The following is a 72,089-nucleotide window of genomic DNA, read 5'->3' on the forward strand; positions in this document are numbered from 1 at the left end:
GGAAAAGGGGGCGACAGAGGATGAGATGGCTGGATGGCATCAACCAACTTGATGGACGTGAGTTTGAATGAACTCCGGGAGATGGTGCTGGACAGGGAGGCCTGGTGTGCTGTGATTCATGGGGTCGCAAAGAGTCGGACACGACTGAGCGACTGAACTGAACTGAACTGAAGAGATAGTGATATCCTTAAGAAATCTTTTTTTCCTTTCTATTTTCTTCCTGTTTCTTTTTCCTTTTATTTTTTTTTTCCTTTCTTATCTCTCCCACCTTCCCACTCAACAAGCTCCTTATTAACAAAAGCACCTACTGAAGGAAGAAAGAACTAGAGAAAGAGAAATGAAAACCTTCCTCCAGAAGGTGACAGAGTGGAGGCATGGCCTTGATACTGGTGTTCTCCTCATAGTGGATCATGATAGAAAACTTCAGAACTGAAGGGTTTTTTAAAAATGCTATTTACTTATGGTTTGATGTACCCTTTCATATTCTTTCATAACTTTCACTGTGTAGAATTGTCACATGATTTCTTTTTCTAGACTGTTGTGTCAAATTGATACATGCGATCATATCTGAAAAATTGTTAACAGCTTCTAAATTAACTTCTTATATGGGATTTCTACCCTTACAGTTGTCCTTCTGATGCCTGAAAACCATACGCTCTATAGAGATGAAGTTACTCTTATTTTACTCAATACCTACAATAGAGAGGATATGAGTTAAGTTGCCTTAACACTCAGCAATCAGTTTTGAGAAAAATTACATTTTAAAGGAGTAGTAAATTGCACATTTTCCAGATTAATATGCATCAGGAAAGTATATCCCCTTAAGTGGAAAAAGTGGGCAACAATTTGCATCATGCAGTATCGAGAAGCACAGGTGAATCAATCAATTTACCAGTGTAGAGAGACATACCATCATGCCAGGGACTGAAATTCTCTTCAATGCACATAATTATCCCTTGTCCAGGATTTTTGCCTAAGAGTCTTCAACTTGGTTATTAGCACCCTACATCTTCTTCTCTGGGCTTTCAATACAAAATCATTGTCTTAGGAGCTCTAAGATTCATTATTTATTACTGTCTATTGACATGAGCAGAATAACTAAAATATTCTACGCAATTTTATACAGCTAAGAAATCAGTGGACCATGACAACAGATAAAGTACTAAGGGTAATAAAATCTTTTGTTGAATTTTAGCTAAAGCTTTTCCCATTGTGTTCCCACCTTTATTGTCTTATTAACCATTTTCAAGAATAGTTTAAAAGAATTAAGGCAGGTTAGTGGTACTCCCATCCCACAGAACAGAAGAGTGAGGTCTAGAAGGGTAAGTGATAGCCTGGGTCATTGATGCCATAACTGTGGATTCAAATCTATATCCCCAAGATGTTCTATTCTCAGAATTCATCTACATCCTGTCTAAATCAATAGTTCTTTAAACTAAAATTAGAAAACAATAAGATCCTTTCAATTCTTCAGTGCTGTTGAAACAATAAAGTCTGAGCTGTTACTGTTTCTTTAACGTGTTTTAGATTCAACAGAAAACGAATCCACAGACTAATCGTACACCCCATTGGCTTTCGCCAATTCTCATTTTTACTGGCAGCTGCATTTCAAGGAAAAGCTAGTGAACTGCAGGCAATGGCTAATGGGGACTTCTATGGGAATCGGTATATCTAGACTACCGTGTAAGGCAGATAATCTACAGCATCTGTTTAGAATAGGAGCGACAGCAAAGAAGTCACAGCTGAGCCTGAAGAAACCCACCAAATGTGAGCACTTTGTTTACGAATCAGCTGCCTGCCTGCCCTCTGGTTTGAGAATTCAATGCCTCCAGCCATCCTGTGGTCCTCTCCAGACAGTGAATACAAATGCAACTACAATGTAACAGTAGTGGTGACAGAAAGCAAGACAGTTTATTGACAGCCTCAGTTTCAGGCACCAGGTTGGGAGTTTTATGTTCATTATTTCTGCTAACTTTCATAATCCAAGATAGATGGTCAATTCTATGTTCCCACATGCAGTTGAAAGAACCATGAAGAATACTGGGGAAAGGGTTTACTTAGAAGGCAGGCCAGATGACTATTTAAGACATACATATTATTTAGCACTATTTTTCTATTATTTGCCATATTTTGTTGTGATAATACTGCTGCTGGAACTATTGTTTTAAAGGAAATATTTAGACATATAATATTTGCAGCCTTTTTAATTACAGAGTTTTGATGACTATTTTGCCAGAGTTTAATCAAGGGGGAACAAAAGCCTTATTAACCTGTTTTCTCACTCCCCTTATTTGCACCATGTGCTTATTTATTGTATGTCAGAACATACTTCTCATATGATTTGAAATGAAAGGATGATCCATCTCCTCATTACTGATCCTCTGCTTGGTGATGAAAAATAAAACATATGAACAAAGGAAAAATGCCTTCCTGTCATTTCTCAGCCTTCCTTGCTGCTGCTCAGCTGGGATGTTTAAAAGTGGGGTTTAATGAAAGAAGGTGAGAAGGTGAAAATAAAAAAAAGCCCTAATGAGCATGTGTTTAGTTATATGGAAAGATCACTGAGAGGTGGCAGTGATTTTCTTTGTGCTGAACATAAGGCAGTGTCCCCCAAGGTCAGAGAAGTCCAACATCTTCCCTTCCTCATCCCATTCATTTCCTACCCTAGCAACCAGCTTCTCGACCTACAACAGATTTCATGAAGTTTAATTTCTAATGGTGGAGTGAGATAGAACGTCATTCCCCATCACCAGCTTCAGAAACATGCAGAAGTGGTGCGGGTCTTCAGGTTGCTTGCATCACTGATCGAGCATCTCCTGAACAAACATTTCAGATCTCAAGCTTGGGATGACAGAGCTTCAGCCCAGTCTGCAGGCTTGCTGTCAATCACCTTTTAGATTGGGAATAAAGAATAAATTCCCATCTCACAAGGCAAAGCCACTGAAAAACATACTGCTTTAATGCTTCAAAGGAAACCCAATAATAACTGTCGAACTCTAAAGCAATGCTCCAAATGAGAATGGATTGTGTCGTCATCATATCATTCTGAAAATGTCTTTAATCTGAGAGCATTCCAGCCCTGTGGTGTGAGCGACACACTGAAAATACCAAAAAGAAAAAAGGAAAAAAAAAGGCCAAACAAAACAAATACGTGAAACCCAAACTCAGAAAGAACTCCCCAAAATCTAAAAGAAAGTGATGTTTCTGCTTTCAGTTCCCATACTGGTAAACCATTACTCATCATTCCCAATAGATCACTCCTTTGGGGAGTGGTAGAGAAGCACCACCAACCAAAACAAGTTTAAAAAGAAACTGGATTACGGCTCCTTTTGGATCAGCGTCTACCTTAGGGAGGCAGAACACGCTTCTCTAATGTTCTATGTCCAATATAACTATCAATACTTTGGCAGAAATAAATTGAGATCTATCTTTCTTTGAAGTTGAAATATGCAGTCTTCACTGTTCTCTCATCCTCTACATTTCACTGAGTGAATAACCTAAATTACACAGCACGGCAGTAAATTGGCTCATCATAGCCCTGTTCTAATTTTAAAAGGATAAAGAACTAAAAAACCAGACAGCCTCATATGTAGCAATGCAAGGACTAGTGAAACCCACTAAGGGGCTCTCTGTGTCTTTCCCCAGGAAAGGCATAGGTTCAAATTCAACATAGGTTTGTGATAACCAAGGATCATTCAATGTCTTAGGTTAAATATATGTGTGCCTTCAACAGAGTCTTCCTGAAAGGGATGCTGACAGCTTGTATTTGTCATTCTTGCTAACTCTCTTATGAGGACATTGGCTGGGCCAACCACATGTGAAAACCAAATCATTTCCTCCCATATAAAGGTGATCCTTGCCAAATGTGAACTCGGAGGCACAGAGGAGTATCTTGCTTTCTCACTATCAGCCGTCTGCCCATCTCCAGCTCCAAAGGAAAAGTATAGCCATTCTTTGACTGACAGTCTACCACCCTGATGAGCTGAAGACAGATTTTAAATTTTAAAGATAGACAAGCATGCCTACAAGAATGGCATTTTCTAAACAACATAATAACTCTCTCAGTTCCAACAAAGCATTCACTCGTGGTGATAAAATGCCAGGTCACAAGTCAAATTTTGACTCCATTATTGAGCATTATCCTTGGGCTCTAAATGGAAAGTGAGTACAATTTACCAGCTGTCAGGCTCCAGCCTTCTCTCCCCTACCTCCCGAGGCCTCATCTTGAACAACAACAGAATAACAGGCTAAACAGCTATAGCTGCTGGAGTCACTACTTGATTAGATTCTTAATGAGTGACTGTCTACAGGTCACTTTGGCCAGTCACTCAACAAATAGATTTCAGGTCATTTTGGATCCTCGGTTGTCACTTGGAATTTCAGAATTCAGTGAAGAGATCCACCATCAATCAAAAGAGATTTAGGATGACTTAGAGATAATTAAAGTAATTAGATTGCTCTTCTTTAGGGGAAAGCAAAAGTTGGTGTGGCTGAGTTGAGATATAAGATTTCCATGGAATTCCTTCCCTAGGTTATAAATGGTTTCCACCCTTAAATTTTTGAGGTTGACCACCAAGGGGCAGACTGGTAACTGGGAGAATGTCTTATAATGGGTATCCCACAAGTGTCAGTGTTGTATTTCCAAAGGATACTAAACTCCTCGGCCACCCCAAGAGCACAGGTCATCATGCTACAGAGAAACGTGGCAGCTCCCGTGTGAAACCCCGTTGCCTAAGAGCCCTCCAGAAACCCAACTTCCTAGCCTTTCCTGTCACCCGAAAGACGACCTATCATCATCAAAAGAGCTGTCTAGATCCTACTAGCAAACATCTGAACCTACGCTACCAGGAAGTGGCAAACTAGTTCTTATCAAATCGCCAGGTCACTTGGGACATTAAGGTCTGTAAGGTCACAAGGGGGCAAAACTTTGCGAATATATCCCCCTGCCAAGGGTGTAGGGTAAAAGTAAAATAAACAACCATGACCCCTAAAAAGAAAAGAAAAAGAGGAACAAATGCTCTCCCCCAGACCCCCTTTAAATCTCTAGGTAGAGCTGTCTTCACGTTGCAAGTGGTTGAAGGGGCTTTTTCAGACGGAAGCAGAGTCTGCCCCAGGCATCAGATTTAATCCCGCATCTACCCACTCGATCTTTGTTTATAATTTATTCCGTCTACCTACCTAGCAGAAATTAATCATTTCCGCTGTGGACTCTATTGCAAATGTCCATTTCCCTGATAGGGAAATGGGAAATACTTTTTCTAGCCTAAAGCAATTTAGGGGATCTTCAAAGCGTTCAGTGGAGCCCTGCGTATTTTCTGTGATTTGGATTGAGATTTCCAAAAGGGCACTCAACAGCCTCCCCTTATCCAGGACTCTCAACCCACCATCCATGGGTTTCCTCCGCACCAATTCTCCTCCTTTCCTTGAGAGGCTCGCTTTTCCGGATTCTCATCACGTAGTCCAAATATGGGGCCCAGATCTGTTCAGATTGTTAAGCTCTGGGCTTGGGCAAGGCGAGACTAGAGATCAGAACCAGAGCGCGTGCAGGATGAGGACTGGGCAGAAACTGCCGGATCCTAGCGGGATGTCATAAAACGAACGCTGAGGCTGTCAAGGAGAGGAGAGCTTGTGAAGGAACCGAACCAAGGGTTTTCCGCGGGGCTGTTGGGTCCGGAGGACCTGGCTGCCATCAGGTGGAAACCAGGCAGTCCTCCCCCGACTCAACTCCGGAGAGATAAAGATGTCTCAATAACCGGGATCGCCGCCGCTACAGCCCCGCCTGGCCCCGGGGAAAGGGGGAGGGCCTTTTCTGCTGAAACAGCGGCTGGGGCTTGTTTGTAGGTTCGCAATTCACCATGATAAATGTAAAGACCAATTAAGGTTTGATCCGTGCACACGGGAGGCAGACAGCGGCTGATAGTGGAACCAATTAACGAGCATGTCCCCTAATTCCTGCCGCGGCAGCCGGGTGCACAACGGATCCCCAGGCGCCTGCCGCGGCTGCCCGCGAGTCCCGGGCGCCCCCCGCCCGGCGTTGGAAGGGGGCGTCCTCTTCCTGCAAGAAGGTGCGAGGCGCGGGGTCCCCCCAACCCCGGCTGGGGAGGGGGCGCTCCGGGCAGGAAGGCGCAGAGCCAGCCGCCTACGGAGCCCAAATGTTTGCAGCCGGGGCCGGGCGGGTGGTGCGCGCCCGAGTGGTCCGCGCCGGGCGGGGAAGGCGGAGGCTGGAGGAGGCGCCCGGCGCGGAACCAGGCGGCGCCCGAGGGCGGAGAACAGGTGGCCGCGTGGCCTCTGCCAGGTAGCACGGGGACTCGGGGGCTGCGCGGCGCGGTCCCCGGGCTTCGCCTGACCCCGGCCCGGCTAGTGGCCGCCTGCCGCGGAAGCGGCCCGGAACTGGGGGGATCTGGGTGGGGCTCGCCGCCGCCTAGTCTCTCCTCTCCTCTCCCCCTTCCCTTCCGGCTCAGCCCGCTGGCCCAGACGTGACCCCCGCGCAAGGTGTTGTCGCTGCGCGCTGGCTGGGCGCGCGTGATTCATGGCCTCGAGGTCGGGGCCGGTGCAGGCACGAGCCCTTTCTTGGCTCGGCCAGAGTGTGAGAGTGTCTGGAAGGAGAGGCAGGTCATGGCAGTGGGGCCCCCGGGGACCGGGGCGGCGGCAGAGATGGAGGAAGAGAAGTAGGTGACGCGGGCCAGAGAGGCTCGTCCCCTCTGGCCCCGGGGCCGGCGCCAGCGGCGGGTCCCCTCGCGCCAGCAAAGTTTGGAGCCGCGGGCGCCGCGCGCCGGTCCCTCCCCGCACAGTTCCCTCGGCGGGGTCTGTGCCGCCGCCGCTGCCAGGGCAGGACAAAGGCTCATTAACACGTGATGGGACCGCGCTTCATAAATGGGACCGGAGCGAGAGGGAGCCAGAGCGCGAGCGCAGGGAGAGTCGGGGACCGCGCGCGCCGGGCGAGGCGACGGGCGCCCGGGCTGGCGGAAACGGGCGGCCCCACGCCGGGCCAGGCGGGGCGAGCGGGAGGACCCAGCGAGGAGCCCCGGCAAGGGGCGAGGCTCGCGAGCGCAGGGGGCGCCAGTCGCGATCACCGTCGCGGGCTGGCGCTGGAGGCAGGGGACGCCGGCGCGCGGGCTGAGCGGACCGACTGACTTCCTGACCGACCGACGGAGGCACACCCCGCTCCACCCCACCCCTCCTCGCCCGCATCCCCGCGCCGGCGCCGCCTCCCTCTCGCGACTCCCTCGGCCACCCCTTCCTTCTCCACTTCTTTTCCGCCTCCGCCTCTTTCTCGGCTCCCGCGGCGCCAGTGCCTTCCCCTGGCCCGGGCGGGGCGCCTCGGTTCCCGGCAGAGCTCTCCGTAGAGTCAGGTGGGGGGACGTTTCGTTCAAGCAGAGAAGCAGCCCCTGCGCCGGGCGAGAGGTGCCGAGGGAGCTTCTCCCGCGAGGACCGGGGGATGCGAAGGGTAAGACCTGGTAGAGTTGCATTTGTAAATACTTCTTCCGCCTCCCGCCCCCTCGGGTGCTGACCAGTGTGGTTCCCAAGTGTCCTTCGTGGAGTTCTGATTCCGTGTGAGCGAATTGTGCACTGATGTTTACTAAGCCGTAGAGCCCCAGCCTGTTAACTGTGGTCTCTGCTACTTCTGGAGGTTTCTACCATTTACTAGTTATTGAATGTGTGAGCACCTGGCTGTCTGTATGCACTGATGTCTGTTTGTGGAAAATGTGTAATTGTGCATGTTTGAAAAACGGGTGCTTGAGTTGGTGCTTAATGTCTCTAAACCCTATCAGCAGCTGAGTCTTCCTGAAGAAATACATCGATCTCTGCACCAAACCTAGAAGCTGTCCAAAGTCGGATTATTAAATGTCATATAAAGAAATGTATATCAAGTAATAAACTTTTGCATATAAAAATATAGCTACAGGAACCACTTTTCTTTGAGGAAAAAAATTAGCATTTAACTGATAACTAAATTTGAATGGTGATGGAACCATTGAATTCAGAAGTAGCCATTAGATGAAAAAAAGTTGGTGTTGTCTGTTTAAAAGACATTTCTTGCCAAGGCTCACAATCACAAATGATCAGCTCCTGTGAATGAGAATGTGTTTGCTGTGACAGACCTGAGAAACTGTCATTTGGTCATTTGAAAGTTTAAAAGCATCATGCGTATTTCTGATTTTAGTTTTCAGTTGAACAGATGAGAAAAAAATGAGTCACCTATTCATTATTTTGTCTCGCATCTTTTGTATTTTCCTTCAGATAGTGCTGTTCTTGCCTTTGTTGTTATTTTCTTCATGTATTAGCATCCTCGGGCATTTAATCCAATAAGAGATTAGAACAGATCTACTGGTTTTAAAGGTGTTGAAATATATCTCAGTGGGTTCCATAACTTCTTCTCATTTTTATTACCAAGTTAATATCTTTTGAACAATGGGGGAAATGCAATTTCTCTGGGGAAACTCAGTGGACACTGAGTATCAATGGGTGACCACTGCCATCAATCTATTTTGCAGAATCCTGAGAAGCTCAGAGCAACCAACCTTTAAGGTTCCCATAGGACTTTATCTGATTTAAAGTGTTGTTTTTCTAATCCCACCCTGCTGACAGTTTGCAGGAGAAGATACACTGATTGATTTTTTTTCTCTCTCCTTTTTTTCCCTGGTACTCCTTGCCCCTCCTCTGTTCTCTAACTCATTTAGGACCAATGTTCTCAGAAAGGCTACGTATAGTTTCTTAAGTGACACAGATTATTTTCTGATTACCTATACATGAATAGAATCCATGCATCTCCAGAATTTTAAACATTGCATACTGCAGGCAGTTACTGAGGGTGCAATAACAGTTACCACAGTTAGGCAAGACACTTGGATATGGTTTGTAAAAACTATCTTAGGTTATCAAGAGAACTTACTGTAAACGAACTCTTTTTATACTAAAGATGTCTCTACTCCAGGCAAGGAGCAGTCTTGGCTCAGGTAGGTATCAAGTGTCTGACCGGGAAAGGTTTCCTTGTGTTCCTAAGCCTTTCTGGGGTAAAATAATGCCACAGTGGGGTAATGCTTGGTTCTGACCTTTCATAAAGAAAATTACTATGCTTTCATATTCATGGTTAAAAGGCACATTATATTCATATCTCCCCCTTTAATAGACAGCATCAGTAAATATGCATATTAAAAAGAATGTTATGCCCTGTCCCTTAAAAGAAGCTGTAAATGACATTATTCACTTTGGAGAGAGAAGATTCACCTTCCGGTGGAAAAAAAGTCCCATCTTACATTGGAGTAGTGCTCGGCTTTGTTTGTTATCTACTGTTTTCTGTCTTTTTCTGTTACCCTTTTCCCAGTGGACCACGTGCCTCCCTGTCTCGCCTGTGAGATTGTTCTTCTCTAATAAGCCTAGCTGCAGGATCACTGTGTTCTTTTTGGCATTTCAAAATGTTAAAATAGTGAAATTGTTAAATGTTACCAAGACGAAACTGCTGGGAATGAAATTCTCCAGAAGAACCACTATATTTGTGGCTTGTCATAGCCTCTTCCAAAAGAAAACTCCTTGAATCGGGTTACCTCTTTTCTCAAGAAAGCAGCAATCCCAGTGGTTGTGCTGATATGTGTTTAGTATGCAGTGTCAGCTTATTAAATTACTAAGGCAAAGCCTGAAAAACTCTTTCAAAACAATGGTGTGACATACTTCTTTGCTTTAACTCGGAACTAATATTCACCACCAGGAAATTTAGACAGGCTCTAAGGTTGTCTTGCCTATTAAGTGGAATTAGAATTGGAATACTTGGCTTATCAGAATAAACTATTATGAAATGGAACTTCTCATAGCAGTTTTTAGTTCACCAGACTTACCAAATGTTTCTTCCCAGAAAACAGTTGGCCTAATAAGGAAAAGGATTATTTCCCATAATTAGCTCTCCAGGAATGCTGCAAAAGAGAGTAATAAATCAAACTTGGAAATACCTCACAACACATGATGAGTAAAACAAGATTTGGTTATAGCATCTTGAATTTGGTTAGGAAGATGGAGCCTGCCTGTTAGTCTGCTGCCTGTTATTCTTGGGGGTAATGATGGTAGTTCCGTTGCGTGAAGCACACAGATGAGAGCTTTCATTCCTGCAGAAGGGGATGCTGTGTCACCACCAGTGTAAGTCTGTCTCTTTTATTTTTGTATTCATCATCTTCTAATTGAACTAACAAATTAGAGTGAAGCCAGCCTTTGGGCTTAAATTATTTATAATTCTGCTTCTGACTCTGAAATCACCTGGATCCAACATTGCTTGAAAAACTATGCCAAGGCCAGGTTTCTATATTGCATATCTATATTTTGAGGGGCCATAAACTCTTCTGAGTTTTTTTTTTTTTTCCATGGATGAAGGCTGGTGGAAAAGTTAATGAGGAAATCAAAACCACTGGATATATTTTGCATTGGTAAAATTTTAGCCTCCTGTTTTCCCTCCGAGTCTCCAGTTCTTGCCTAATCCTGTTCTCATGATAATATTAACTTTACAGTATAACCACATGAATCCTGTTTTTGAGGGATTGGAAGGTTCAGCACTTTGTAACTAAATTGCTCTTCAATGTTTTGAAAACCATTTATCCACTAATCTATATTCTTAGGTTAGATTGAGTTAACCTCATAACATATTGCAGATCAACTTAGTTTTCTCCCAAATATTTTCTGGACTAAAAGAAACAATAAATATCATCCAGAGTATATGTAATGTCAAGTTATAGATTGCAGAATTTAAGATGATAGGATGTATAAATACACCTTTATATGTGTATATGAACAAATTTTTTTTCCTGGATGTATAATTACAACTAAATTAAAAATTAAGACATGTTGCTTGATATATTTGAACATATGATTCAGATTTTAAATAAATTCTACAAATTTGGGGAAATGTCCAAATTCAAGGGAACTGTGCCGATGGACATGGACAACTCAAGGCCAAAGGAAGTACCCACCTTGAATCAAAACAAGACTGTTCTTATTTTCCAGGAGAGTGGAAATCTGTTCCAGTCTCCTATGTTCTAAGAATCTTGCGAAGATGCCAGGATGGGCAGCACCACATTCAATTATAGTTTTCTCATAAACACTGACTGTTGTGTTTAACACAGTTTTCACTGGTTGTTTATTAATTTTGAGAAGAAAGTTGGGAGAAGATACACAAGGTTATTATGGGCTTCTCAGGTGGCGCTATGGTAAAGAACCCGCCTGCCAGTGCAGGAGACGTGAGCGACATGGGCTCCATCCCTGGGTTGGGAAGATCCCCTGGAGGAGGGCATGGCAACCCACTGCAGTGTTCTTGCCTGGAGAATCCCATGGACAGAGGAGCCTGGTGGGCTACAGTCCACAGATTACAAAGAGTTGGACACAGCTGAGCATGCACACACACACACAAAGTTATCACTATGTCACAAGATGCATATTAATATAGTTCCATTTCTTGGATAAAACACATTATAATGCTATTACAAGTAAGTTAAAACTATGGGAAATTTGTGAGGAGAAAAGGGGAAGGCTCTTTTAGTGGTTTTCCAGTGCTTCTCTTGGTACTCCTCAAATGATATGAGGTTAGATGAACTTCTGTCTCAAACAGGCCTGCATGGATAATAGGTATGTCTATGACATATCAGTGATCAGAGGTCAAAGTTGTTGCTTCAAGTAATCAGTGTGATTACCTCTAGTTCTTACCATAAAATATTTACTAAAAAGCTTTCCCGGGTTATATTTCTTTACTGAACAAGGTGCCTCATGGAAAATAAAGTACATTTCATTGTAACAGTTTTTCTAGGGCAGTTGAGATGACAAATATATTCTTGATCTGATTTTCATGGCTGCTTTCCATATATTGGAAGTACTTTTCATATAGATGATTGGTGAATAACTTTGGAATCTCCTCTAATTTGAAAGTTTCACTTGGACAGGTTAATTTCATAACTTAGGGAGCATGGAAATCTGAGGGTCAGAGGTGCATTCATATAGGTTTTTGAGGAAAGAACTGTTTACTCCCCTAATCTGAGCAAATGGGTCTGGCAGAGTCATTGCAGTTGTACTGAAATACTATGAGTTCCGTTTGAGCCCCAGCTGGGGAAATGTTCACACCTGCACTTTAGGAAAGCTTTCAAAGTTTTGCTTTGCTTGTTTTCTTTTGTTAGTGAACATGTGAGTTGAGACTGGTCAGATGGGAATTTGTGGTTTTGTTTTTGGTTTTTTTTTGGCCGACTCATTGTTTTTTACCCCCTAGTGCTATTATTGCATTATAGTCTGTCCTTTCGAATAAGCCTCTCAAAGTAAATTTTGCATTTTTGAATGAAAGGATTTAAGTTCCATTTTCTTCTAACACAGATGAAAAATCTTTTTCCCCTAGAAGTATGATATTTTATTATCTAATGTCTTATTTTTCCACTGTGATTTGGATTTTTAATTGTTTAGAGTTTGGATTCGTTGAAATGAAATTGGATACCTTTGGCATGATTCCTTACCATCATTATCAACTCTGAATAGCATTAAAATTTTTTTTTCACTTCAGGAGATAAAGTACAGCATAGTTTCCAAAATTCAACAGTGTAATATCTATTTTTTTATTCTCACTCGCAAATTCTATGCTATTGCTTTTTAAAGAAAAGCAGAAGCGTTTTTCAAAGATGTGCCAGGCAATCTGTTGTGGGAGTTGAATATACTGGCAAATGCTTTCACAAACTGTGTATGTCAGTAGTATATTTAAATATAATTAAAATAAAATGTAATTAGGAAAGAATGTTTTTCAAAGTTTATGTTGACATGGGAGGGTTCCCCTCTTTCCTTTATCATTTGTTTATCCCTTCTTTAGGCCATATATTTAGAGGAAATAATTGGAGTCAATATGAGTTCTGTAAATTGAGTTAAAAGGAGTCTTACCTTTAAATTGGTGATAAATTCCAGTATGCTTAAAAAAAATAAAACCAAATTTCCACCTTCACATATAGACATTTGAATAGGAAATTTTATAACCTTGATTTCTGTTGGTCTTCCCTGGTGACTCAGATAGTCAAGAATCTGCCTGCAATGCAGGAGACCCCCAGGTTCGATCCCTGGGTCAGAAAGATCCCCTGGAGGAGGGCATAGCAACCCACTCCAGTGTTCTTGCCTGGAGAATCCCATGGACAGAGGAGCCTGGTGGGCTAGAGTCTGTGGGGTCGCAAAGAGTCAGACACGACTGAGCGAGTAACGCTAACTAACTCTGTTGGTCAGGTGGCTAAAAAAGATGTTATTAATATAGCAAGTGAACCACTATCATAGGTGGTATGTCTTTGTCACTCTTGTTTACTTCTAACTCAGTTATATTTAAATCAACTTGATTTATTCCTTTGTAAGGGAAGTTTATTTTAATACCACTGTGATCTGTGTATTCTGGTTTATTCCAGCATTATTTCTTAAACGGATCATATTTTCAACTCATTTCAATGCATAGCTACCAGAATTTCCAAATGTTTTCTCTAGCTTTTGTACAAGTTGTGGGGAACAAGTGATATGCACATGAAGAAAAATGAAAAAAAAGATTTGGAAAAGTTATACAACCAAAGTAAGCTCATGATTAGCTCACAACCAAAGTAAGCAAATGATTGCCCAAAGAATTCTGTGTTTTTGCCTGTGTGGGAATATGACTTTAGAAAATATACAACTACTTTTGAAAATTAGATCTAAGTTCATACACACCAGAAAAGGGGGAAATGTTTGAATGATTTTAGTCCTCGGCTAAGGAAACTAATTATGAGTAATCTGTGATCCATTTTTATTGATGAAATAATTATAGAGGAAACAGTCTGCCCAGAGTCATATATTTAAGTGCTTGGGGATATATTTCCATGTATTTATAACTTGTAGGTATTTTTGAAAGATCTCTGCCAGCTATAAGCAGTGAAAATTGCATAATTACCGGGGTAGTTCTGTAAGATAATTTGCAATAGATTTGCATTGGTTGGGCCTACTGCAAAATTTCCATTTTAGTTTGTCGTTTTCTGGGTTCATCTCCTGTGATACATTATTTTATGGTTTGGGGGAAAAGAAGAGCAAACAGAAATATTTCCAGCTTAAAAAGAAAATAAGCTGGAGTGTTACTTTTATTTTTTCCTGTTCTTTTATGCTCAGTAATCATGAGTTCCTTCACAATGGTGGTGAAAGACGTGGTTAGCGGTCCTATCAAACTTTGCCTAGGCTTTGTAAATAGAATTAAGAAAAAATGGTATGCAGTTTTTAATTTATGTCTGCAGCTGAGTAAGTACATGTTATGTCTTGAAGCCACTTTTCTTTGCTGGACAAAAGATCTAGCAAATAAGTTTCCTGAAAAAGTGCAGAGAAGCTTGGAGACTGAAAATCCTTGAGAGGTTCTTCACTCCTTACCCTCATTTTCAGGCTAGACTACATTGTTCTATTTCAATCAAATAGAAAAAAGCTTGGTTTTAAAGATCTTCTGTGGGAGGTTATTTTATATTATTTTATGCTTCCTTTACAATCCTTTTCAATGATTGAAAAACCTATACTCATAGAATATTCTTTCTTCCTATCTAACCTCGATACTTCTTAAAGGTTAGTTCTATTTTCCTCCTTCATCTAATCTTTTTCACGGGTCTCCATCATCTTTAACAATGGTTCTAAAACCTCAGACTGTCTTAGACTCTCCTGGAGGCCTTGTGAAAACACAGAAGTGCCCCTACTCAGAAACACAGAGTTTTTGATTCTGTAGGTCTGATGTTGGACCTGCGACTACATTTCTCTCTAGTTTCCAGGTGATGCTGATGCTACTGGTTGAAGAGCATCCCTTCAGAGCCATTGACCTATAAAGTTGTTTCCCAGGTGGCTCAGTGGTAAAGAATCTGCCTGCCCACGTAGGAGATGAAGGAGACCCTGGGTCGGGAAGATACCCTGGATGAAGAAATGGCAGCCCACTCCAGTATTCTTGCTTAGAAAAATCCCATGGACAAAGGAGCCTAGAGGGCTACAGTCCATAGCGTAGCAAAGAGTCAGACATGACTGAGTGACTGAGCGCGCATGTACAACTTCTAAAATAACTAGGTGTTCACTTCCAAACCACACCTATAAAATAACTAACTAGGTGTGCACTTCCAAACCACATGTGATTTATCAGACTGTTCTTCAAGATGTATGCTGAGATGTCCAGCCTGTGCTCAACTATCTTATTTCCCAGTTCTTTATCTTTATGTCATTTTTCTCAATGCTTTTAGTTCCTCAACTCTGTTCAAAATCATATAGCTGTATCACACAAACCTTAATTCAAAATCAAGCTCTCAAATAAGTATAATAGAACTACTTCATAGTTTCAATGGCATGAAAATTCTGACCTTGCATACAATTTGTTACATTTCCAAAACATATTTTTACTTCATTATTAAAACCAAATTCTTCTAGTTCTGTTTGTACATTATAATGTGCATCTTGAAAGCATATTTTTTTTCTGCTTATATCATGTATTGCTCATACACACTGAAATTTTTTTTTATTAAAGTAGGTAATTTTCAACTAAAGTAGGTGATATGTAAGTACCTAGTTTTTAAAATCACGTTTAAATGGAACCCTGAACTTAACAATAAAAATGTTTAAAATTATTCCAGCAAGAAAATGATAGGAAGGAAACTGAGTTATTTAGAAAGCTACTGTATCCTTGATTTGTATGAGTATTTGAACAGATACTAACTTCTCTTGTGAAATATTCCATTTTAGCTTCTGTAAGAATAGAAAATAATTTTCCATTCTTTTTCATCACAGAGTTATGACCTGTGTTGGTGATTTCATAATTGAAAATTGGAAAGCCAAATGTTTCATAAAATAGAAATGAGTTGAGTTTGTTATTAGAATTGATTTTGGGCTCCCAAGATATTCCCTTCTTACTTTTAGCATCTCTTGGCATAAACATGTCATTTGTTTGCAGTATAACTACTTTCCTTTACTCATTCTTAATTACTTTCTTGAGGCAGAACTCCAAATACTTACAATTAATTTTTATCAATATATTAAATTTTCTCAATGCCCTTTTGCCTCAGAAAAATAATTAGAAATTTTGTTTTTGTAGGCAATAGTAAATACCCATTTTAACCCTCTCTAACATGTTTTCTTATTTATGTTTAAATTAATTCAGTTGTAAAATGCATAAAATGTTGTAGCAGGAGAAGTTGCTCAACCAAAGCAAGAACTGTATCCACTGAACTGAGTAACAAACTGATTCCTGAGGGCTTATAAAAGCCACTCCATCTAGTGGCTGAATTTTCACATAACTTCTCTTGACAAGTTGTTTTGAAAACACTCTTGCACATGGAGAAACCACTTGGGAAAAATCAGTGCATAATAGTATGCATTTGAAGAAAGGAAAAAGTCCATTATAATCATAGTTTTATATATTGTCTTTAAAGGTCTATCAACAGTGTATAATTAGAATTCATTCACAGTTGTGCATCTCAAAAAAATCTCCTTGTACATCGTTTTTATGTGGCAAAACATTGAGGTTCATAATACACCAGGCTGAACAAGGATCAGAATAAAAAGTAAATACCTAACCTTTGTCCAGAACTTCTGCTTGCCATCAATATAACTTCTGTTTGAAACTGAGATCAAAGATCCTGGGATAAATAGTTGTTGATGTCTTCCATGTAACTTTTACATCTGGGCAGTTCTTTTCAGATGGATGTTTGTATAAGACCAAGGATCAGGTTTACTTCCCTAATGATCAACAGACTTTATGCCAAAGAAAACTAGCCACAGTTAAAAGTCATTCTGCTAGGATAGCCCTGCTCTGTTGCCAACACTGATTTAGTAAACAAGCATTCTAATGCCAGGCACAGGGCCAGGCAGAGGACATTCAAGACCATATACTCCAAGTCTCTACTCTGGTCTCAAGGTGTTCATGATCTGAAGGGTTTAGACACAAGAAGACTGCTATAGAATGATTCAGCATTGCCTATAGTCTCTTCAGGGAGAAAACTTCAGAGCACATGTAGGAAGGGGATTTACCCCAGTCAGTACTGTTTGATGATGACGTACCATCTGCCTGTTACATGTATTCATGTCCTACTCACTACTGTCTTCTGTGGAAGGGGAAGGGCAGATGAATGGACCTTATTTGAAGGGTTTGTTGGAAGGGAAAATCGTTTCCCTTGTTTCCTTGACCCACATCCATTATCTAGGTGTGATACATGGATATATAATATCTGCAGTGTTCAGCAGGATTCCTAGGTGGCGCTAGTGGTAAAGAACCCACCGGCCAAGGCAGGAGACTTTAAGAGATATAGGTTCGATCCCTGGGTTGGAAAGATCCCCTGAGGAGGGCATGGAAACCCCCTCCAGTATTCTTGTCTGGAGAATCCCATGGACAGGGATGGCTGGCGGGCTTCAATTCATAGGGTTGCAAAGAGTTGGACACGACAGAAGTGACTCAGTACGTGCACACACACAGTGTTTAGCACAGAGTACATGCCCAATAAAAACTTTACACAAAGCATGTAAAGGGCCTATAACTTTATATCCATCTGCCACCTTGCATGTAACACAGCTCTGTGCCTGTGCCTTTGAGTGCCAGAAGTCAGTCACATGCTCTCCCTGTTTGGAGTCCTTCTGAGGATTTCTTCTGCCTGGATTCCAGGCGAGATCTTAAGAACTTGACCACAGAAAGGCAGTCTCTCTCTGGGCCTAAGAAAACCACTCTGCTCCCAGTGGAAAGTGGAGTGATTTCCATTGAGTCTGAATATCTCTGTATGGGCAATGGATGTTTCAAGCTTTTGTCAACAACCATCATGTCTCGTTCAGACATGAAGAAAGTGCCCTCTCCACTCCTTGCAGATGTTGTGGAAAGTGTCATTACTGTCCACAGTCCTTATAATTGACTACTGAAGGAAAAAAAGGGTCTATATAAGTTTTTTTTTTTTAATAATGGCAAAGACAAGTTAGATTTTATTACTTGCCAACAGCCACTGCAAATAAGGTGTTAATCCAGGGCTGAGATTTATAGCTTATAGTTAATTGTTATACTTTGTCCCTAAAACCCGTGGGATAAGGATGATTTGCAAGTGCTCTGGGCGACTTTTTTTACTGTTAGCAGATCTTTCTTTCTGATTTTAGTTGTTCATGTTATAAAATTATTAAGTACCATATTTATTACCTCCTTTCTCAAAGTTAGTTCTTTCCTTTTCCTTAAAAATGGAAAGAAGAATGGTTTCTGGACCTCAAAGTTGAGAGCAGAGGTGTTGACTTAGGCAGTCCTGGGTTGAAGTTCCAACTCCACCCTTTCTAGTAGGAAACGCTGGGCAAAAGAATTTCACTTCTCTAAGCCTCAGTTTTCTCATATGTAGAATGGGAATTGTAATAACACCTAATTTATGTAGATATTAAACAAAAATAGTACATAGCCTTAGCATGATGCCTGGCACATAATGTTTCTGATTTAAAAATATTTGGGAATTGGAATTTTCACTGTCGTGCATTTAATTACCTTAGTCACCTAATCACTTTGAGATCTGAGCCTGGGGAAACAAGACTTGATTTTTAGTTGGACTTCTTTTGTCTGTTCATGGATTCAAAGAGAAGATACTTTTTATGTTATTGAAAGATGAATGAATAAACCCAAAGTTGTGTTGCTCCATTGGATAACATGTTGCGCATTTTAAGTTATTGCTGTCCTTGACAATGACCTGTAAAGATAACCTGCCAGTTGGGTTCTGCATATTGCTTTTGGCCTTTATTGATCAAATCTCATATGCCAGATAAAGACAGTCTTATGGAGTATTTTGTATATGGACCATGGCTTCTATGAAATCAGAAAGCTGCAAATTCTATTTTAACAGATGGCTGCTTCAATTATGCTCTTTACAGCTTATATAGAAAAGGTATCTCCCTCTACCACCAGGCACCCCTCCCTCCACAAATGCAAAGGCACTTGGTAGGAGGAAACATCACAATATCAGAGCAAAATTAAATGATTAATGGAATTGGTTATAAGAGTCAGCAAATCTAAGGAATCAGTTCATTTGTATCATTAATTTGCTTTTGTGATAGGCTTTCCTTCTAGCATTGTCACCTAATAGTGAGTGCTTAATTTGATGTTGTTTAAAGGCATCATTTCTTGAGCCCTAAAATTCATTATGTTTCAATAAGACTTCAAAAGTTAAATAAGTAGGCATATATAAAGGATAAATTTGAACTGAAATATAGCCTTATAAATATCCTAATGCTATTTAGTTCATATTAATTGGTATTTTTATGAAAAATCTAACACTCTTATTGTTAGTGAGAATAGACCAGAGAAAAGGGTGCATTTAATAACTTCTGCTGTATATTACAAAATACAAGAAAAGCTAAAGCTATCAGAACCAACCGAGCATTACCAGCATAATGGAATTATCTTTTATATTAATAGATGAGAAAGAGAACATTAACACAAGGAAGAAGAATTTGGTATTTTTGCCTGAATCATCAGGATAATTAAGTCAATCTTTGACTTTGCTGTGGAAGATGATGCAATAAGTAACCAAACTGCTTGAATAATTCCAAAGCTCAACTGGTTGGGCAAGAGTGAGAAAAGACTCAATTGCCCATTCAGCTGTAACAGAAACATTGTTCATCTAGTTGTAATGTTGGCACATGAGATCTGCCGTGTATATGGAGGACATGCCTTAGACATAATGCAGTTTAAATTTTCCCTACTAACTTTAGAGAAGTACATGAGCAAGTTATTTTTCTTGATCAAATTAAGATAAACCAGACTTGTTCCCAGAAACGAATGGAACATAACAAATACATCCACTGGCACCTTCCTTCTCTTGAACCATTCACAATGCTCTTTTATGAGGTTAGCCAAGAAGATGAAGAATTGGCCTAGAGCTCCTATATTTAATGTCCTGAATGCCTATCAATCTAGACACGATGAACTTGGCATTGTTTCCTTAAAGCATTTACAAACTTAGAATCTAGAAAAGGAGCCTGGTGGGCTGATACAGTCTGTAACTACAATGGGAGCAGCAGTGTTTCTGATGCTTTTAGAGGATTTTCTGCCTTCCTGGATATGACATCATGCAGGAATCTAATACTGTTTAGTGCCTTCCCACCCCACACCCCCCCAAGATGCTACAAGGATTTTGACTCCAGAATCAACAGTGACAAATACCTAAATTACTTAAGTATCGTTCTATAACAAAGAAGATCCTCAGTGGGGCAATGAAGATTAAAATACTCTGTTATTAAATTATATTGATATAGAAAAGACTATTTTAAATCTTGTTTTGAAGACTTACTCCATGCTCATCCTAAGCAGAACATGTATATTTTATACCCTTAATAGTTATAGAAGCAAAAATATGGACTCTGAATAGACTTTTAAAAAAATTCCATGCTGCTAAACCCATGAAAATTTCTTGATGACACTACAGGCTGCTGGTTGATATATAAGTTTGGAGATGGTGGATGGAGAAGTGGGTGTGCATAGAGCTGGAAAAAAAGAACAGGTGGTATTATTCTAAAAAATTGAAATTTATAAAATAATAAGATTCAATGTATTAAAGTATTTTTATTATTGTTATTACAAAGGACTTTCCAGATGGCTCAGTGGTAAAGAATCCACCTGCCAATGCAGGAGATGCTGAAGACACAAGTTCAATACCTGGACCCGGAAGATCCCCTGGAGGAGGAAATGGCAATCCACTCCAGTATTCTTGCCTGGAGAGTCCCACGGACATGGGACCTGGTGGGATGCAGTCCATAGGGTCACAATGAGTTGGACACAACTGAGCAACTGCACATGCATGCTTAAAGGCATGACAGCCTAAATTAGAGTATGTTGCTTATTTTTTAAAAAAGCAAAATTCTAGGAAAATCATCTTAAATGTCATTCAGTCATTCTTTTAGTATAATAGTAATAAAAACCAACTGCTTATTTAATAGGTGCATCTACGCATCTTGCTGAAAATTTGCAATTATGATTTTCCCAGTAGCAAACAAAAGCAAAATTAATGGTAGCTGCATCCCCCACAAAGCCTAAGCTGTATTACTAATGAACTCTCAAAGAACACTCTCATTGCAAAAAAAATAATCAGGTGGAAATTACTGTAATAATCCAAATGTAGAAATAAAGGAAAGAATTACCAAAAATGCAGAGAACAGTCTTCCTGCCACGATGCCATTAACTGTTAAAATAGACTGAGCACGGTGGTATTTTGACATTATTAAGATTCTTGAACCGCACAAAATCCATGTACATGTTAAACTGCATTCTTTAATTATAAAGTTGGCTTACATTGGACAGAAATTACTGTATATTTCATAACCATGCCATGCCCTGCCTCTGATTTTAACAAGCTAGTTTGTTTTCATGAAAGTACTTGGTCACATTAAAATGGGAAATTGTGATCACATATGTGATGATCTTAATATAGAGTAAATCACAGACATGCATGTTTTGCATTATTGAAATAAGGTCCATGATTATTTGTCTTTACTGAGAAAGCATTATAGCTCTTCCAAATGCTAACATTTTCATCCTTGAGGACATACCATTAGGCAGATTTACCTAGATGGGCTGGGATAGGAAAGAGTGATTTAGTAGGAGGTAGTCTTAATTACTGCTGGCAAAATGCCGTAATTGGTGCTTGTAAGAGTCTGGAAGACTTGAATATACTATAAAATGCAGAATGGCTTTATCCTAGTTATTGTTCATTCTTAAAAAAGAGTATAAAGTCCAAAGGCAGAAACACTGGAGTCTGAGAAACATAGGTTCAGCTACAAATTCTTCACACCTGGACAGTTTATTTAAAACATAAGGGCCTCCATTTCCTTATATGCAAAATAGGATTATAACTAAGCACCTGATAGAGTTGTTATGACAATTTAGTGATAGAATATATGCAAAGTCTCTCAGATGCCTAAAGTATCATAGACATTCAGTAAAGCTTCACCTCTCTCACCCATGTGTGTGTCTTTTATTTGCTTCATGCTTTAAGTGCCGAGAGAAAAATAAAAATTGAATAAGCAGCCTATGAGCTAATTAAGCCAATGAATTATCTGGAAGTATAATTAATAATATATGGCAAAGAGTCATTATACTAAGTAATGATAACAATAATTAATATTTATTACAGGCTTAAATTTTGTGCCAGGTACTATGTTAAATACTTTACATGAACATTTTCTTTCATTTAATTTTTAGAACAGTTCTATGATTGAGGCATCTTCCTCCACTTTTCCTCTTCCACTTCCTTCTTCCCATTTTACAGATGAAATAATGAGCCTTAGAAGGATTAACTACTTAACCAAATATAGCTCTGATACTAATCTTGGTTTACTAACTCTAATTCAATGTTCTCTTCATTACTAGTGCTTTGATTAGTTGGAATTAGTGGGGGAAAGTGGGCAGATGGTAGATTAGGGAGATGATCTACCATGATTAAAAGCAACTCCAGACCTGTGATATCCAGTATGATAGCCACTAGCCACATGTAGCTGTTAAGCACTTGAAGTATGGTTAGTTCCACGTGTGTTAGTCACTCAGTCATGTCCAACTGTTTGTGACCCATGGACTGTAGCCCACCAGGATCCTCTGTCCATGCAATTATTCAGGCAAGAATACTGGAGTGGGCTGCCATTTCCTTCTCCAGAGGATATTCCAGACCCAGAGGTGGAACCCACGTCTCCTGCATTGCAGGCAGATTCTTAACTGTCTGAACCACCAGAGAAGTCCAAAGCTTCTTATTTAACGTGAGTTCCACATGTTGAAAGGAAAATATTTTGGATGCATTGGGTTAAATAAAATATACCATTAAGATTAATTTCACATTTTACCTTTTTCTTTTTACCCTTGATCAGTTCAGTTCAGTTCAGTTGCTCAGTCATGTCTGACTCTTTGCAACCCCATGGACTGCAGCACGCCAGGCCTTCCTGTCTATCACCAACTCCCGGAGCTTACTCAACTCATGTCCACTGAGTCGGTGATGGCATCCAACCATTTCATCCTCTGCCATCCCCTTCTCCTCTCACCTTCAATCTTTCCCAGCATCAGGATCTTTTCTAATGAGTCAGTTCTTCACATCAGGTGGCCAAAGTATTGGAGTTTCAGTTTCAACATCAGTCCTTCCAATGAACACTCAGGACTGATTTCCTTTAGGATGGACTTGTTGGATCTCCTTGTAGTCCAAGGGACTCTCAAGAGTCTTCTCCAACACCACAGTTCAAAAGCACCAATTCTTCGGTGCTCAGCTTTCTTCATAGTCCAACTCTCACAACCATACATGACTACTGGAAAAACCATAGCCTTGACTAGACGGACCTTTGTTGGCAAAGTAATGTCTCTGCTTTTCAATATGCTGTCTAGATTGGTCATAACTTTCCTTCCAAGGAGAGAGCATCTTTTAATTTCGTGATTGCAGTCACCATCTGCAGTGATTTTGGAGCCCAAAAAAATAAAGTCTGACACTGTTTCCACTGTTTCCCCATCTATTTCCCATGAAGTAATGGGACCGGATGCCATGATCTTCATTTTCTGAATGTTGAGCTTTAAGCCAACTTTTTCACTCTCCTCTTTCACTTTCATCAAGAGGCTCTTTAGTTCTTCTTCACTTTCTGCCATAAGGGTGGTGTCATCTGCACATCTGAGGTTATTGATATTTCTCCCGGCAATCTTGATTCCAGCTTGTGCTTCATCCAGTACAGCATTTCTCATGATGTACTCTGCATATAAGTTAAATAAGCAGGGTGACAATATACAGCCTTGATGTACTCCTTTTCCTATTTGGAACCAGTCTGGTCCAGTTCTAACTGTTGCTTCCTGACCTGCATACAGATTTCTCAAGAGGCAGGTCCCATCTCTTTTAAGAATTCTCCAGTTTGTGGTGATCCACACAGTACCCTTAATACTGGAAAGTTAAAAATTGCCTGTGTGGCTTGCATTCCATTTTTATGGGCCAGCATTGCTCTAGAACCAGAACATCTGATTTCATTCGGGCCCTGCCACCCATCAGCTGTGTGAATGGCAAGTTACTTACCCTCTCTGTGCCTTCCATCTACAAAATGGAGATGATGTGGCGTCTACTTTTCATCAGAAACTCAGAGGACCACCCACACATAATAAGCTCTCCATATGTGCTTAAACGGAGAAGGCAATGGCATCCCACTCCAGTACCTGGAAACTCCAGTTTTCTTTCCTGGAAACTCCCATGGATGGAGGAGCCTAGGCTGCAGTCCATGGGGTCTCGAAGAGTCAGGCATGACTGAGCGACTTCACTTTCACTTTTTACTTTCATGCATTGGAGAAGGAAATGGCAGCCCACTCCAGCGTTCTTACCTGGAGAATCCCAGGGACAGAGGAGCCTAGTAGGCTGCCGTCTATGGGGTCGCAGAGAGTCAGACACGACTGAACAACTTAGCAGCAGCAGCAGCATGTGCTTAAAAAGGGAAAAGTCAGCAAGTCTTAGTGGTCTGCCTGCTTATAGAGGCCAAGGAGGAGGAATCCAGGGTAAGTCTAGGATGTGAACTTGGGCGTCTGGAAAGATTATTCACAATACGGTAAGAAATGTGAAACATGACACAGCTGCATTATTTGTGATAGTGGGAGATGATAAATAACCTAAATCTGCCTCCGTAGAAGGCTGGTCGCATTCATCTAACAGGTACTCAAGGCAGCTGCTGGATGAGGAGGGAGGTTTTGTGTACTACTGTGGAACTGTCTTCATGTACACTTTTAAAATCAACATGCAAAACACTGTATGTATTAGTGTTGGTCAAAAGGAAAATAAAGAGGGAATAGATGTGTATGTATTTGCTTGACTATTCTTGGAATATCTCTGGAATGAGTACTAAGAAATGTCTCTAAAGAAAACTGGTTGATTGGAACATTGGAAAGGGAGAGGTTAGGCTGATTCTTTGCTGTATGTCCCTTTGTACATTTTGAATTATATGAGTGGAATGTGTACATAAAAATAGTCAGAATTTCAAAGAAATTAGTTTTTAATTAGGCAATGTGAAGGGAGAATTAGTTACTTGAGAGAAGATGACTTATCGGATGAAGGTCTTGGACTGGCCCCGAGTAGCTGCTTAGAAATGCTGGGCTCAAGCTTTGGCATTCAGGCCAAGTGTCCGTTGAATTAATTACCTCTCTCTTTTAATTTTAAGAAATGGCAAATATATATTTTTAAATCACGGCTTTCATGCGTCAGTAAAATTCAACTGCCACCATATTAGCTTTGTGGGAGGATGTCTAAGGGAGCCCAGCTTCCCCCATCCCCCTCCTTCACCTGCTATCATGTTGTCAGGCTGGTGAGTCACATAAAAAAATAAAAAGACACCAGTCCTGTTTTTGGAAAGCACATTCTAGTTATGGAAATAAATATGTAAACTCATGAGGGAATGGTGTAATAAAGTCTATAATAGAAGGGTAAATTGAGAGAACTACTTCTGCCTGGAGGGAAGGGCAGGTCAAGGAGGTCTCAGAAAGATAAGCTAAAGGAGACCTTGGAAATGAGTATTTCAGACAGAGGGAGGGGTAGGAGGAAAGGAGGCAGGTGTGTAGGGTGATTCAAGGAGCAGGGAGCCATCTCCTAGGCCAGTGCACTGTGTGTTTTAAGTATGGGTGGGAGTTGAGAAGCAAAAGCGAGATTTGAGGATGTGCCAGGGCCATTAACGGCTCTCACAGATTATAGCACTCTTCTCTGTCCCTCCTGTTATATGGATACTTTCATATGTGAGTGGAGTTGTTCAGCAAATGTAAATTTGCACAAAGAGCGAAGCTGACTCAAAAGTTGTGGCCCAATGCTGGGCGCACGTAGGGCGTTTTCTGGAAGAACTGAGGCTGTGAGAAAGGACATGACAGACAGATGGCTGAACAGGGAACCTGAGGACACTTGAGAGTGAGCAGGTGGAGCCAGACTAAGATGGGAACTCAGGAGAGACTTGAAGAGGGGAATCACGAAGCGGTGGGCAGCCATTGTGGCTGTTGGACTTCAGCCTTTTATTTCTGATCCTTTATAGCCTCCGCAGCTAGCCTGCCTCCCTGGGACACTTGATTGGGCTTTACCAGACTCTCAGTGCACACTGGGTGTCCCTGTGCGGTCCGTGCACTTGTGCTCCTGCCTCTGGTCAAGCCATTCCCAGCCCCCATGTGCCTTGCCCTATGCCAGTGCGGGAAGGAGTACAGAGCCAGCTCAGAAAAGGAGCTAGCTGTAAGCTCCTGAGTTATGCCAGAATTTAACTGTGGAGGATTTAGGGCCATTGATCCAGTGGTGTCTCCATACTGTCAGTACAGGTTACACTGGGATCATGCAAAAGGGCTACAGGAACATGAAGGGGTGAAGGGTGACCTCCTGACTTACCTGTCATACTTAACTTTGTTGACTGTCTGATAAAACATTGCTGATACTCTTGCTAACCACTATCTAGCCAAAGCCAAAGCTTCCCATGTATATTTAGGCTAGGTAATCATTACATGGGGCTTCCCTTGTGGCTCAGAGGATAAAGAATCTGCTTGCAATGTGAGAGACCCGGATTAGATCCCTGGATCAGGAAGATCCCCTGGAGAAAGAAGTGGCAACCCACTCCAGTTTTCTTGCCTGAAAAATCCCATGGACAGAGAAGCCTGGTGGGCTACAGTTCATGGGGTCTCAAAGAGTTGGACACAACGGAGCAACTAACACAATCATTATGCAGGCAACTTTCATTTAAAATATCAAAGTCAAGTTAAGTCGCCTCAGTCACGTCCAGCTCTTTGTAACCCTACGAACTGTAGCCCCGTAGGCTCCTCTGTCCATGGGATTCTCCAAGCAAGAATACTGGAATGGGTTGCCGTGCCCTCCTCCAGGGGATCTTCTCAACCCAGGGATCGATCCTTGAGTCTCTTATGTCTCCTGCATTGGCAGCAGAGTTCTTTATCACTAGCACTATCTGGGAAGCCCTAAAATATCAACAACCTCATCTAACAGAGCATTTTTCTAGCACATATGGATTGGGTAGCGATTTAGGTAAGATACCTTGATTCAAGCTACATGCTTTATTCCCATCATGATTGGGAGAATCTGTCCCTCACCTTTTCCTTTTTTGAAATACATACATTCAATCAACCAACATATGTAGGGTCCCCTTCTATACAGTAGGCATTACACTATATGCTGTGGGTAAACACTAAGATAAAATTCCTTCCCTCAGTGAGCTTACTGTCTATTGGGTAGGAGGGGCAAAACATATGCAAACACAGAGAAATGTTAGACTATTAAGTAAATGCTGTGACAGTAGGAGCCCCAGAGAGGGTACTTCCTCTGATCATGGGAGCTGTAGGAGGTGGTGACATCAAATTGCAGGAAAGGACTTGACCAGATGGAGGAAGGGAAAGGATGTTTGCTCAGAGGTATATGGAAAGCGGTGGTAACTAATGCACCAAGTTGAAAAGCAGTAGACTTGCTGTGTTCATGGAGCCAAATTAACCTGGTGCAAGTAGCAAGTCCAGAAGTGGTGAGAGGAGCGTTGAAGAGACAGGCAGGACTTAGATGACCTTGGGAAAGAAGCCTTTTACTAGACTTTGTCCTGTGGGTAATAGGGATGATGGTGGAGATCTTTCCTGCTTAGGGGGAACAGAAGGTGGAGAACGCTGGGCACAGGGAGTGAGAGTCAGATCTGAAAGGCACTCAGCTGGACCTACACAGAAGGCAGAGAGAAGAGCTGTGTTGGATGGTCTGGAGAGCATGAACCTGAAAGGGAAACCTTGTGAATGAATTTGAACTTGGTCTTTAGGGCAAAGAGATTGAAACAGGAGTAGCATAATCAACTACCTATTTTATGAAGATCCCCACAGCAGCTATTTGGGGAAGTGGTCAAAAGGGGATTGGTTCAGAGAAAGGCAGGAAAACCAGCCGTGAAGATGGTGCTCAGGTTCTGGTGAGCTGTGATGGTGGCCTGGACATAGAGGTGGCAGAATGTGGGGAGCTGAGCCACATTTAGCACATTGAGCCTATTCCCAGTTACTAAACAAACAATGAGAAGCACTTTGGGACACTTAAGGTAGTCATTAAAATGGCTTTCTCTGCCTCTGTGTCCTGTCTACACCCACATTAATTCCACTTACCCTTGGTGTAGACATCCTCGTTTGGGGGAAGCCGCCTTCAACCCCTAGACTGCTGCTCCCGCGGCATCGTGCATGTCCTTGACTGTAGCTGTCACCATGCTTTTTCATGCTTGCAGGGTCAGCGGCCTGCTCCTCTACTACACTGAGCTTCATGTAGTCAGGGGCTCCTCCTGGCTACTGTGCTGTTCCTAGTGCCTCATACAGTCCCTGGCATGTAGTGGGTGCTCCATGATTTGTTGGATGGATGAATAAATGAGTTATTAGTTCAGATATAGGTGGGATCTCTGTATTTCACTAGAAGATTAATACTTTTTTCAATAGGGGAACAATTTTTATTATTTATTTTTAAACATTTTTAAATTTTATTGGCATATAGTTGCTTTACAATGATGTGTTTCTACTGTATAGCAAAGTGAATCACACGCACCCCCCCCACACACACACACATTCTGCACCCCCTCCCCAACTTTGGATTTCCTTCAGCATTTTAATCGGATCCAAGTTAATGACTATCTTTCCCTTCCTCAATACTATATTATATATTTGGGAACACAAAAAAATACTTCCTCAATACTGTATTATATATTTGGGAACACAATTAGTAAGTAAAATATTGACTTTCATGATTTTTGAAATGAGGATAGATATCACTTTGTATTTCTAATGTTGGTTGTTGGTTTCAGTCACTAAGTTGTGTCTGACTCTTCCAACTCCATGGACTGTAGCCTGCCAGGCTCTTCTGTCCATGGGATTCTCCAGGCAAGAATACTAGAGTGGGTTGCCATTTCCTTCTCCAGGGGATCTTCCTGACCCAGGAATTGAACCCAGGTCTCCTGCATTGCAGGCAGATTCTTTACCAACTGAGCTACGAATAGTTCTTCTTTATATTGAGGTCATTAGCATTGAACATTATGTTTGTTTCAGGAGTATGACATCATTATTTAACTCTCTCACTTGTCTTGATGTGGCCCTTTTATGGTTTGTTGTGAAGTGCCATTCAGCTGGTTTTCAACTCTTTCAGAGGGAATTGTTCCATTTATAGCTATAGATATGGTGGCCCTGTGGTAGGAGGAGCATTCAAGATCTTTCTACACTGCCATGTTGGACTGCCCTCAGTATTTTCTTTTCAATATTTTTTTTACTGTGGTGAAAGTCACATAATATAAAACATACTCCTTTAACCATACTCACCTGTGCAATTCAGTGGCACTAAGTACATTCACATTGTTGTACAACTCTCACCATCGTTCATCTCCCAAATTTTTCACCTTCCTAAACTGAAATTCTGTCACCATTTAAAACTAACTCCCCATGCCTGCTTCCCACCCACTGATCCCCCATTCCCCAGCATCTACCAATGTACTTTCTAACTATGAATTTGACTATTCTAGGTACCTCATATAAGCAAAATCAGACAGTATTTGTGTGCACTTACTGTATATTGTGGACTTCCCTCAGTATTTCAAATAATTTTTATAAGCTAAAGAGCTTAAAAGCCACATTTTAAACAAACATTTATAAATAGTGAAACCAATTCTCTGACCATTTATTTTGAAACAGAACCAAATTGCCCAGCTGAGAACTGAAGAGCCCTGAAAATCAACCCTTCCTCTCAGCCATCCTTATTTGCAGTGTTATCCACTTAGAAAGCTTTGGACAATCAAGCCTGTCTCCCATCCTCCAGTGTGTGCTGGTATCACTCCACCACTGGTGGCGGTCACTCTCTGGAAGCACAGTTTCATGAGCCTCAGTGCAAGTTTGCCCTTCATAACATTTTTCTTGGCTGGTGTAGACATTCTAGAAGCGCACCTCAGGCGCAGTTCAAACGTCTTCTCTGGGTGAGGAAACTTGCCCCATGGAGTCAGAGCTAGAACGTGGGTCTTCCTATCATGGCCGCATGCTTCCTATAGTTCACAGCAATGTCTTCCTCTGCCTTTATTCAACACATAGGCCCTCCAACTCAATCCTTGACTCTACAGTCTTGTTCTTTGGTTGTCTTATATGCTTGGTCTTACCTGTGTGACACGGCAGTCAAGTCTTCAAGAGCAGAGCTTGTGTGACATGTGGTTACTCTCCCACACCAACATCAGGACACTGTGTGTGTGTGTGTACATGTGTGTGTGAGAGAGAGTAGGGGCCAGGTGGCAGACACTCCGTAATACAACTGAAATGCAGCCACTCCCAAGGTACATTGCCTTCACTTGACAACCAGGCCCTGCAGAGCCACACGGGACTCACACAGTGATTCAAGTCTGGAGAGCTTACAAAATGAAAGATATGGATGTGTTGGGTGTGTGCTCTACCTCATCAACTTCGGACAGCTTTTCTTGTTTGTTTGTTTGTTTGTTTGTTTTTAATTTTAATTATGTGTTTATTTTTATTATTATATATTTTTCTGTACATTAATCAAGAGCATGGCTTCATTTTTATTTAATTTTTTTTCACGGAGCAGTGAGCTTGTGGAATCTTAGCTCCCCTACCAGGGATAAAACTGGCACCCTTGTCAGTGAAAGCATGGGGTCCTAACCGCTGGATCGCCAAGGAATTCTCTGGGCAGCTTTTCTTTTTCAACTAAGGAACTGACTCGACTTGTTGACTGAATTGGTTAAAGGATTTTACCTATGTTTGAGACAGGAATGAGATAACATGTAGGTACACAGTTGGGATGTTTACAATCATCTGTGGGGATTTTTTGTTGGTGGTTGTTGTTCAGCTGCTCAGTCATGTCCGACTCTGTGATTCCATGGACTGCAGCACACCAGGCTTCCCTGTCCTTCACTGTCTCCCAGGGAGTGTGCTCAAACTCATGTCTGTTGAGTCAATGATGACATCCAACCATCTCATCCTCTGTCACCCCTTTCTCCTGCTCTCAATCTTCCTTAACATCAGTTGATGGTGTGTTTTAATTCTCCCAGTTCCATGATTGGCTAAGGATTATACCTATGTTTAGAGATAGGAATAAATTAACATGAGGGTACATTGTTGGGATGTTTACAGATGCTTGTGGGGATTTTTTGTGGTTTGTATGTTTTAATTCTCCTGGTTCTCTCACCATTCAGCTTATCTGTTTTCCCTCCCATCAGGGTCCCCCGCTCAGGGGCTCTTTCTCAGTCATTGTGTGTGTGGCCTGATTGAAGACGGAGGGGATGAAGTCCATCCTCGACGGCCTGGCAGATACCACCTTCCGAACCATCACCACAGACCTCCTGTACGTGGGTGCCAATGACATTCAGTACGAAGATATCAAAAGCGACATGGCATCCAAATTAGGGTACTTCCCACAGAAATTTCCTCTGACTTCCTTCAGGGGAAGTCCCTTCCAAGAAAAGATGACTGCAGGGGACAGCCCTCAGCTGGTCCCAGCAGACCAGGTGAACCTCACCGAATTTTACAACAAGTCCCTGTCCTCCTACAAGGAGAATGACGAGAACATTCAGTGCGGGGAGAACTTTATGGACATGGAGTGCTTCATGATCCTGAACCCCAGCCAGCAGCTGGCCATCGCCGTGCTGTCCCTCACTTTGGGCACCTTCACGGTCCTGGAGAACCTGCTGGTGCTGTGCGTCATCCTCCACTCCCGCAGCCTCCGCTGCCGGCCCTCTTACCACTTCATTGGAAGCCTGGCTGTCGCCGATCTCCTGGGGAGCGTCATCTTCGTCTATAGCTTTGTCGACTTCCATGTGTTCCACCGCAAAGACAGCCCCAACGTGTTTCTGTTCAAACTGGGTGGGGTCACGGCCTCGTTCACAGCCTCGGTGGGCAGCCTGTTCCTCACGGCCATCGACAGGTACATATCGATTCACAGGCCCCTGGCCTATAAGAGGATCGTCACAAGGCCCAAGGCTGTGGTGGCGTTTTGCCTAATGTGGACCATCGCGATTGTGATCGCCGTACTGCCCCTGCTAGGCTGGAACTGCAAGAAACTGCAATCCGTGTGCTCAGACATTTTCCCTCTCATCGACGAGACCTACCTGATGTTCTGGATCGGGGTCACCAGCGTGCTATTGCTGTTCATCGTGTATGCCTACATGTACATCCTCTGGAAGGCGCACAGCCACGCTGTCCGCATGATCCAGCGTGGTACCCAGAAGAGCATCATTATCCACACGTCCGAGGACGGCAAGGTGCAGGTGACACGGCCCGACCAAGCCCGCATGGACATTCGGCTGGCCAAGACCCTGGTCCTGATCCTGGTGGTTTTGATCATCTGCTGGGGCCCTCTGCTCGCGATCATGGTATACGACGTCTTTGGGAAGATGAACAAGCTCATTAAGACGGTGTTTGCGTTCTGCAGCATGCTCTGCCTGCTGAATTCCACAGTGAACCCCATCATCTATGCTCTGCGGAGCAAGGACTTGAGACATGCTTTCCGGAGCATGTTCCCCTCCTGCGAAGGCACCGCACAGCCTCTTGATAACAGCATGGGGGACTCGGACTGCCTGCACAAACACGCCAACAATGCAGCCAGCGTCCACAGGGCCGCGGAGAGCTGCATCAAGAGCACGGTCAAGATCGCCAAGGTGACCATGTCTGTGTCCACGGACACGTCTGCCGAGGCTCTGTGAGCCAGACACTTCCCTGGCTGCACAGAAAAAAAAAATTCCCTCTCTCTCTTTTTTTTAAAGCTCGAAACCCAGAAGCGTCTGTCCTCTCATCGGTTATATTTTTTTAAGTTGACCACACTCAGTGAAAAGGTGATTTTCACCATGATCAGTTATCAGTTCTGTAATGTTTCTATAGTGTAGGTCCTCAAACTCAGTTCTCTGGAGGTTTACAGGGAAGAGAGCCTGTGGCTTCAGGGACTGGAAGGTCCTTGCAGAGTCTCAATGAAATAAGAGAGACACTTTCGGCTACACAGTTGAAAGCCCAAGTACACATAGAAAAAGGCCATTAAATGAGTAATGCCTTTGTAATCACAACTTTCATTATAATGTGAAATGTACTTGTCCAGAAATATCAGAGATACTTCTGATATCTGAGAGATCTCCATTTTTACAACAGTTTTAGGACTAAAGTAGAGCTATTTTGTGACATGCAGTGTGTCCTGTGAGATGTGTATTAGTGTTTACTATGTGTTATTTATATTTGTCTAGTTCAGCGAAACTGCAAGGTGGGCTTCTATGAGACCAATGGAACCTAAGCAGTGGATATACGCCAATGAGACCACTTTTTAAAGCATTATTGCCCATTATCTAACTTTAGAAACCTTAATATTTTTCAAAAATCTCTATTAAAATTTGACATTTAAATAACCATAAAGTTTTATTTTTCTGTTAATCCAACAAGAAGAATTTTAAGACTGTCCAAAGTCTTGAGCAGAACTCATTGACACTTAAAATTTTCTTAGTCCTGCATTTTCATACGAGGACTCGTATTATCTTCTGGACTCTAACTGTTCTGCTGGGTGATGGATTACAGGCAGAACAAAAGAGAGATGACGTGTTGACTTTTGGCTGACATCACTGACTTTCTTTAGCCTTTAGCTCTTACTGGACCTCTTAAGACAGCATGTGTCAATCTTAATGTAAGTTGTTAGCACTGTGCAGTCGCTGTTTACTTGAAGAGTACTGCATCCTTATAGTCCAGGTTTAAGTAGATTTCATGCCTGGGTGGCCAAACAACAGTCTTCATTTTTTCTTAATTGAAAAGAAGTATTGTCTGGATCAGTAAAATTCTACTGTATGTGTGAATATAAATGTGTGTATGTGTGTGATTCTATCCTGTAACTGTTCTAGTAATGTCTTTAAAGTGAGAAAACTGTGACCACGTGTATGCTGTTCCCCTTGCTGCACTCTCGCACATGAATTCAGTTTCTAAAATTGAGTTCTTCTGGAAATCTTGTTAAAAACACTGACCATAAACCTTCAGAACCCTCCCCCTTTGAAACTGGATCGAGTGTTACTAAACTGACTTTTAGATATTTCATAAGACCAGTGTTTAGCAAGGAATCATTGATCATGAACACTCAAGTCACAGTCTGTATAGTGTTCATGTCAGCAAATGGAAGTGTTTTGGTTTCTGATTGCCTAATGTTGATCAAGTCCATGGAAATGTAAGTCATTATAAGGGAAGTGGTTCTAAAAGAAAGAAGAAAACCCAGTAGTAACACAGTTTAGTTGTATGTGTAGGCAGCGAGATCCCAGTTTAAGTAGCTCTATACCTTGCTCACTGGAGTGAGACTACTAGATCTGGCTCATGTGGTAAGAAGGCCAATCAGACAGCAAGTGAGACAGAAAAGGGCAGTGAGAAGCTGCCTTGGGATGGAGGCCTGGACGTCATGTGGTTGCTTCTGTGCTTCAAGCATATGCCCTTGGTGACAACCCAGCACCTGGCTTTGCCTGTATAGGTTTGGGCTAAGGAAGAGGCTCTCCTCTGCTCCTGGTTAGCCAGAGGTGCTAAGGCATAAAGATGAACATGGCTTGCTTACTTCTTATGCTCCAGTTTCATCCTCAGTGGTACCATGGGTGCTTCGAATTAGGCCCTTTATCAGTAAGCATTGATAGTGCTTAAGAAGCCATTCGACACTGACAAATTTTGCTTGCAGACTACCTTTTCCCCAAATGGATAAAACGTAGCTTTTGCATAGCCTGCATAGGCCTGCATAGCCTGAAGTAAAGTGGAGAGCTAGCTAATCTGGTGATTGCTAGCTATGTGGTACCCAAGCAGCCTGATGGGGCAATGTGGTTTCCTGCAGTATAAGGCTGAGTATGGCTTGTGGACCAAGCTGAGATGCTTTTAATTGTCTGTACAGCTTGAATCTGCCTGCTGGTTCCTTCATTTTATGTCTCTGTCATATGCAGATGAGGGCTCAGGGTGCTAGAGGATTAATAAGATCTCTTTAGAAGGACAAAAGATTATTTGAAAAAACTCACCAGGGTTCCTAGTTTCCATTGAAGAGTTTGCCACTCTTTAGTCCCAAATTACCCTGAAGATGAATCCACATATCTCTGAGCTCACCAGGCAATGCCAATGCTCTTTCACAGCTACAAAGACCTGGTGAAGATGAAATTCTTGTTATTGGTAGAAAAATTTGAGGATTCATTTTTGAAACTGTATTTGTGTGTATGCAAAGTAGATTTTATAGTGTGTTGTGCTTACAAGATCTTAATCATATATAATCAATTAAGGGACAATGGGGCTGACAGCACTAAACTTGGTGCTTATTGATATTCTAAGAAATATCTGTGAAATATCATCCAGTGTGTGTTATGCCACCTTCATTTTAAAACATTTAAATGAGTTTGATTCACTCTGACACTTTTAATATCACTTCCTAACCCAAGTGACTCAAATGCTCTCCCCAATGAATATACTCATTAGAATTATTATTCATTAGTATCATTCATTAATTAGTCCCTTAATGAGATCTATTGATTTAAATATAATTTAGATTTCAGTACGTTTTATAAGGTCTAGCTTCAGAGTTATCTTCTTTCCTCTGAGGCTGACATATGGGTCCTGACCATGCATTTCACCATCATATATGTCTTCAGAAAGGGCCAAATTGCCAACCTGTTTGGTTTCTTCAGAGTAATGATGAATCGTTCAATCCCAGACCCATAGTTTCATTTAGAAAAAGAGGGCTGTCTCCAAGAACCCTTACTTTTCCATTACATAGGAAATAAGTGTAAAAGAAACATGGATCTGGAAGAAGCTACAGACATATGCCTACACTTGAGATGATCCCCAAGATTCCCTATCACTTTGAGTCCAAGTGGCATTAAGTGTAATGGAATTGTGGCTGCCTAAACCCACACAGCAGGAAAAGGCCCAACCTCCAGATGAGAATTAGACCCTTGATCAGTAGCATTCTAGTTACTGTCTTGTTGATTAATTTCTGCCATCTTATGTCTGTAAAAGAGACCACCAATATCATGCGCAAAATTAGATTTCTTACAATCTTAACTGTATATTTGTATGATATTTTAAAATCTCCTAAATGCTGGGCAATGGTTATTAACAATTGTCTTGCACTGGCCTTCTGATGAAACGTTAACAATGCCTACTGTAATATAGACAAAACATTTTATCTACTGATTTGGGCTGAATGTATGTAAATAGGTTTTCAAAAAGTCAGATGTTTAAGCAGTGGCCTACAAATCAGTAATTTTCAGATAGGAGAGTTTCTTTACACTGCTGTGGCATCCTAAAAGCTATCTTCACATCAACTTAGTGTACTAGGCCTGCTGGGGATGATCGGCATCCCCAAGGAAGGAAACCTTTTCTTGTAATAATATGAATCAAGATACCAGATGATCTGGATTCTTATTTCCAATGTTTCAAGTGGAAAACATAGCTCTTTATTGTCTGTAAATCAAACATGATTACTTTTCCTCTTAGAGAAATACTGTATTGTTAGATGTTTGTTGAGCTGGTAACATCCTTGCAACCGCTGCAATATCTTTGTTAGTAATAAAACTTTGTACACAAGTACTAGTAAGATTGTTATTTAATGTAGCTTCAGTCATTAAATTACTATAGTGAAGTAGTACTTCTGTAATACTTACAATGTATTAAGCCCACACTATATTTTATTTCAGTGGTGTAATTAAATTGTTATTTATTCAAAGAGAAAACATCCCATCATGTCTATTGTCCAAAGTTACCTGGAATCAAATAAAAATCCTAGATTATCACAAAGAACACACAGTGTCTTTGAATTCTGCCTTATTTCACTGTCTAATGTCAAAACTCTTGAGGTTTAAGTTCTGAAAGATTGATTTGTTCCTCAAAAGCAAGGAAGACTCTATTTGAGAAATGAGTACAGATTAGATTAATATATTCATTTTTAACATAGAAAAAATGCAAAAAGCATTATTTACATAATAAAGGGAGAAGCCTGCCATACCTTTTAAAATCATTATTTAATTAAAGAGTTTAATGATTTAGCACTAAGTTAAAGCAAATGTACTACTCATAATGTATAAATTAAGTCTGAACTTCATAGATTTAGTAAAATATATAAATCTAAAGGATTTATAACATCATATATCCTGAACCATGTGAAAAGATAATTACTTTTCAGCTTATTTATAAAAGCATATTTTTATTTGAACAGTAGGAGAAAATGGAAAATTTTATAATGAAGTAACAAAGCATTACAATGTAGTTTTACATTATTACTGTCTGAAATAAAGTATGTTTGCAGTCAACTTTGAAAGAAGTTTTTAAATTTTTCAAATGATGAATTGACAAATGTTTGAAAATAGATCATCTTTATTTTTTAATAACTGTAATTAAAACTCTTCATTCTTCTCTTAGTAAGCATTGTAGTTAACTGCATGAGCTAAATGCTTCTAGCAAAGAGCAAATGACATGTGTTCTTAATTCTTAAATTTGGGGGCTTGAAGGGAATAAGATACTAGGTTGGTGCAAAAGTAACTGTGGTTTTTACATTGTTGAAATTTGCCATTTGATATTGGAATACATTCTTAATAAATGTGGTTATGTTACACATTATTTTAATGTGTATTTCTTGGTTTATTCTTTTTTTTTGCTAATGACTTATCACTTGCTGTTTATTTTATATCTATTTTAGACTATGGAAATGATATTAGACAAAAAGCAAATTAAAGTGATTTTCTTATTTGAGTTCAAAATGGGTTGTAAAGCAGTGGAGACAACTTGCAGTATCAGCAATGTACTTGGCTCAGGAACTGCTCAGGAACATATAGTGCAGTGGTGGTTCAAGAAGTTTTGCAAAGGGGATGAGAGCCTTGAAGATGAGGAGTGCAGTGGCTGGCCATCAGAATTTGACAACAGTCGACTGAGAGCAATCATCGAAGATGATCCACTTAAAGCTACACGAGAAGTTGCCAAAGAACTCAACGTCAGCCACTGTATGGCCATTCGAAATGTTTAAAGCAAGTTGGAAAGGCAAAAAAGCTTGATAAGTGAGTGTCTCAAGAGCTGACCACAAATCAAAAAAAAATTTTGACGTGTCATCTTCTCTTATTCCATGCAACAACAATGAACTATTTCTCAATAGGATTGTGACGTGTGATGAAAAGTGGATTGTGTACCACCGCTCGCAATGACCAGCTCAATGGCTGAACTGAGAAGAAACTCCAAAGCACCTCCCAAAGCCAAACTTGCACCAAAAATAGGTCATGGTCACTACTTGGTGGTCTGCTGTAGGGCTGATCCACTATAGCTTTCCGAATCCCAGTGAAACCATTATATCTGAGAAGTATATTCAGCAAATCAATGAGATGCACTGAAAACTGCAACTTCTGCAGCTGGCATTGGTCAACAAAATGGGCCCAGTTCTTCTTCACAACACCCGACTGTATGTCACGCAATCAATGCTTCAAAAGTTGAACAAGTTGGGCTATGAAGTTTTGCCTCATCCACCTTATTCACCTGACCTCTCACCTACTGACCTCTCACATCTGACTACCACTTCTTCAAGCATCTAGACAACTTTTTTGCAGGCAAAATGCCGCCACAACCAGAAGGAGGCAGAAAATGCCTTCCAAGAGTTTGTCAAATCCCGAAGCATAGATTTTATACCACAGGAATAAACAAACATATTTCTTACAGGCAAAAATGTGTTGATTGTAATGGTTCCTATTTTGATTAATAAAGATGTGTTTGAGCCTAGTTATAATGATTTAAAATTCACGGTCCAAAACCACAGTTACGTTTGCACCAACCTAATACCTATTTCAATATCTTCATATAGCATCTTGAAACTCAAAACTGACCCCAATTAGTAATATGCATTGCCACCTGTACTGAAATACAAATTAAGAATGATGTAGAAACAGAAAAACAATTGAGATATGCAAGAAACTCCACAATATGCCACTAGATGTTTCCAAACAGAAAAATTTCACCATCCCTTCTAGGATATTCTATGGTAAGTGTGACTCCTTGATAGAAGATGATAACATGTGAAGTTCTTGGTTCACTCTTGGAATATGGAAAGTGAGCAATAGACATTATCATGGTTCTTCAACTCTGTGTCCCTGGAACTTTGGTAAGGGAAATTTGGAGTGTACATTCTGATATGCTTAGGAGCCACGATATGTATAGAATGGGTATGTCTCTGAACCTTTCAGAAATACTTGTTGGGCTACTTATGAGCTACTTCACAAATTTCTGGGTAAAGCTGAGTAATGAATATACAGGATTATAAAATATGTAGTTCCCTATGATATATCCAATGAGAAAGAGAGTGACAGGAAGGATTGACAAAAGGGATGAGTAATTAAAATATACAGATGCAATCTTATATTAAAAGCCAAATGAAATTCTGGGACTCCCCAGTATTAATGGCAGCACCTATTCATTGCTTTGAACATGGGTACTCAAGTATTGGTAAAGCAATGGAATAATTTTTCTTTCAATTCTAAGTAATTACATTACTTGGAGAAAGAAATGCAGCACTTAAGTTGTTTACTCATTTATTTATTTTAGTATTTTTACTTTATTTTTTTAAGAGATGCCTTTATTTGGCCATACCATGTGGCATGTGGGATCTTGTTCCCTGATGGGGGATCAAACCTGCACCCCCTACAGTGAAAGCACAGAGTCCTAACCACTGGACACCAGGGAAGTACCCAGTTCTTTATTTTAATAATGATAATAACATAATTCTTAACTTCTTGGGGTAAGTCTGATCCATTTGAAAATCTTCAAGCATTTCCTATCCAGCACGCAAATCTTTTTGGCTAACAGAATCATGACAAATGTCAAAAGCATGCAGCTCTAACAGAGGCAGCTATTGTGCTGTGAGAACACTGGAGAAGAAATCATTAGATCCAGGGTGTAGCACTGGATCAGTCACTTTAGCGCTATTTGGCCTTGGATGTGTTACAACCTCTGATTTGGTTTTCTTATCAGTAAAAACGCCAGCTCTGAAAATATCAGTAGCATCAGACAATGTAAAGTGTTTTGAAAAGCTTTGAAAACTATGAAGAACTACACCAGCCCAAGTGTAAATTAACTCATGTTCAAATAATTCATTTTATTTTACTCAGTTATTGTCTATACCAATCCTTTAGCTAATAATCAAGAATAAAGAAGCTACATTTTGTGGTGCCTATGAATGACAGGCATTATATCAGCACTTTATATTGACATGATGATATACATTCAGCAGCTGTAGTATGTATGCATTACTACCATCATATTACAGTTGTGAGAAGAAAGCTCAGTGAGGTAAAGAACACATAGAACTCAAGCCTTCTTGATTCTAAAGCCCATATTAATTTTATTAAACCACAATGCCTCTGCTTATCATCCATTCTTCACTGAAAGCCATATATTCCACAAGTATTCATCGAAAGCTTCCTCTGTGCTAGGAAATGGAAAGATGAAAACTTAACTTTTCTTATCAGAATGCCTAGCACAAATAACGCCCAAAGTTCTTGTGTTTTACAGCACACTTCCACATATGTAGGTGTGGATCTTGCCTAGGGTTACATGGATAGTTAGTAGTGAGTTGAATCTCTGGTAGTTCTGGTCCGTGGGCTCTGAACTCAGGATCTTTTCCTCTGCATTGCAAGATTGTGTGGGGTGTGATCAGGTGCAACGTTCTAACCAGATATCTGCATTTTCCTTCCTTTGTTCTCCAGACAGCAGCAGTTCAAACTTTATCAAACCTGTTCTAGATATCAAAATAAATTTGTGTTCTTTATCACTTGCCTAGTATGAATCATCACTCACCTTGGGTAGCTGAAACAGTGACTGAGAAGTTTGGTTGATTTTATCCCTTGAGCTGGGTGCTACAAATATATTTCTGATCCCTCTTATAGTAGTTTATTTTCCCTAAGCTCTTTGGCCACTTCCTACCACACAGTTTTCATTTTAATTCTTTTAACTTAAAAAATGTGCTTTATTTTTAAGTTGTAAGAACAAGGCATCCAGGAAATAATACTCTACTAGTAAATGAAATGTAACTTGTTAAAATACAATTTAACAAGTATTTACTAAGAACTTATGCTGTCCTTGCAATGATGGTAATGTTTAGCATTATCTCACCTGTTTGGAGATGCAGCATCTCATTTAAACCTCTCAACTAACCTGTGAAGTACTGCTGGGTTGGCCAAAAAATTCATTTGGGTTTTCCAAAACATCTTACAGAAAAAAACATGAATGAACTTTTTGGGCAACCCAAGATCATTATTCCCACTGGACAGATAGTAACCTGCCCGAGTTCACATAGCCAGTGAGTGGTAGAGATCAGATTGGCTCTTAGCTCCTTCTGAGGGCCTGAGTTACTAAGTTGATTGCCTTAAGCCAATCTCCATTTAGCATACTGGTGCATGCATTTCTTCAATTCAAACAATGTTTATTGACTATCTACCATGACAAGTCCTCAAATTATTTAAGATCTAATGAAAGAAGGTGAACACTTAAACAGACGACCTCAGTTTCGAAGAGTTTTGTTATTGTTGTTTTACAAAGCATTGTGTATTATGTGAAAGTATGACTTCCTGCTTGGCCCAGTAGGGCACCCAGCGATGAGGGTGGGCCTCTCTACCCTGTTTCCTTGTTAACTGGTAACATATTTTCCCTACTGATGACATTACTGTCACTACTAGAAAGAACATTATTCACTAGGAACTGAGGGACATCAATTTGCTCCCCAAACAGAGCAGTCATCAGTCACAAAATGTTCCTGGTCATTATTCATCTGGGCTGGGGCAAAGCCTGTGATCTCCGGATGACAGCGCCGATATTGAACACCAGCCCTTGAGGCCGCCAACCCTGTGCCCTCTTGCCCTCTTTGCAAATAAGATTATTGCTGCTGCTACTGCCTGGTTTCCCCTAAGAGATACAGAAATCCTTCAGGGAACAAGTAGATAAGAACTAAAAGGGAGAATCTTTTAAAACTGTCCAAAGCAACCCAACCCTATACCTGATACAAACACAATTACTTCATTCATATTGAATTACAGAGTATTTTTCAATTAGGAGTCTGAGTTTTCAAAGGGAAGAAAAAAACTGAAAACATCTTTGAGTTATGCTGTAGGGAGAGGAATAAAGCTTTAAAGTATTCTGGCATTAATCCTTCTCCAAATTAATTGAATATTTTGGTTTTTGTCAACACTTCACTGTATCTGTGTTCACAAAAATCTACCCAGACATTTTGTGTTTTTTAAGGGATGGGGGGAATTTGCCACATATTTTAAGACAGGTTTTATTTACTTGCACTTATAAACCTAACAACAATTTTTCTGATTTGTGCTTTGTTCAAATTTCTGACTATTCTAGAAAGGGACAGAGATCATTTATTTGTTCAACTCAGCCTCTGATTGCATGTCTTATTAAATTCCTATCTTTATAAATAGGTGGCTATGAATAATCTGTCTTACTTGGTCATCCAATGCAAATATTTTCAAGTATTAATTCCTTCCTACTGATTAAGGAATTAGAGATAGAAAATGTCCTCCATTTCCTAACAAAAGGGAAAGTCCTATGTATTTCAGCATTATTCACTGACATTCAGCTCAGTTCAGTTCAGTCAGTCGTGTCTGACTCTTTGCAACCCCATGAACCACAGCACACCAGGCCTCCCTGTCCATCACCAACTCCCAGAGTCCACCCAAACCCATGTCCATTGTGTCAGTGATGCCATCCAACCATCTCATCCTCTGTCATCCCCTTCTCCTGCCCTCAATCTTTCCCAGCATCAGAGTCTTTTCAAATGAGTCAGCTCTCTGCATCAGGTGGCCAAAGTATTGGAGTTTCAGCTTCAACAACAGTTCTTCCAATGAACACTCAGGACTGATCTCCTTTAGGATGGACTGGTTGGATCTCCTTGCAGTCCAAGGGATTCTCAAGAGTCTTCTCCAACACCACAGTTCAAAAGCGTCAATTCAAAAGCGCTCAGCTTTCTTTATAGTCTGACTCTTACATCCATAAATGACTACTGGAAAAACCATAGCTTTGACTAGACAGACTTTGTGTCTCTGCTTTTTAATATGCTGTCTAGGTTGGTCATAACTTTCCTTCCAAGAAGCAGGCATCTTTTAATTTCACGGCTGCAATCACCAAGTACAAACATCTCCTTTGAATGATCCAGAATAGATCACACTTAATGCAAAATGCCACTGTCTCCTAAGGACAGCCTTCAGGGAAAGATGAGCAAGATGGAGCATGTGACTGTTACAGCAAATATAAATCAACAAAGATCTTGACACAATATGTCCCTTCTTGAGGCCCCTCCAAGAAAATGGGGGCACGTTTGCTTCCCCTAGAGACCCAGTCCCAAGCTCTCTTGCTCTCATAGCCATTGCCAAGTCCACAAGAAAAGAAGACAGCTGAGTTCACACCTGAGAGAAGGACCTCTGGACAGTGTTCCTTGAGCAAGAATTCTGATAAGTCCCAAAGCATGAGAGTTCTTTGTTCTAATCACATTATGGCCAAGTGGAGGGAAATAGGAAAAGAAATATTGATTATGAGAAACTGATTATGAAAGTAAATTCTTTAACAAGGTGGCCTCAGGAGATGTCTGCAGTAGAATAGGGAGCTTCTTGAGGTTTTGTGTGCATATCCACAGACCACCCTTAATAGTTTGAAGCTAGAAACAGATAATACTGTGGTTAAAATGCCATGTCCACTTTGGCTTCCATGGCCCTCCTTATGGAGTGCTTGGATTTCTTAAGGTTGAAGGTCAACCAAAAATGCTTCCAGGGCTGCTTCTAAGGATGACTAAGCATGTAACCAACATATGACCTCTCATCTGAATTGAAAGGAGGAGAATGAATGCCAGTGCCAGGAAATAGTCGTGAACTATAGGACTTGGCAACAGAGCTTAATGTCATTACTCTCATTGCTATTGTCTTTGACAATAAATGGAACAAACCAGTCTAAAAAGGAAGTTCTTTCCTATGTGTCCAGGGATAGGATACTCAGATGATAGGCAGTGGGCCAAGAGAAATGAAAACTGGGGAAAATCAGCTTTACTATACTTGAAACTCTTACAAACTTTCCAGCTTGTTTTACATGTCACTATGTGTTTGTATTGGAACTTGGAAGACATTTGCACCAAGGACAGCAAAGATAGCAATTATCTGGAAAACAGGAACTAAAAACACTAGTTTTTTTCCCCTGTAGCTAGCAAAGTAAAAATGAGATATAAAGAGCAAAAAAGAGTATGCAATTTATGAATGAAAATGAGCTTATATAACCCTTTGAATCTAATGAAAACTCCATACGCAAGTGATTAAAGTATTTGCAAAGATATTAGATTTAGAAACCTAAAAACAAATGGGTCTTTCCTACCCAAATATATGTAAACACAATAACCAATAGATTTAACATTACATAAAGCAGAAGCTTCTGAACGTGGCTGTATAAACTGATCCATTTGCTTTTCTCCCGTAGGCAGAGAATGAGTGTTAAAAAATTGTAGGAACCTAATCAGGTGTGGCCCATTAAAAGCCTTTTGTCCAACTTATGATAAGCACTTCTCACCTTTGAATGTGGAAATGGCCAGACAACTTCTCATGTTGCCACAAGAAAATGCATTTGTTCATCTACCAGGTAGTCAATGAAAAACATCTTGGCAGATTTAGCTATACAGGTGTTTTTAGACAGCTTGATAGATTCAAACTCAAATTCATAAAAAAGACAAATGGGGAGGGAATTATTTCCTCACAAAGATACTTTGCACCTGCAAAAGAGCTCATAGCAGGGTATGCCTTGAATTGTCAACTCCTCTACTGGATTTCAAATGTAACCAAATGTTCCTAAAAATTTATTGAAGTGTAGTTCATTCGCAATGTTGTATTAATTTCTATTCTATAGCAAAGTGATTCAGTTATACATATCTATATGCATCCTCCTTCATATTCCTTTCCATTATGGATTATCACAGGATATTGAATATAATCCCCCATGTTATACGGTAGGACCTTGATATTTATCTGTTCTATATGTAATACTTTGCATCTGCTAATTCCAAACTCCCAATCCATCCCTCCCCCAATCCTCCTTCCCCCTGGCAACCACAAATTTGTTCTCTATGTGTCTGAGTTGGTTTCTGTTTTGTAGATAAGATCATTTGTATCACATTTTAGGTTTCACATATAAATGATCTCATAGGGGAATTGTCTTTCTCTTTCTGACTTATTTCATGTGGTGTGGTAATTTCCAGACCCCTTCTCATCGCTGTAAAGGGCATTTTTTATGGCTGAGTGCTATTCCACTGTATATGTATGTGCAGCGCATCTTCTTTATCCAGTCACCTGTTGATGGACATTTAGGTTGTTTCCATGTCTTGGCTATTGTGAATGGTGCTGCTATGAACATAGAGGTGCATATATCTTTTAAATTTATAGTTTTGTCTGGATATATGCCCTGGGACTGCTGGATCACATGGCAACTTTCTTTTTAGCTTTTTGAGACACCTCCATACTGTTTTCCCTATTTACATTCCCATCAACAGTGTAGGAGGTTTCCCTTTTCTCCACACCCTCTCCAGCATTTGTTACTTGTAGATAATTTTTTTAAATATTTACTTCTATTTATTTACTTATTTGGCTGTGCTGGGTCTTAGTTGCAGCATTCAGAATCTTTAGTTGTGGCATGTGAACTCTTAGTTTTGGTATGTGATTTCTATTTCCCAGACCAGGGATCGAACCTGGGCCCCTTACAATGGGAACATAGCATCCCAGCCCCTGGACCAGAGAAGCCTCTGTAAATTTTTTAATCATGGCCATTCTGACTAGTGTGAGGTGGTACCTCAGTGTAGCTTGCATAAATCCAATTCTTAATAACCTCTAAGAAATAGCTCTATTGTTCAAAGGAAGATATTTATAGTTTAATTCTTTTTTACTCTTCCTACCCTCTAATCCTGCACCAGCATTTCTTGCATCCTTCCATATTCTGTAAAGCAGAATTGTTTGAATGGATAGATATAATGAACTGAGTACGTTCAGTTCCTTAGGGCATAGGACCCCTCTGCAAACTTGAAATTATGTTAGGAATATAGGCAAACCTCAGCTCTTCACAATAATAGTGAACGGAATAAAGTGAGTAATGAAATCCATAAATAATCCCTGCATGTCCCAATCCTTGAGAGCTAAATATGAAACATTCTGTAAAGATTTTTCTACTGATGCTAACAAGAGGGAGAGGAGGCTGATTAAAGTCTGATGCCTTATTTGGCTGACCTCTCTCTACTGACAGAAATAACAGGCAGGCAAACGGTCAGAGAACGGGCAGCATGAGATCTGGGAGCAGAGACACTCAGCACACCGCATAATTAGCTCCGAAGTAGCAGAGAGAAGAACATAAACAAGATGGGAGCAAGCCAGAGGGGACTTTACATCCATTTAGCAGTGATTTTGTCCATGTCCACTGGGTGCTGAAGCTAAGCACTCAGTTTTGGACCTCTCCCAAGGTTCTCCAGAGAGGCCATCATCATCAAGCAACAGCCCGCTTCCTGGCTCCCCAAAGCTGCCAAGACTCTGTGAAGACACTGTGCTGTCCTGGAAAGGATGCCAGGCCCAGGTTCAAGGCCTGACTTAATACCTAAGTTTGAGCTTGGCCATACTTCATTCCTGCCCCATCAATGGGGCCCCGGCAATTGTTCTCCGACACTGTGCCGACAAAGGTCTGTATAGTCAAAGCTATGGTTTTTCCAGTAGTCATGTACGAATGTGAGAGTTGGACTATAAAGATGGCTGAAAGTGAAAGTCGCTCGGTCTTGTCTGCCTCTTTGCGATCCCATGGACTATACAGTTCAGTTCAGTCACTCAGTCGTGTCTGACTCTTTGCGACCCCATGAATCGCAGCACGCCAGGCCTCCCTGTCCATCACCAACTCCTGGAGTCCACTCAGACTCGCGTCCATCGAGTCAGTGATGCCATCCAGCCATCTCATCCTCTGTCGTCCCCTTCTTCTCCTGCCCCCAATCCCTCCCAGCATCAAAGTTTTTACAGTCCATGGAATTATCCAGGCCAGAATACTGGAGTGAGTAGTCGTTCCCTTCTTCAGGGGATCTTCCCAACCCAGGGATCAAAACCAGGTCTCTCGCATTTCAGGTGGATTCTTTACCAGGTAAGCCACCAGGGAAGCCCAAGAGTACTGGAGTGGTTAGTCTATCCCTTCTCCAGTGGATCTTCCTGACCCAGAAATCAAACCAGGGTCTCCTGCATTGCAGGCATATTCTTTAACAGCTGAGCTACTAGGGAAGCCCACTAAAAATGGCTGAGCACTGAAGAATTGATGCTTTAAAACTGTGGTGCTGGAGAAGACTCTCAAGAGTCCCTTGGATTGCAAGGAGATCAAACCAGTCATTCCTACAGGAAATCAAGCCTGAATATTCATTGGAAGGACCCACATTGAAGCTGATGCTCCAATACTTTGGCCACCTGTTGCAAAGAGCCGACTCATTGGAAAAGACCGTGATGCTGGGAAAGATTGAGGGCAACAGAAGAAGGGGGCGATAGAGAATGAGATGGTTAGATGGCATCACCTACTCAATGGACTGGGTTTGAGCAAGCCCTGGGATATAGTGAAGGATGGGAAGGCCTGACGTGCAGCCATCTATGGTGTCACAGAGAGTCTGACATGACTGAACAACAGCAATTGTTCTGGTTGCTCTTCAGAACCAATGGGCTAGAATCATGATGAAATGGGATTGTTTCTGTGACTACATGTTAAGTCTATAAAATGCTACATTCATGTCACATTGTATTTGGGAGCATTTAGAAAATAAGAGTAGCACAGTTCATGTCAGAATGACTAGATATCTTCCCATGAGTCTCCAGTAGGTTCCAGTCCCCCTACTCTGTCCCACGTGTGGTGTTTGCAGCCAGCACTGAGAAGAAAAATGGCAGATCTCTGCTGTGTAGCTGAACTGCTGGGAAAATTCTTTTTAAAATATGATTCTGTCTTCTATGATCAAATTCAGTGCCATGTAGCTCTCCCCAGAGCATCCCAGGTGACTCAGCAGCAGTCAATCTCTGTGCACAGAATTCATATATAAAGTCAAACTCTTTGCAGTGGATATTACTTTTTCCCCAAAGATCATATATATATGCAAAAAATTGAAGACACTGAAAATAAATAGATGATTCTCAGTGGACTTAGAGTTATACTTGAAACTTTGTATAGTTGATAACACTATTTCAGTGCCAATTTGAGATTTAATATGGTGAATTAATTTTGAGAATACAGATCAAAAAACTTAGCTCGTCCATTTGACTTTCAAAAACAGGATCATATCATGATTCCTACTTCTCAACCATCTTGTTATGGTATTTTAGAATAATTGTTTATTGCTACACTGTTCTTGAGGTTTTAGCCAAACCAAAGCACTGTGCAAAGACCAGATTGTTTTACTCTTTTCCATAATGATAGTTTACATGAATCAATAAAATCTGATAATTTGTTGATTTATACGTTATTCATTTAAGAAACATTTGTGCAGATCTCTTACTGGGAAAACAGCTCAAAGCTCTTTAGAGGTTGTAGGGTTCTATGATAATTTATAGTATATAAGTCATTTTCTGTAGTCATTTTGGGTTTCTTAGATTCTGAGTATCTATTTGGTTTGTGCTGATGTTCACATCTCCCTCCAAAACTGGCTATCTTTACCAAGTCCCATGAGATACGAAGACACTTGTAAAGGTGTTAGGATAGAGAAGTCTAGGTGACAGGAGACTTCCAGCTAAGAAACAGTATTGATTCTCTGCATTTTACACCGTATGGGTCTAGTTTGCAAGGCAGCAAAAGGTTTAGGATGTTGACCTCACAGATGAGATGAGGCAAGTGAGTGACTGCTAGGGAAAGAGAAGTTGTGATTTCTCCAATTAGAAATGAATTCAGATTAACAAGCTCCTCTATTAGACTGCAAATGTCCTCATGATACATTGAACTTACCATCATTTATACCTTAATGTAAATGTTCTAAAATAATAGTGTCAACTATATATATATATATACATATATATATTATTAATAATCACTTTTACTTCTCTTACCTTGGGCTATTCACTATTCTAAATGATAAAAGTAAATATGATGCTATACTATTAAGCCTAGGTTTTCAATAATACATGTTAACTATGTAGGTTCTGATCTACTGGTGTCGATTTCCCCTTCAGATTAGACCTCAGCACTTCTCGTAATTCTCCTGGGCACATCTTACTCTCATTTGTAAGAAAGCCAGTAGGCTGCTTTCACCACCTCCATCTAATACAGCCTTTTAAGCTTCCAGAGTTCCAACAATGAATAAGTGCTTATTCCGCACTGGGAATTTTAGTTTCTAAATAAACATTGTAGTAGGTCATTGTTTCTGAATAAAGATGCTTGAAAGACGACTTTGGTAGGCTGCAATGTGAGACATTCTACTTCTTTTTAGAGTTAATAGTAACACTGTTGTTCATATTTATGACATTTTCTTCTTTTAGAAAAGTGTTTTCCAATAATTTATTAGTTTCACTCAATTAATGCATTTGCCCTTTGAGCTTCATGGTTTTTCCTGTAGGGACATTCTGGTATTTCTCAGGAATAACTGGTGTTTTTATGTCAGAATCTTTCTGCTTTAATTGATAAAATTCTTTGACTCAAAGAAGCCAGAAATCATTTACAAACACAGTGCTCTTTAAAAACCCATCAGGCAAAAGCCATTACCTTCCTTCCTTCCATTTACACATGAAGATACTGCCATTTACAGATGTTTATAGGAGAATCACTGGAGAATTCCTTCCCCTTAAAGTCATGTGCAAATACATGGTAGATCTGGGAATTAAAGTGTTTTAGCCACTGTGATTTTTTTTTTTTTTTAATGATGTACAAATGGGGAAATGGGGAAAGTGAGTGGAGACTATTGGGGAGAGAAATAGTCTAATGGAATTTTTCCAATTAAACCAATATATTGAAAATTCCCTCAGTCTCACTACATGCATATCTGAACTTGCAGAATAAATAAGGTTAAATGCAAATTTTCAGAGAACTGTCCATGTGCTCCAGCCTGACTTAGATGTGGGGTAGTCCTGGGAAGATGAATCATTCAGCAACCCTTGGAATGAAATTTCATTAAATATTTCTTCAACATATGTTCAAGATAAAAGGTGAGCATCATTTACAGAAGAAAGGTTAAAAAGGAAGCCCACAAGTAGTATTGTTTCCATTTATATTCCCAGTCACAAATTAAAAAGTCTTGTCATTGACTGAACTTACTTTCTTTAGAAGATACTTTATGACCGACCACTTAGGTACTTCAGGAAGCTTACAAGAGGCTAGACAGTGGGCGGGACCCGCAGAATAAATTCTCCAGGGCAGTCAACCTTTGTGTACGAGTGGCCCTCGTTCCTGATCCTGGGTAGGGATCCTCTCCTTGTTTCTTTGGCTGGTTGTGGAGCCCCCTGTAGAGACCCATACTCTATTTCCCTGGAGGTCCTAACGAGGGAAAATCAAATGGGCTCTAATTAGTTATTGATTTCTTTCTTATGATTTTTACCAAGATTCAATTTAAAAAAACAAGGCCTTTTAAACCTAAATTAGTTCTCAGAACAACCCATGAAAAACTGAAAGCAGGAGAAGAGAACCCGGAATTTCCGATGGCTTCATTCCAGTGGCTGTTAAGCTGCTTCCAAATGGATAGAGACCTCCTGACAAGAAACTTACAGAAACAAAAGCCGAGGGCAGCAATTCTCAAACTTTAGCTTGTGTCAGAATCAGAGTATTTGTTAAAACAGATTGCTGGACCCTGTTCACAGCTTTCAGTTCAGTAGGTCTGGGGTAGAATCTGAGAAATGGCAATAATAACATGTTCCCAGGAGATACTGCTCAACTTAATGCATTTGCTTTTTTAGAAAATAGTTAATTATTTATTTGGCTGCACCAGAGCTTAGTTGCAGCATGTGGGATCTAGTTCCCTGACCAGGGATTGAACTTGGGGCCCCCTGCTTTGGGAGCACAGAGTCTTAGCCACTGGGCCACCAGGGAAGTCCCAATACAATGTGTTTTCTCTGCCTCCTCTTAACATTTTAACATTCTCTGTCTCCTTTTGATAGTTGTCCTCCCTTTTAGGATGTAAGTTTCTTGAGGGAAAGAACTGGGTCTGTTTTGTTCATTACACTAACCCTAGACACCTTACATAGTGTCTTAAATATTCTTTTGGCTGAATAAATACTGTGATAGTTTGACTTAGCTGTTTGCATTCATCTCTCCAAAATCCTCTCTGTTTTAATAAGATTAGCAGTTAAAATAATAAGGGTTAGTGTTAACTAAGTGTTTAAAATATATTAGAAACTGTGCCAGGTGTTGATCCTCATCATCTCATTTAATGATCACAACAATCTTCTTAAGATTTTGCATTGTCCTTATCTCTTTTATAGTTGAAGACATTGAGACAGAGAGAGATTAAGCAACTTGAGCTAAGCTATATTACCAGTAAATTGCAGACCCAAGATTTAAACCAGAAAGTCTAACTCCTGGCTCCTAAGTGTAGTGTGACTGTGCTTTTCTTCCATCTCTCTGAGAAAATCACCATTTGCTATTCACAACCTATCCCCGTCTCCTTCTCTACCCTTTCCTTCACCCTCACGCTTAATGACACAGACTTGCCTTTTTTTTTTTTTTAACCGCATACCTTCTACTTTTAATGGCTTTCCCTCTTTATGGATCTGGAAAATACCCACCCATCTTTCAAGCCTCAACTCAAATATCTACAAAGCTTTTTCTGACTGCCCTCCACCCAACCCCAATAGATTCGGTCACTCCCTCCTTTAGGGTCTCACTGTAGCCTATTCATCTGTGATATTTTATTGTTCATTTTGCACTATTATTCTTTTTGTCCTAGAATATGAGCACCCAAAGGTCAGGGACTGCATCTTAACTGGTTTTGATATTGTAAGAACTTAATATAGACTTTCATAGTGGACATGAATAAATATGACATAAAATTGCCTTCAGTTCAGTTCACTCAGTCATGTCTGACTCTGTGACTCCATAGATTGCAGCACACCAGGCTTTCCTGTCCATCACCAACTCCCAGAGCTTACTCAAACTCATGTCCATTGAGTCAATGATGCCATCCAACCATCACATCTTCTGTTGTCCCCTTCTCCTCCTGCCTTCAATCCTTCCCAGCATCAGGTAAGTCCTTCCAATGAATATTCAGAACTGATTTCCTTTGCCATTTTCTCATAATATTGGTCATTATTGTATAAAATAAAGACATCTATTTCTGATACACAACCTTCTCATCATACTAATACTTATCCTTTCAACATTTAAAAACCTTAATCTCTATTGTTTTCATTTTCAGAAGTTCCATTTAATTCTTTCAAAATCTACAGAGCCTCAGATTTATTATGGTCACATTTGGGTAGCGAGTTTTCATTTGTTTTTATGCCTTGGCTCTCCTTCATGGTGATTCATTTCCTCATGTGGTTTGTAATTTTTTAATTTGTGAGCTCATCTTCTGCAGAGACTATCTTTCCCTGAAAGTCTTGATTGCTCTGAATGTGGGAGAAAAAAGTAAAACATTTTTGGGTCCTTTTAGATGTGTTGTCACTGGGGATTTCAAGTCATTCGATGGTCCAAAATCAGCTTCTAATGCTAATTTCATGGTTTAGGTTTTCTGCACCATCCTAGTAGAATAAATTCAGACCACATCTACATTTGGCACAACCCACAGGTGGTTTTACACTTCGCATAAACAACTCTTCCCCTTTCCCCCAAAGCCTTCAACAAATAATAATTTTTATTTCTGTTCTTCTGAGCTGGTAGGAAAGGTTTTTCTATATCTTTTCAACAAAAAGGGCAGATTTTTAAGACTCTAGGTTCTATGCATGGAGTTCTTTTTCAGCTGGCCAACCTCACATGGATCCGATGCCATTTCTCTAGTCCCCAACCTCTGGACACTAGAGACATACGTCATCTGAAAGCCACGTTGGCAAATGGTATCAGCTCCTACTTACTGCTTTGGCTCTGGTTTCTCTCTAAATTTCTGCCCCACCATTTCCGTTTCATTTTTTGAGCTTAGTTATGTACTGAATAACTGATGGAAAAATACTTTTCCAGGACTTGAATTGTATCTTTGCTTTCTCCATCTTCCATGTTATTGAAGGTCCCCATTTAGATATTTAGAACACATATGGTCCACTCAATATGCCAGCAAATTTGGAAAACTCAGCAGTGGCCACAGGACTGGAAAAGGTCAGTTCTCATTCCAATTCCAAAGAAAGGCAATGCAAAAGAATGCTCAAACTACCAAACAATTGCACTCATCTCACATGCTAGTAAAGTAATGCTCAAAATTCTCCAAGCCAGGCTTTAGCAATACATGAACCGTGAACTCCCTGACGTTCAAGCTGGTTTTCAAAAAGGCAGAGGAACCAGAGATCAAATTGCCAACATTCACTGGATCATGGAAAAAGCAAGAGAGTTCCAGAAAAACATCTATTTCTGCTTAATTGACTATGCAAAAGCCTTTGACTGTGTGGATCACAATAAACTGTGGAAAATTCTGAAAGAGATGGGAATACCAGACCACCTAACCTACCTCTTGAGAAATCTGTATGCAGGTCAGGAAGCAACAATTAGAACTGGACATGGAACAACAGACTGGTTCCAAATAGGAAAAGGAGTACGTCAAGGCTGTATATTGTCACCTTGCTTATTTAACTTCTATGCAGAGTACATCATGAGAAACGCTGGACTGGAAGAAACACAAGCTGGAATCAAGATTGCTGGGAGAAATATCAATAACCTCAGATACCCTTATGGAAAAAAGTGAAGAGGAACTAAAAAGCCTCTTGATGAAAGTGAAAGAGGAGAGTAAAATAGTTGGCTTAAAGCTCAACATTCAGAAAACGAAGATCATGGCATCCGGTCCCATCACTTCATGGGAAATAGATGGGGAAACAGTGGAAACAGTGTCAGACTTTAATTTTGGGGGCTCTAAAATCACTGCAGATGGTGACTGCAGCCATGAAATTAAAAGACGCTTATTCCTTGGAAGAAAAGTTATGACCAACCTAGATAGTATATTCAAAAGCAGAGACATTACTTTGCCGACTAAGGTCCGTCTAGTCAAGGCTATGGTTTTTCCAGTAGTCATGTATCGATGTGAGAGTTGGACTGTGAAGAAAGCTGAGCACCAAAGAATTGATGCTTTTGAACTGTGGTGTTGGAGAAGACTCTTGAGAGTCCCTTGGACTGCAAGGAGATCCAACCAGTCCATTCTGAAGGAGATCAACCCCAAGATTTCTTTGGAGGGAATGATGCTAAAGCTGAAACTCCAATACTTTGGCCACCTCATGTGAAGAGTTGACTCATTGGAAAAGACTCTGATGCTGGGAGGGATTGGGGGCAGGAGAAGAAGGGGACGACAGAGGATGAGATGGCTGGATGGCATCACTGACTTGATGGATGTGAGTCTGAGTGAACTCCAGGAGATGGTGATGGACAGGGAGGCCTGGCATGCTGCGATTCATGGGGTTGCAAAGAGTCGGATACGACTGAGCGACTGAACTGAACTGAACTGAATGACTCTTAAGAAAGACTGAAAGTGAAAGTGAAAGTCACTCAGTCATGTCTGACTCTTTGTGACCCTATGGATTGTATAGTCTGAAATTCTCCCGACCAGAATACTGGAGTAGGTAGCCTTTCCCTTCTCCAGGAGATCTTTCCAACCCAGGGATTGAACCCAGGTCTCCCGCATTGCGGGCAGATTCTTTGCCAGCTGAGCGACAAGAGAAGCCCAAGAATACTGGAGTGGGTAGCCTATCCCTTCTCCAGAGGCTCTTCCCAACCCAGGAATTGAACCAAGGTCTCCTGCATTACAGGCGGATTCTTTACCAACTGAGCTAGACTAGCCAGCTAGTAAACCTTCTTACACTAGGCATCTCTGTAGATTGAAATAGTTTGAGACTTACCTAACTGCTTATGGATAATAAGTTGCCTCATCAGTTTGAAAAACTCCAGGCTTCTAATTTTAGCCTGATGCTGTACAAACTGATGTCCAAAGATTCAGTCAATATCTAGTGAGGGCAAAGTTGGCCTTTTGGTAGGTAAGTCCTGAAAATATCACCACCTTGCTTTTTCATGGGCTCTAGACCTAGGTTTATTCCCCTAGATCTTACCTTGCTCCTCACCTCTCTCCTCCATCTCTGTCCTTTCTCCTGAGCATGTTGATGAATATCTGCCATCTCAAATATACTAGGTGATCTTTACCACCCAGTTATCTTCTGAGGTGTCTCTCAAACTTCATGAATTTACCCAAAGTCTTCTTTCTTGCCCAATCACAAGGAAGATGTTCACTTCCAACCTACCTCTTCCTGCATCAGCTTCATCATTTTGTACTCACACATCATTCCCTGACCCAGTGAAGAAGAAACTTAGGAAGATATGTTAAATTTAAACTGCAAGAGAATGACTGAAAGATCTGTGAGTTTACCAAAAGATTACACTCCCAGGCTTCCTCGGAGTATAATATTATACTCCAGGCTTCCCTTTCCATGGGGTGAAAATTGTCTCTAAATGTAGTGTGCTCTGAGACATCTGGGTCCCATGTAAAAATAACAAAGCCCACATGTGGAAGATGGGTCATGTTGTCCTCTTGGTACTAGCCCCTTCCAACACAATTAGCCCAGGACTAAAAAAGCAAGACTAAGTATCAAAACCCTGAATCAGAGAATTTCACTGACTCACTTCAAATCTTTCCTCTGAGTCCTCTTGGTTCCTGAAATGGTTGCCTTTGCATCTTGCTTTTTTCATTTTTCATTTAGACTTGTTTAGATTAGTGAGTTGTTTCCAAATGTTTTCCTTTGTCCTGACTGCTATCCCTCTGGGAACACATTCTGAAAAGTTCCCATCACCTTGAGGATCTTAAGGGAGAATAAGAAACACACAGTTAGCTGGACCTCAAAGGGTCTCATCCTCATCTTCCACACAAAGATCAAGCTCTTTTGATCTTTGAACACCAATGAAATGCTGATAGAACTGTTAGTGCAAATGTCTGTGTACATCCTATGACATTTTGTTACATGTCTGAATAAACTAAGAGCAAATGTCAGATTCACACACAGATTGAGAGAAATTCTGCCCCCCCCAAAAAACCTCCTAAAGCCAATAAGAAGTCCGACTAGCTTCAAATTTTGTTACAAGCAGAGGAAAAAGAAAATATTTACAAATGGGAATCAGAAGCCTAGGCACTCCTGAGTATTAGCTTCAAAACATCTTGTTAATTAGTCTGCCTTCACTCTCTCCTTACCTGGGGTCAGTGTATGCAAGGGAAATCTATGTAGAAGCACTTGTTTTTCTGAAATGACTCATTGCTAGGAAAAGACGTTTGTGCCCAAACTGGATGTTTAAGGTTCTCCTCTTGTTGAAGATGACACTTGTCACAAGATGATTGCCAGCAACCAGGGAGAGTTCAGGCAAACAGCGTTATATGACCATGGCTGAGATGTTTTCCATTAGCATCACAGTGTGTTGGTTAAGTACATCCTCCTATCAGTGTCATATCTTTATTGCCCCTTCATGCTCATGGGCCACTGTGCCAAAAAGAATGAAAGGATTACCCTGCTGGACTCTGAAGACATGTTAGCATAGGAAGTTTTTGTTGTTGTTGTTGTTGTTTTACCCTAGTATCACCATTATTATCTTTACCAATGAAAAACACTCAAAAAGCTTAGATGAAGCAACTGACAATGCGACTGTTGACAATACACAGTGTTTGGGGGCAAAGATGACCTAGATGACTCTCCTCTGTTGCCATCATCTCCCCAATGGTGTCATGTACGTTGTTCCTTCAGACAGAAGGTGTTAAGGAAACCAGTGTGGGGACATACGGTTGTTTTTCTTCTCCTTTGACTCCTATCTGGAGAGGTTACCTTCTGATAATTTGATTCATTCGGGGGCTCTCTGGCTGTGGTCAGTGAATGCAAGAATCAGACAACCTGATACTTGTGTGGACAGGGAGCTGGAGGTCACAGAAAATGGCAGTCTCCTCCTGCAGGAGGCCACTTATATGCATCTACTGGGCTGGGTGGGATGTGGCTGATGAGTGTTAGTGCAGTTGCGCCTGAAATCAAATGCTTTCTCTGGGAAATAATATTGCTTTATTCTGAGACTGTGCAGGGTTTCTGTGGCATTGGGCTTTGTTTGAAAATTCAAAGAATTCTCCAACGGCAAGCTTGGCTGTGCTAAAGAAAATAATTAAAACATCAAGTGCATGAGACACTCTGAAAGCAAGTCACAAACATCCCTGGTTTGCATCTGAAAAAAAAAAGAAGAAGAAGAAGAAGAGAGATTGAATGTTACTTTAGTATCAAGGACAGCTGTCACCTAATGGGATGAATTCTTTCCACAAAGAAGCTAGAAGCAATGAAAAATGCCAAGGTCTAGCATTGTGTTAGCAGGTTAAACTGAATAATATGTTGAAATATTTTATTGTGTAATTGGTTTGAATTTATTGCTTTTTAGGGACTTCGGAGATGAGGCAAGAGATGGCCTTTCATCAGGCACTGTAGTCCCATCAGTTATCTTAGTATTTCTACCACTTGAATCCACTGATTTCCCAGAAAGATTTTTCCCAAGTGTCACATGCTTTGTTCTTATGTATGCATTGGATATATTATCATCATCTCACTGTCTCATTCACTACCACAGCAGCTTTATCAATATCTGAAAATAATATTACCCACATAGCACAGTCATATGTCTATGGTCTGCTCTGGATGTGAATGGTCAGAAATATTTTCCTAGTAAATTTCCTCAGGAAATAAGCATGCAATGTATCACCTTTGCCCAGAGATGAAAGCGAGGGATAAAGGCTCTGAGCTGTACCTTTGAATCAAGACCCACTTCTGCTATAAGAGGTGAGGATGGTCTGACACCCTGGAAGGATGACAGCCCTTGCTTGAAGCAGACAATGTGGCCCCAGAGCTCCAGAAAGCATGGCCTCAACACACCCTTTGCACAGTCCAGCTCTGTTTCCTCCCAAGGCAGAGAGAAAAGTCAGCCACAATAATAATTGCTGACAGTTATTGAGTGCTTAGCCATTGTAAGTGCTTTATGTCTATTAACCCATCTAATCCTCACCACATCCTGTCTCCAGATGAAGCAACTGAGGCGTAGAGAAGTTGAGACATGCATCTAAAGCTACAGAGCCAGCAACAGCGAGACCAGAGTTGGACTCCCAGCAGTACGCCTCATGCTCATGACTCTTCAAATCTGATTGAATCTGCATTGAATGTCATTGTTCCCAATGCAGGACACACAGCAGTGCCTTGAAAAACAGATAAAGTGCCTGATCCCTAAGCGCAGCCGTCTAACAGAACAAGCCAGGTGGGAAAAAATAACATTGTCATGACGTCGTGGTGGTGTAGTGTATGTGTGTTTAAAAGAGAAAGGTACGGTCCAGTCCCTGTTAGATTTGCTTCCCAATAGAGTCCCAGCCCTTCCTCCACAACGGGCCTTGAAGAAACAGATGACAGTTGACATTTCAATCAGTTTATACTCACAAGGGGCTTCCCTGGTGGCTCAGTTGGTAAAGAATCCCACCTGCAATGTAGGAGACCCAGGTTCCACCCCTAGGTTGGGAAGATCCCCTGGAGAAGGAAATGGTAACCCATGCCAGTATTCCTGCCTGGGAAATCCTAGGGACAGGCTGGTGGGCTACAGTCCGGGGGGTCAAAAGAGTCAGCAACTAAACCACCATACTCACAAGATCCCTCCTTGCCTTCTTTCCCTCCATTTGCATACTTGTTTGTACATATCTTCATGAGGGATGAACACAAACCTCTTCTTTAGACCCAGTTATTGTTTTGTTGCCTGCTGATCCTCTAACCATTCTCTAGCCCTTTCTTTCAAAGCTCATGTCCTTCTTTTCACCCCAGTTCACCTCTTGCTGATTGTTGCTTCTTGACTGCATCTCAGTCACTGTCTAAAAAAGCCTTTTTCTGAATATTTGAGCTCAGATTTCAGGTCCTGAGGTGCTCAGGTACCAGGTTCAATGTCTTGGCCATTGAAGGACTGAGTTGCATCAGCGCCAATCGCCTGATAAAAAAGAGTCACCTGAAGGTGGAAGAGAGGGGAACAGTTCATGTGATGAATCTTATGAAGAGAAACACTGAGGTCTAGGACTGGGGGGGAAGAATGTGTGGGAATAAAAGTCACCAAGTGATCTAGGACACTCAGAGGAGATTCTCTCAGTGGAGGTGAACAGGGTGGCGGAAAGCTCCTCCTGGTGAGAGAAGCCTCTTGGATTCTCTTCCTTGGTAATAATACACACCAAGGGGCCAGTCTAACCTCTCTGACTTTACATGGGTTCCTGTGCATGTGTGCTAAGTCGTTCAGTCATGTCCAACTCTCTGTGACCCTGTGGACCATATCCTGCCAGGTTCCTCTGTCCATGGGATTCTCCAGGCAAGAGTACTGGAGTGGATTATTTTGCCCTCCTCCAGGGGATCTTCCTGACCCAGGGGTTGAACCCTCATCAGTTAAGTGTCCTGCAAAGGCAGGCAGGTTCTTTACCACTATCACCACCTGGGAATCCCACGTGGGGTCTTAAGACCTGCGAAAAAAAGAAGAAAATGGGCCCACGTGGGGTCCTAGGACCTGCAAAAAGAAGGAGGAAGTGGGACTTCCCTGGTGGTCCTGTGACTAAGACTCCATACTCCCAATGGAGGGGGCTCAGGTTCCATCCCTGGTCAGAGAACTAGACTCCCACATGCCACAACTAAAGATTCCAAATTCCACAACTAAGACCCTGAGTGGCTAAATAAGTAGATAATTTTTAAAAAACATTTTTTTAAAAAAAAGGAGGAAGCAAATACTACTGAGGAAGCAGGACTGACGTCATAATTGTGGTGTCTGGTGCAAAATGAAAATGCTGTTCCTTGTTATAAAGTTATTAAGAATATCAAGACCATGACTACGAAGCATCCAGTAAGGGGTGCTTCTAAGCATGAGACCCAGCACAGCCTCACAAGTCACATGAAAATAGCCCTGCCAGTTGGGGAGGGAAGGGGCAGGTTCTGTGAAAGGAGACAGAGTCTCTTTCAGCTGGAAAGCTGTTTATTTTATAATTAATCATTGAGGTTTTGCCAGTGGGCCCAATAAAGGCAAAGATGTGTGATAATGATAGAAATGCAGTTGGGGAACTTTAGGAAAAATACAGTTTTTACAAGCAACTGTCAGACACACACAAAAACATCTGTGATAAAGTCGTATGAGCAGTTAATAATCTTACCAGCAGCAGAAAGCTATCATCCTACTGTCTGCATGTGTATTTGGAGATAACTCCAAATTGAAAGATCTCACCCTTGAGCCCACTGAGTTAAATTCAAAGGTAGTGGGGAAAAAAAGAGAGAAAGAAAGGCATAATTTTGAGAGACTAGATGAAACAAGAGTTGCTACAGAGATGAAAATGAGACACTGTGCATGTGTTTGTCTCATACGCATGTGGGTTTTGTGGGAGAGGAAGGAAAAGAACAGAGAAATATGAAAATGCAGATGTATACTCAAATGGAAAATTAGTACAGGTTAAGGAATCAAAACAAACACTTTACTACAAATGATATCCTTAGGAAGAAAAATGGCTGATCAATTGAGCGCATAGAAGTGGGGGAGGGGGGGTGGGCTGGAAGAACTCTGATTAATCAGCTTGGAAACCCTTAAATTAGTAACTAATGAAAAACAAATTTGCTTTTTTCTCTCCTCATTAATTTGTATTATGTGGAGGAAATTACATTGACAATAAACAGTAAAGAACTGAACATTTTGTTTAAACAGAAGATACAACTGTATCATTAAATAAATACATAGCCATCCCTCTCCAATTAGTTGCTGTTTATAAAGTGCAATGAGATTCCTGGGTGAAGACTGCTAAGAAATTATATATGATTATAGTTCCGATTACTAATAAAAATGGCCACAAATGGTACACATGCTCCACAGGAATGCATGTAAGAGAAAACTACCATATAAAGGAAAAAAAAATGATACAGATGATTGCTTCCTGCTTCAAAGGGTTTGAAAATCTCCTCTGGGAGAAAGACAAAAGCACAGGCTAATTCTGAAGGCTGCATCTCTATGGACTATGTTCTGGGGTCGGTGAAGGCCAAAAGGGGTCAGAGAGAACTGGTTGACAGCTATTCTTCATGCTGGAATCTTTCTGCCTCTTGCCCAGCCTGCGAATGAAACTGACAGGGATTCTAAAAAGTGTACCAGGAGGATAGGAAGTCTTGTCAGTGACACTGGGCTGCTGGTCACTTGCAGAAGCTCAAAAGGGTAACTCTTGTAGATTCCTGGAATCAGGGCTTTGAAAGACTTTGGAAAGAATCTGGTGCTTGGAAAGACCTTGAGTCTTCCTGGACAGGCTCTATGAATGGATCTCCAAAAATCACACAGGAAAGGAGAGAGAGGAGTGGAGTGCAGAAAACAGACACAACAGGCAGATTCAAGGGACTCCAGGAGCAAGCGGACAGAAAGGCATTTTTGCTTTTGGAGAAAGGTATGATTTGGGGACTAGTGTGTGTATGCCTATGGTGGTATCTTGGCAGGAATGTGCCTTCCTTGGAAATTTGGCATAAGAAGGACATGAGAGGAGATTTGGCCTATTATTTTCTTTAAAAAACGGAAACAAACAGATGAAAACATAAAGGTGAATGTACACGAGAAGCCAGCTTGGAGTATTTGGAGAGCAGAGAGTTCAGCAGTTGTCAACAATGAAGACAAGGAATTAATCATCAGGACTTTTTAACAGACAAAATGATTTTTTACCTACAACTTCAGGGTTGTGAAGCAACTTAAAGTTATCGGCTCACATGGTTGCTTTCCCTTCCCATCTCTTTCACTTTGCATTTTGGGTAAATGGCCAGCATTGGCTGGCCTGAGCCCATGAGGTTTTTGCATCAGTAAGAGTGGTAGCGGTGATCAAGAACTGCTTCATTTTGGATTTACACCGGCAGGGCTCTAAGCATGGCAGTCAGACGCGGATAGGGCTTTAACCCATTCCACGCTGCTGAGGCGGTGGTGTCCAGGGCTTGGCACCTCTCAGTGGCCTGGACTTCAGGTGTGCTCTGGGTAACAAGAAACAGAAAGATTGTGGCAACATGGATGGACCACGATCATCATCTTACTCTAGATGATCGCACTAGGTGAAGTAAGTGAAAAAGAGAAATACTGAATGATATCACTTGTGTGTGGAATCTAAAATATGACACAGAGGAACTTATTTAGAAACTAGAAAAAGACTCATAGTCACAGAGAACAGACTTATGGTTAACAAAGAGGAAAGGGGTATTGTGGGGGAGGAGAATAAATGAGGAATTTAGGACTAGCAGATACAAATTACTATATGCAAAATAGATAATCAACAAGTACCTACTGCATAGCACAGAACACTATACACAATATCCTGTGATAAACCATAATGGAAAAGAATACGAAAAAGAATATTTGAGTGTGTGTGTATGTGTGCACGCACGCGTGCGCTCAGTCACGTCTGACCCTCTGAGACTCCATGGACTTAGCCCACCAAGTTCCTCTGTCCATGGGATTTCCCAGGCAAGAATACTGGAGTGGGCTGCCATTTCCTACTCCAGCGGACCTGCCTGACCCAGGGATCGAACCCACATCTCTTGAGTTTACTGCATGGGCAGGTAGATTCTTTACCACTGCACAACCTGGGAAGCATTTACACAGGCATAATGGATTCACTTTGCTGTACACCTGAAACTAACACAACACTGGAAAGCAACTATACTTCAATTTAAGAAAAATAAATAAACAGTAATTAAACAGAAATGTATTCCTTGGTGCAATCGGATGCTCAAGCTGACAATGTAAAGGAGTAGGCTACAAAAATGTGGTCAGAAAGGGGAACTAGCAAGGTAAAAAGGGTGCTGAAAAGACAGCTAACAGCAGAGACGGGCTGCATAACTGGGTTTCCCTTTACTCTGAGATCCCATAAGAGACACAGTTTCCTAGGGAATAGTGAGAAAAGAGCAAAGATATAGTGGAAAATAGAAAAAGCAAAGAAAAGTCTAAAATTTTAAACAGCTAATATTTAATTTACACATTCTCTGAACCAAACACTGGCCTAAGAACTTTCTCTGATTTCTCTTCTTGAATTCCTACCACAACCCCATGGGAGTGAATGTCCAATATAAGATACATATGAGATAGCTACTAACATTTTCTTCTTTTTACAGATGGTAAAACTGGTGCTAAAAAAAAGTCAGCCAGTCATCCTAGGATGTAAACCTGGACTGAAAAACCTGAATCTGTCCAACTCTGGGATCTTCACTCCCACCACAAGGCAATCCCATGTCCCCCCAGTTGGACTGGGAAAGGAATTGAAGATGCATGCAAGTTAAAAGATCCAGAGTGAAAAGGATCATGAGGAAAGATTGCAGATAGGAGAGAGAGTGAGATGTAATTCATTAGTGAGAAAGGATCCCATAATTGCTCAAAACAAACTCACAGGGAAAATATTTTCCAAATCAACCTGATGTCAGTAAATTGGCTTTGCTGCACAGTGGGCAAGAGGACCCAGGACCAGTTTGGTAACAGCTTGCCCCCTTTCTTCCTGGCAGGCATATCACCCAGGAGCACTCCCAATTAACCTCTGAAAGCAACTTTCTACCTCAGAGTCTGTTTCTAGTGAATCCAATCTAACACAACCCTCAGGTATATTTAATAATGAATACTGCATGCAAATGCTGAATGTATGAATACTGTTAGATATTATTTCACTGTAAAGCAGTCACAAAATAGAAATTTAGAATAAATATAAGTTGAAGTTCTAATATTTTCTTTCCACATCTCAATGAGCCATCTTTAGCAACATCTCCCTCTACCCTCATGCTTACTGAATTGAACTTGGGTCCACTCCCCCAATGCTCAGCAAAGCCAATCTACAGACACCAGTTTGTGAAGAAAAGTATGGCATTTATTGCAGGCACCAAGTAGGGAGTACAGGCAACTAATACTCAAAAGACTCGAACTCCTCAATGGCTTTCAGGGAGGGGTTTTTAAAGACAGTGTGAAGGAGAGGGTTGTGGGGGTATGCATCAGCTCAGGCTCAGTTCTCTAACTAGTTGATGGTAAGGTAACAGCGTGGTGTCACAGAGGTCAACATTATCAATCCTCAGGCTCCAGCCAGGCTGGGAGTTATGTGCTCATGATCATCATGGAGTTAACTTCCTCCACTTGGTGGGAGTTTTAGTATCTGCAGAACAACTTAGCAATGTACATCAGACCTATCTTTACCTGTGAAACAGAACTGAGAGTCCTTGTGACTGATTTATTATTTAATTTCTGGCTACTCTCTTGCTTGACTATCCTGTCTTTGTTTCTGCAGTCTTTAATTCCCCAAATGTTAACTGCTAGGGCCTGTTCTTTGTTCTACATGGAGGGCCCAGGAGCCTTTTTTCCACATCAACAGTAAGCAGGAACACAGAGGGGTCATCACTGGGAAGGCTCCTAAAAGGTCCTGCTTAATTTTGTGCACGCAAGTGCACACACACACATACACACACACAGGAGACCATTCTTATTCAATAAATAAGTAAGAGATTTTATCTTAAGTGTCATGGAGAATGCAAACATGATCCTTCAGTGTAACTGGGAAGAAATAAATAAATAACCAATATACAGGACCATGGAGAGAGGAATCTAGGAACATGTGTGGCAACATATAAGAGGCAGAGACACCAAGTACCCCGGGTTGTCCTTGGGGCTGATGCTACTCCAGTTGAGGGAATCATGGAAGGATCCCTGAAGGAAATTAGATAAAACGGGGTAGGAGTATTTCTAAAGGAAGAAATAAGGATGAAAGGTAGGCATGAAGGTGGGAAAGAAGATAGAAGAGGAGGGTCCAAGAGAGATTTGGAAGGTGAAGTGCAATGAGCCTTCAAGTGTATAGGTTTACACTGGAAAGAAGTGGAAGATATCACTGGACAAGGGGTGGAGACAGCCTCAAACTAGTAGGGATAATCCTAATGTAAGACTGCAGAGTGTGGCAAAGCCAGAAAAAGATTTGGAGGAGTTGAGTGTAAGTCTTTAAGGAAGATGAGTTTGGTAGTAACATGCAAGAAAGTGGATAGAAACTGTACCCAGAGTACAGAGAATTTAGCACTAGAAGGAAAATAGATTAGAGACAGTTCACTGAAGAACTAGGGGACATGAATAAGAATAGAAAGAACATATTTGTAGAAAAGATGCCACAGAGGAAAATCTAGATCATCTGGAGAATAAGGAAAAATACTCAGGGACTGGGTTCCCCGTTATAGCAATTTATAGGATTATGGTGTCAGGCGAGTGTATGCTTCTTGGTTCTTGTCTCGTCACAACAATGATTTGGAGTGACGGACATTTAAGCCCTCGGCGCATCACAGCTCTCGGGTCTTGAACAAACCGTGTCATAGCTCTTAGACAAATCAGTGTTACAGCTCTATTTTATTTAGAAGATAGCAGGAGAACCAGTCCTCGGAGAAGAGAAGAGAGTGGAGGAGTGCACCACTGCATGTGGGGGGTGGGGGGTGGGGCAGAGGAGGGGAGAGAGAGAGAGAGCGCACACTTGGCTCCTCCTTTTATATGTTTTCTTCCCCCTGGGCCTGCCCTATGCAAATTAGGCTCAGCTAGGAGTACTGTTTTACCTGAAGTCCTCTCTCCGGTCCTCAGACCTTTCTTTGACCTTCCTTTGTTCTAGTTTCCCAGGCTTTTCCCTTCCTTGTCTTTTAGCCATTGCCATTTTGGACTCCTTTCCCCTATTCTAACTACCTAACAATGGTATCACCCAGTATGAGGACATCAGGAAGGATTAACTCTGGAGAAAACAATGAGGTCTTTGTTCTGACATTTTGACTTTAGGGTGATAATGGGACCCTAATAGGGTGGAAATATTTAACAGGTACACACATAAGGCTGGAATCTAGAGAAAGGTTAGGCCAGAACTAGATATACAATACATTTCAAAGCCATCTAAATAGCCATCCTATTTGAGTTCTTGATAGGGGATGAGTTTCTTGGAGTAAGATTCACATGGAGCCAGAGTCTCAGAGAATGAAAGAGGGAGACAGATCTGAAGTAGGGAAGGGAGGGTTAGAAGGTGAGGAGCAAGAGACTCTCAAAGCAAGCACAAGAACATTGTTAAGGTACTGAAAGCTGCAGAAAGCCCAGGAAGAATGAGCAGAAACCATCAGGTGGATTACTAGGAACTTATAATTATTTTTAAGAGAACAGTTTCAGTCGATTTACAGGGAGGAAGCAGAGAGGTACAATGAGTTGTATACAGCTTTCTTTATTTAAAATTTTTTTCATTTTGTATTGGAGTATAATTCATTTATGATGTTGTGTTAGCATCAGATGTACAGGAAAGTGATTTAAGTACATGTATCCATTCTTTTTCAGATTCTCTTCCCATATAGATTATTACAGAATACTGAGTATAGTTTCCTGTGCTACAGAGTATGTCCCTGTTGATTATCTGTTTTATATATTTTGTTTAGTCCCTAGGTCCTATCTGACTCTTTGCAAGCCCATGGACTGTAGCCTGCCAGGCTCCTCTTTCCAGGGGATTTCCCAGGCAAGAATAGTGGAGTGGATTTCCATTTCATTCTCCAATTTTATATATAGTGGTGTATATACATTAATCCCAACCTCCTAATTTATCCATTCCCCTACCTTTTCCCTTTGGCAACATATATTCAGAGAAAACCATACTTGGAAAAGACATATACACCTCAGCGTTCATTGTAGCACAGTTTGCAACAGTCAGGACATGTAAGGAACCTAGTCATCCACTGACAGATGAATGGGTAAAGAAGATGTGGTCCATATGTATAATGGAGTGTTACTCAGCCATAAAAAGAATGAAATAATGCCATTTGCAGCAACATGGAAGGACCTAGAGATTATTATACTAAGTTAAGAAAGGCAGGCAGAGAAAGACAAATATCATATGATATCACTTCTATGTGACATCTAAAAAAAGAAAAATAATACAAATGAACTTATGTACAAAGCGGGGACAGCTTTCAAGTCTGGCTATGAATACAGTGAAAAAGAATGTGGTACGAGGGAGTGACAGAGACACAGAAAGGGCATTTTCAAGACTGGGAGGATATGGCCAAGGAAGAGGGAGGATATGAAGGTGCTAGAGAGAGAAAGAGTGGTGGTGGGCTGATCAGTTGGAGGCAAAGTCAGCCAGAGCATGGAGGGAGGAAGGGTGCCTTGAAGATAGGATCTCCATCATCTGAATCAACTGAAGGTGAAGAACGTGGATGGAGAAGTGGGCCCTGAAGATCTGCTCTGAGTTTTCCCAATTTTTGTTGGATTTACACAAATTCCACTCTCTGGGAAAGAGAGCTACTGCTATGGACGCACACACATGCTACAGGGACCAGCTCCCACTGAAACCTAAGTAAGTCATTTTCAAAGGGGGAACCAGTTTGGCAGCTGGTTGTAGATGGGAAATTAGATTTCTGGCTCCCTGAGTCTTCTTCCACTGGTATAAATGCCACCTTCCCTCGCTCTTGTCCATTAGCAAGACTAGAGTCCTATGACTTTGGCTGAGGAAGGAGAGGAAGCCTTGTCTTTCTCTTGCCCTCTAGGGAGAGCACAGCCAATCCTGTCCTGATGTGAAGGAGAAAATCCAGTTCTTGAGACCTGGCTGGGTTCCATGCTCTCTCTAGCGAACACTTCCTGCAAAGCCACATCAAGATGTTCCAGAAGAGTTACTATAGAGGGTTGATTGGTGCTGTATCTGTCAGACTGTTTAAGCACACTTCTCCTTTATTACATTCACAGATATGTTGGGATGGGCTAGAGCTGACTCAGAGTCAAATCTAGAGATCTAGACAGAGCAAAAGGAAACAGCCAATGGATACAGAATAAAGGATGTTCTGAGACCAACATACCATCTGGCAGAAAATGCAAGATGAGGAATGAAATGGGACTATAGAGCAGAAGATCCAGAATCAAATCCTGGCCTTTTGCCTTGGTAGTTGTGTGACCTTGAGCCAGTAAGCTGCCTGTTTCATGCATCAGTGTCCTCATTGTCAAGGAAAGGTTAATTATGCCTACTCTGAAGGCATGTTCTGAGGACTGGAAGGGAGATCACCTAATACATAGTCATTAATGTTGGTGGAGGGGAAGAAACAGCCAAGGAAAAGATGAAGAAGATGCCATGGGAAAGTGGAATTTTGCTGGGTGGAACAGGAAAGCCAGAGGAAAGAAAGAAAAGAAAGACATTCTTTTCCGCAAAATTTAGGGTAGGCAAGCATACATTTGATGTGTAGGAAGCAGTAGGAAAATCCAATGAAATGCCCAGAAGTGTGGAAAAATATGCCCAAAGATGGTCATGGCAACAGATAATAGAACACAACTGGAGGTTCTGAGATCTCTGGCTTCATTGCTTTTAAATAATTTGTAAGCTGTTAAATTATTTGTAAATGGCTGAGAAAACAAAAGTGTTTTGGTGCCTGCGTTCATGTGTATTTGGCAAATGCACCACAGCTTTCTGAAGGAGGGCAGGATGCAGGCAGAGAGGTCTAAGAGGAAGAGTACAGCTTTCCAGATGTGTGGCCCCCAGGCCACAAAAGACAGTGTAGCCGCGAGGAGCAAGGAGAGACAGGGAACAGAAGCACCTCGATTCAAGCTGAGGAATATGTCTTGGTTATGAACCTCAAAGAACTTGAGAGACAATGAGTCACCACATCCTATTTAATATGCGCCAAAAACTGGGAACAAAATCAATTCAGCAGTGGAAACTGGCCGGTTACCTGGAGAATCATGAAGTGAGAACTGCTTCTTATTCAAAAAGCAGCTGATGTTATTCTCCAAAAGCCAGGCACAGGCAAAAAAAGAGGCAATTAAAGTTTTCTTTGCCCTCTGGAGACTCCTGTGAACTCTTTGGCTAACTGAATCCCATAATTTACTGAAACCACTGCTAATATATTTCACTTATAACAGACCATGGACCCCTCCAACAGTGGGCATGGCTTAACCCTCAGACACACAGGCATACAGACACTCACCAGGTTACACACATATGAGCAACCCATGCACCCATAGGTTTGCTAAGAATATGCTTTGGAAAGATTGGGGGGAATTTGGAATACACTGAAAGCAGACAAAACAAAGGGCCCTCTCTTCCAATTTATTACACCATATCCTTTCTTCCCCATTTTTGTGAATGTCCTCAGTTCAGTTCAGTCGCTCAGTCATATCCGACTCTCTGTGACCCCATGAATCGCAGCACACCAGGGCTCCCTGTCCATCACCAATTGCCCAAATTCACTCAAACTCAAGTCCATCGAGTTGGTGATGCCATCCAGCCATCTCATCCTCCGTCATCCTCTTCTCCTCCTGCCCCCAATCCCTCCCAGCATCAGAGTCTTTCCCAATGAGTCAACTCTTCACATCAGGTGGCCAAAGTACTGGAGTTTCAGCTTTAGCATCATTCCCTCCAAAGAAATCCCAGGGCTGATCTCCTTCAGAATGGACTGGTTGGATCTCCTTGCAGTCCAACGGACTCTCAAGAGTCTTCTCCAACACCCACAGTTCAAAAGCATCAATTCTTCGGTGCTCAGCTTTCTTCACAGTCCAACTCTTGCATCCATGCATGACCACAGGAAAAACCATAGCCTTGACTAGACAGGCCTTTGTTGGCAAAGTGATGTTTCTGCTTTTGAATATGCTGTCTAGGTTGGTCATAACTTTCCTTCCAAGGAGGAAGCGTCTTTTAATTTCATGGCTGCAGTCACCATCTGCAGTGATTTGGGAGCCCACAAAAATAAAGTCTGACACTGTTTCCACTGTTTCCCCATCTATTTCCCATGAAGTGATGGGACCAGATGCCATGATCTTCGTTTTCTGAATGTTGAGCTTTAAGCCAACTTTTTCACTCTCCTCTTTCACTTTCATCAAGAGGCTTTTTAGTTCCTCTTCACTTCTGCCATAAGGGTGGTATCATCTGCTTATCTGAGGTGATTGATATTTCTCCTGGCAATCTTGATCCCAGCTTGTGCTTCCTCCAGCCCAGCGTTTCTCATGATGTACTCTGCATATAAGTTAAATAAGCAGGGTGACAGTATACAGCCTTGACGTACTCCTTTTCCTATTTGGGACCAGTCTGTTGTTCCATGTCCAGTTCTAACTGTTGCTTCCTGACCTGCATACAGGTTTCTCAAGAGGCAGGTCAGGTGGTCTGGTATTCCCATCTCTTGAAGGATTTTCCACAGTTTGTTGTGATCCACACAGTCAAAGGCTTTGGCATAGTCAATAAAGCAGAAATAGATGTTTTTCTGGAACTCTCTTGCTTTTCCCATGATCCAGTGAATGTTGGCAATTTGATCTCTGGTTCCTCTGCCTTTTCTAAAACCAGCTTGAACATCTGGAATTTCACGGTTCATGTATTGCTGAAGCCTGGCTTGGAGAATTTTGAGCATTACTTGACTAGCTTGTGAGATGAGTGCAATTGTGTGGTAGTTTGAGCATTCTTTGGCATTGCCATTCTTTGGGATTGGAATGAAAACTGACCCTTTCCAGTCCTGTGGCCACTGCTGAGTCTTCCTCAAACTTGCTGGTTTATTGAATGTAGCACTTTCACAGCATCAGCTTTCAGGATTTGAAGTAGCTCAACTGGAATTCCATCACCTCCACTAGCTTTGTTCATAGTGATGCTTTCTAAGGCCCACTTGAGTTCATATTCCAGGATGTCTGGCTCTAGGTAAGTGATCACACCATCGTGATTATCTGGGTCGTGAAGATCTTTTTTGTACAGTTCTTCTGTATATTCTTGCCACCTCTTCTCAATATCTTCTGCTTCTGTTAGGTCCATACCATTTCTGTCCTTTATTGAGCCCATCTTTGCATGATATATTCCCTTGGTATCTCTAATTTTCTTGAAGAGATCTCTAGTCTTTCTCATTCTGTTGTTTCCCTCTGTTTCTTTGCATTGATCGCTGAGGAAGGCTTTCTTATCTCTTCTTGCTATTCTTTGGAACTCTGCATTCAGATGCTTGTATCTTTCCTTTTCTCCTTTGTTTTTCTGCTTCTCTTCTTTTCACAGCTATTTGTAAGGCCTCCTCAGACAGCCTTATGAATGTCCTATTCCTACCCTAATGTGGTTTAATAAAGTGGCTTAGGGACATGTGGAACTGTCTAGAGGATCTTCCTCCTTGAATCACAGCTAACCACAGAATTGTCCTACTCTCATCAGTAGAGAAGAGCTTCTGAAGAGTGATCAATTCAGCCAGCATCCACCACCACTGCTTCCACTTCCAAGCATCAGTAATGATAGTGTCCTGGGACACACATTCACATAGGCTTTATTAGATCCAGTCCACCTTGACTGGGCAAACAACTCATGACTCTCATCCTTGACAGTCTTGACAAGTCCTGGCACCTTGAAGGGAGCCATGGCCAATCTCAGAACACTATTCACTGACTGTCACTTGAATACAAAGGGCCTGAGACAGAAAGACTTCAAATAGCATCTTCTGCAAAAAATGTCTTATCTTGGAAAGAGTTCAACAGCAGCAATAATTTTGTTCAAAACCCAAGTCTTTACAATGGCCTACCAGGTCCTACAAGACCTGACTACTTCACCCATGCTAATACAATCCCTCATACACTCTGCCTCAAACACACTGGACTCCTGCTGTTCTTCAGGAGGAGTAATGGATCAAACCCAGTACGTCTGATCCAGCTGTTTCTACTTCCTGAAACACTCTTCCCCCAGGCAACCACTAGTAAAGTCCCTTATGTGTGTGTGCTTAGTCGTTCAGACATGCCCAACTCTTTGCAACCCCAAGAACTGTAGCCCACCAGGCTCCTCTGTCCATGAGATTTCCAAGGCAAGAATACTGGAGTGGGTTGCCATCTTCCTGACCCAGGGATCACACCTGCGTCTCCTGTGTCTCCTGTTTGGCAGACAGATTGTTTACCACTGTACCACCTGGGAAGCCCAGCTAAACTCCCTTGCCTCTGCTCATATTTGCCTCAAATTTCAACTTCTCAGTGACACTTGGTACCCAAACCTCCCTTATCCTACTCTGCATATGCTCTTTCCCATAGTTCCCATCATCTT

The 72,089-nt window shown here is 41.3% G+C and overlaps 1 protein-coding gene across 1 annotated transcript; it reads left to right on the top strand.

The window, feature by feature from the left end:
• Positions 6,963-37,522, top strand: CNR1 (cannabinoid receptor 1). The gene is made up of 2 exons (XM_018053156.1): positions 6,963-7,447; positions 31,150-37,522. The coding sequence occupies exon 2, from the start codon at positions 31,213-31,215 to the stop codon at positions 32,629-32,631; it is 1,419 nt and encodes a 472-aa protein (XP_017908645.1). The 5' UTR covers positions 6,963-7,447; positions 31,150-31,212; the 3' UTR covers positions 32,632-37,522.

Source organism: Capra hircus, chromosome 9, assembly GCF_001704415.2.
Source record: "Capra hircus breed San Clemente chromosome 9, ASM170441v1, whole genome shotgun sequence".
Lineage (NCBI taxonomy): Eukaryota > Metazoa > Chordata > Mammalia > Artiodactyla > Bovidae > Capra > Capra hircus.

Excerpts from the sequence above, each read along its gene's own strand:
- CNR1 (XM_018053156.1), top strand. The coding sequence starts at position 31,213 with ATGAAGTCCATCCTCGACGGCCTGGCAGATACCACCTTCCGAACCATC.